The sequence below is a fragment of the Anomalospiza imberbis genome, chromosome 2 (genome assembly GCF_031753505.1).
Source record: "Anomalospiza imberbis isolate Cuckoo-Finch-1a 21T00152 chromosome 2, ASM3175350v1, whole genome shotgun sequence".
In the NCBI taxonomy this organism is placed as follows: Eukaryota; Metazoa; Chordata; class Aves; order Passeriformes; family Viduidae; genus Anomalospiza; species Anomalospiza imberbis.
In genome coordinates, this window is record NC_089682.1 from 81,941,680 (window position 1) to 82,011,368 (window position 69,689).

Sequence of the window (69,689 nt, forward strand, 5' to 3'; positions counted from 1 at the left end):
GCAAGCTTTGGTGCATAGCCCTGCTCTTGCTGCCATGCCATCACTTTTGCTGCCTTTGGCTTGGGCCGAGGTTTTTCCAATTTTTGTTTCCCTCTGCATGCCATGTCACATCCCTCTTCCCCTCTGTGTCCTCTCTTCCTCCGTGATTTTTTCCCTGATTTTGCAGCATTTCTCAGCTTAATTTTGGCACGTTTTGCTCCTTTCCACTGCAATTCTTTTGCTCCCAGACCGATTTCTGGTGCTCACTGCGTTTCCCAGTTTCCCAATTTTGGCTTTTTTTCTCAAGGGCATTTCACTTGCTCATATCTCCTTTCCAGAGTCTTAGGGAGCCTTTCTTTTCGGATCCGCAAGATTTCGTTTCCCTTCCCGAAAGGAAACAAAGTTTCCTTTCGGGAAGGGAAACGAAATCTTGCGATTTCAATGGGGACCAAAGGGGCAAGCTTTGGTGCATAGCCCTGCTCTTGCTGCCATGCCATCACTTTTGCTGCCTTTGGCTTGGGCCGAGGTTTGTCCAATTTTTGTTTCCCTCTGCATGCCATGTCACATCCCTCTTCCCCTCTGTGTCCTCTCTTCCTCCGTGATTTTTTCCCTGATTTTGCAGCATTTCTCAGCTTAATTTTGGCACGTTTTGCTCCTTTCCACTGCAATTCTTTTGCTCCCAGACCGATTTCTGGTGCTCACTGCGTTTCCCAATTTCCCATTTTTGGCTTTTTTTCTCAAGGGCATTTCAGTTGCTCATATCTCCTTTCCAGAGTCTTAGGGAGCCTTTCTTTTCGGATCCGCAAGATTTCGTTTCCCTTCCCGAAAGGAAACAAAGTTTCCTTTCGGGAAGGGAAACGAAATCTTGCGATTTCAATGGGGACCAAAGGGGCAAGCTTTGGTGCATAGCCCTGCTCTTGCTGCCATGCCATCACTTTTGCTGCCTTTGGCTTGGGCCGAGGTTTGTCCAATTTTTGTTTCCCTCTGCATGCCATGTCACATCCCTCTTCCCCTCTGTGTCCTCTCTTCCTCCGTGATTTTTTCCCTGATTTTGCAGCATTTCTCAGCTTAATTTTGGCACGTTTTGCTCCTTTCCACTGCAATTCTTTTGCTCCCAGACCGATTTCTGGTGCTCACTGCGTTTCCCAATTTCCCATTTTTGGCTTTTTTTCTCAAGGGCATTTCACTTGCTCATATCTCCTTTCCAGAGTCTTAGGGAGCCTTTCTTTTCCGATCCGCAAGATTTCGTTTCCCTTCCCGAAAGGAAACAAAGTTTCCTTTCGGGAAGGGAAACGAAATCTTGCGATTTCAATGGGGACCAAAGGGGCAAGCTTTGGTGCATAGCCCTGCTCTTGCTGCCATGCCATCACTTTTGCTGCCTTTGGCTTGGGCCGAGGTTTTTCCAATTTTTGTTTCCCTCTGCATGCCATGTCACATCCCTCTTCCCCTCTGTGTCCTCTCTTCCCCCGTGATTTTTTCCCTGATTTTGCAGCATTTCTCAGCTTAATTTTGGCACGTTTTGCTCCTTTCCACTGCAATTCTTTTGCTCCCAGACCGATTTCTGGTGCTCACTGCGTTTCCCAGTTTCCCATTTTTGGCTTTTTTTCTCAAGGGCATTTCAGTTGCTCATATCTCCTTTCCAGAGTCTTAGGGAGCCTTTCTTTTCGGATCCGCAAGATTTCGTTTCCCTTCCCGAAAGGAAACTTTGTTTCCTTTCGGGAAGGGAAACGAAATCTTGCGATTTCAATGGGGACCAAAGGGGCAAGCTTTGGTGCATAGCCCTGCTCTTGCTGCCATGCCATCACTTTTGCTGCCTTTGGCTTGGGCCGAGGTTTGTCCAATTTTTGTTTCCCTCTGCATGCCATGTCACATCCCTCTTCCCCTCTGTGTCCTCTCTTCCTCCGTGATTTTTTCCCTGATTTTGCAGCATTTCTCAGCTTAATTTTGGCACGTTTTGCTCCTTTCCACTGCAATTCTTTTGCTCCCAGACCGATTTCTGGTGCTCACTGCGTTTCCCAATTTCCCATTTTTGGCTTTTTTTCTCAAGGGCATTTCACTTGCTCATATCTCCTTTCCAGAGTCTTAGGGAGCCTTTCTTTTCGGATCCGCAAGATTTCGTTTCCCTTCCCGAAAGGAAACAAAGTTTCCTTTCGGGAAGGGAAAAGAAATCTTGCGATTTCAATGGGGACCAAAGGGGCAAGCTTTGGTGCATAGCCCTGCTCTTGCTGCCATGCCATCACTTTTGCTGCCTTTGGCTTGGGCCGAGGTTTTTCCAGTTTTTGTTTCCCTCTGCATGCCATGTCACATCCCTCTTCCCCTCTGTGTCCTCTCTTCCTCCGTGATTTTTTCCCTGATTTTGCAGCATTTCTCAGCTTAATTTTGGCACGTTTTGCTCCTTTCCACTGCAATTCTTTTGCTCCCAGACCGATTTCTGGTGCTCACTGCGTTTCCCAGTTTCCCATTTTTGGCTTTTTTTCTCAAGGGCATTTCACTTGCTCATATCTCCTTTCCAGAGTCTTAGGGAGCCTTTCTTTTCGGATCCGCAAGATTTCGTTTCCCTTCCCGAAAGGAAACAAAGTTTCCTTTCGGGAAGGGAAACGAAATCTTGCGATTTCAATGGGGACCAAAGGGGCAAGCTTTGGTGCATAGCCCTGCTCTTGCTGCCATGCCATCACTTTTGCTGCCTTTGGCTTGGGCCGAGGTTTTTCCAATTTTTGTTTCCCTCTGCATGCCATGTCACATCCCTCTTCCCCTCTGTGTCCTCTCTTCCTCCGTGATTTTTTCCCTGATTTTGCAGCATTTCTCAGCTTAATTTTGGCACGTTTTGCTCCTTTCCACTGCAATTCTTTTGCTCCCAGACCGATTTCTGGTGCTCACTGCGTTTCCCAATTTCCCATTTTTGGCTTTTTTTCTCAAGGGCATTTCACTTGCTCATATCTCCTTTCCAGAGTCTTAGGGAGCCTTTCTTTTCGGATCCGCAAGATTTCGTTTCCCTTCCCGAAAGGAAACAAAGTTTCCTTTCGGGAAGGGAAACGAAATCTTGCGATTTCAATGGGGACCAAAGGGGCAAGCTTTGGTGCATAGCCCTGCTCTTGCTGCCATGCCATCACTTTTGCTGCCTTTGGCTTGGGCCGAGGTTTTTCCAGTTTTTGTTTCCCTCTGCATGCCATGTCACATCCCTCTTCCCCTCTGTGTCCTCTCTTCCTCCGTGATTTTTTCCCTGATTTTGCAGCATTTCTCAGCTTAATTTTGGCATGTTTTGCTCCTTTCCACTGCAATTCTTTTGCTCCCAGACCGATTTCTGGTGCTCACTGCATTTCCCAGTTTCCCATTTTTGGCTTTTTTTCTCAAGGGCATTTCACTTGCTCATATCTCCTTTCCAGAGTCTTAGGGAGCCTTTCTTTTCGGATCCGCAAGATTTCGTTTCCCTTCCCAAAAGGAAACAAAGTTTCCTTTCGGGAAGGGAAACGAAATCTTGCGATTTCAATGGGGACCAAAGGGGCAAGCTTTGGTGCATAGCCCTGCTCTTGCTGCCATGCCATCACTTTTGCTGCCTTTGGCTTGGGCCGAGGTTTGTCCAATTGTTGTTTCCCTCTGCATGCCATGTCACATCCCTCTTCCCCTCTGTGTCCTCTCTTCCTCCGTGATTTTTTCCCTGATTTTGCAGCATTTCTCAGCTTAATTTTGGCACGTTTTGCTCCTTTCCACTGCAATTCTTTTGCTCCCAGACCGATTTCTGGTGCTCACTGCGTTTCCCAGTTTCCCATTTTTGGCTTTTTTTCTCAAGGGCATTTCACTTGCTCATATCTCCTTTCCAGAGTCTTAGGGAGCCTTTCTTTTCGGATCCGCAAGATTTCGTTTCCCTTCCCGAAAGGAAACAAAGTTTCCTTTCGGGAAGGGAAACGAAATCTTGCGATTTCAATGGGGACCAAAGGGGCAAGCTTTGGTGCATAGCCCTGCTCTTGCTGCCATGCCATCACTTTTGCTGCCTTTGGCTTGGGCCGAGGTTTGTCCAATTTTTGTTTCCCTCTGCATGCCATGTCACATCCCTCTCCCCCTCTGTGTCCTCTCTTCCTCCGTGATTTTTTCCCTGATTTTGCAGCATTTCTCAGCTTAATTTTGGCACGTTTTGCTCCTTTCCACTGCAATTCTTTTGCTCCCAGACCGATTTCTGGTGCTCACTGCGTTTCCCAGTTTCCCATTTTTGGCTTTTTTTCTCAAGGGCATTTCACTTGCTCATATCTCCTTTCCAGAGTCTTAGGGAGCCTTTCTTTTCGGATCCGCAAGATTTCGTTTCCCTTCCCGAAAGGAAACAAAGTTTCCTTTCGGGAAGGGAAACGAAATCTTGCGATTTCAATGGGGACCAAAGGGGCAAGCTTTGGTGCATAGCCCTGCTCTTGCTGCCATGCCATCACTTTTGCTGCCTTTGGCTTGGGCCGAGGTTTTTCCAATTTTTGTTTCCCTCTGCATGCCATGTCACATCCCTCTCCCCCTCTGTGTCCTCTCTTCCTCCGTGATTTTTTCCCTGATTTTGCAGCATTTCTCAGCTTAATTTTGGCACGTTTTGCTCCTTTCCACTGCAATTCTTTTGCTCCCAGACCAATTTCTGGTGCTCACTGCGTTTCCCAATTTCCCATTTTTGGCTTTTTTTCTCAAGGGCATTTCACTTGCTCATATCTCCTTTCCAGAGTCTTAGGGAGCCTTTCTTTTCGGATCCGCAAGATTTCGTTTCCCTTCCCGAAAGGAAACAAAGTTTCCTTTCGGGAAGGGAAACGAAATCTTGCGATTTCAATGGGGACCAAAGGGGCAAGCTTTGGTGCATAGCCCTGCTCTTGCTGCCATGCCATCACTTTTGTTGCCTTTGGCTTGGGCCGAGGTTTTTCCAATTTTTGTTTCCCTCTGCATGCCATGTCACATCCCTCTTCCCCTCTGTGTCCTCTCTTCCTCCGTGATTTTTTCCCTGATTTTGCAGCATTTCTCAGCTTAATTTTGGCACGTTTTGCTCCTTTCCACTGCAATTCTTTTGCTCCCAGACCGATTTCTGGTGCTCACTGCGTTTCCCAGTTTCCCATTTTTGGCTTTTTTTCTCAAGGGCATTTCACTTGCTCATATCTCCTTTCCAGAGTCTTAGGGAGCCTTTCTTTTCGGATCCGCAAGATTTCGTTTCCCTTCCCGAAAGGAAACAAAGTTTCCTTTCGGGAAGGGAAACGAAATCTTGCGATTTCAATGGGGACCAAAGGGGCAAGCTTTGGTGCATAGCCCTGCTCTTGCTGCCATGCCATCACTTTTGCTGCCTTTGGCTTGGGCCGAGGTTTGTCCAATTGTTGTTTCCCTCTGCATGCCATGTCACATCCCTCTTCCCCTCTGTGTCCTCTCTTCCTCCGTGATTTTTTCCCTGATTTTGCAGCATTTCTCAGCTTAATTTTGGCACGTTTTGCTCCTTTCCACTGCAATTCTTTTGCTCCCAGACCGATTTCTGGTGCTCACTGCGTTTCCCAGTTCCCATTTTTGGCTTTTTTTCTCAAGGGCATTTCACTTGCTCATATCTCCTTTCCAGAGTCTTAGGGAGCCTTTCTTTTCGGATCCGCAAGATTTCGTTTCCCTTCCCGAAAGGAAACAAAGTTTCCTTTCGGGAAGGGAAACGAAATCTTGCGATTTCAATGGGGACCAAAGGGGCAAGCTTTGGTGCATAGCCCTGCTCTTGCTGCCATGCCATCACTTTTGTTGCCTTTGGCTTGGGCCGAGGTTTTTCCAATTTTTGTTTCCCTCTGCATGCCATGTCACATCCCTCTTCCCCTCTGTGTCCTCTCTTCCCCCGTGATTTTTTCCCTGATTTTGCAGCATTTCTCAGCTTAATTTTGGCACGTTTTGCTCCTTTCCACTGCAATTCTTTTGCTCCCAGACCGATTTCTGGTGCTCACTGCGTTTCCCAGTTTCCCATTTTTGGCTTTTTTTCTCAAGGGCATTTCACTTGCTCATATCTCCTTTCCAGAGTCTTAGGGAGCCTTTCTTTTCGGATCCGCAAGATTTCGTTTCCCTTCCCGAAAGGAAACAAAGTTTCCTTTCGGGAAGGGAAACGAAATCTTGCGATTTCAATGGGGACCAAAGGGGCAAGCTTTGGTGCATAGCCCTGCTCTTGCTGCCATGCCATCACTTTTGCTGCCTTTGGCTTGGGCCGAGGTTTGTCCAATTTTTGTTTCCCTCTGCATGCCATGTCACATCCCTCTTCCCCTCTGTGTCCTCTCTTCCTCCGTGATTTTTTCCCTGATTTTGCAGCATTTCTCAGCTTAATTTTGGCACGTTTTGCTCCTTTCCACTGCAATTCTTTTGCTCCCAGACCGATTTCTGGTGCTCACTGCGTTTCCCAGTTTCCCATTTTTGGCTTTTTTTCTCAAGGGCATTTCACTTGCTCATATCTCCTTTCCAGAGTCTTAGGGAGCCTTTCTTTTCGGATCCGCAAGATTTCGTTTCCCTTCCCGAAAGGAAACAAAGTTTCCTTTCGGGAAGGGAAACGAAATCTTGCGATTTCAATGGGGACCAAAGGGGCAAGCTTTGGTGCATAGCCCTGCTCTTGCTGCCATGCCATCACTTTTGCTGCCTTTGGCTTGGGCCGAGGTTTTTCCAGTTTTTGTTTCCCTCTGCATGCCATGTCACATCCCTCTTCCCCTCTGTGTCCTCTCTTCCTCCGTGATTTTTTCCCTGATTTTGCAGCATTTCTCAGCTTAATTTTGGCACGTTTTGCTCCTTTCCACTGCAATTCTTTTGCTCCCAGACCGATTTCTGGTGCTCACTGCGTTTCCCAGTTTCCCATTTTTGGCTTTTTTTCTCAAGGGCATTTCACTTGCTCATATCTCCTTTCCAGAGTCTTAGGGAGCCTTTCTTTTCCGATCCGCAAGATTTCGTTTCCCTTCCCGAAAGGAAACAAAGTTTCCTTTCGGGAAGGGAAACGAAATCTTGCGATTTCAATGGGGACCAAAGGGGCAAGCTTTGCTGCATAGCCCTGCTCTTGCTGCCATGCCATCACTTTTGCTGCCTTTGGCTTGGGCCGAGGTTTGTCCAATTTTTGTTTCCCTCTGCATGCCATGTCACATCCCTCTTCCCCTCTGTGTCCTCTCTTCCTCCGTGATTTTTTCCCTGATTTTGCAGCATTTCTCAGCTTAATTTTGGCACGTTTTGCTCCTTTCCACTGCAATTCTTTTGCTCCCAGACCGATTTCTGGTGCTCACTGCGTTTCCCAATTTCCCATTTTTGGCTTTTTTTCTCAAGGGCATTTCACTTGCTCATATCTCCTTTCCAGAGTCTTAGGGAGCCTTTCTTTTCAGATCCGCAAGATTTCGTTTCCCTTCCCGAAAGGAAACAAAGTTTCCTTTCGGGAAGGGAAACGAAATCTTGCGATTTCAATGGGGACCAAAGGGGCAAGCTTTGGTGCATAGCCCTGCTCTTGCTGCCATGCCATCACTTTTGCTGCCTTTGGCTTGGGCCGAGGTTTTTCCAATTTTTGTTTCCCTCTGCATGCCATGTCACATCCCTCTTCCCCTCTGTGTCCTCTCTTCCTCCGTGATTTTTTCCCTGATTTTGCAGCATTTCTCAGCTTAATTTTGGCATGTTTTGCTCCTTTCCACTGCAATTCTTTTGCTCCCAGACCGATTTCTGGTGCTCACTGCATTTCCCAGTTTCCCATTTTTGGCTTTTTTTCTCAAGGGCATTTCACTTGCTCATATCTCCTTTCCAGAGTCTTAGGGAGCCTTTCTTTTCGGATCCGCAAGATTTCGTTTCCCTTCCCAAAAGGAAACAAAGTTTCCTTTCGGGAAGGGAAACGAAATCTTGCGATTTCAATGGGGACCAAAGGGGCAAGCTTTGGTGCATAGCCCTGCTCTTGCTGCCATGCCATCACTTTTGCTGCCTTTGGCTTGGGCCGAGGTTTTTCCAATTTTTGTTTCCCTCTGCATGCCATGTCACATCCCTCTTCCCCTCTGTGTCCTCTCTTCCTCCGTGATTTTTTCCCTGATTTTGCAGCATTTCTCAGCTTAATTTTGGCACGTTTTGCTCCTTTCCACTGCAATTCTTTTGCTCCCAGACCGATTTCTGGTGCTCACTGCGTTTCCCAGTTTCCCATTTTTGGCTTTTTTTCTCAAGGGCATTTCACTTGCTCATATCTCCTTTCCAGAGTCTTAGGGAGCCTTTCTTTTCGGATCCGCAAGATTTCGTTTCCCTTCCCGAAAGGAAACAAAGTTTCCTTTCGGGAAGGGAAACGAAATCTTGCGATTTCAATGGGGACCAAAGGGGCAAGCTTTGGTGCATAGCCCTGCTCTTGCTGCCATGCCATCACTTTTGCTGCCTTTGGCTTGGGCCGAGGTTTTTCCAATTTTTGTTTCCCTCTGCATGCCATGTCACATCCCTCTTCCCCTCTGTGTCCTCTCTTCCTCCGTGATTTTTTCCCTGATTTTGCAGCATTTCTCAGCTTAATTTTGGCACGTTTTGCTCCTTTCCACTGCAATTCTTTTGCTCCCAGACCGATTTCTGGTGCTCACTGCGTTTCCCAGTTCCCATTTTTGGCTTTTTTTCTCAAGGGCATTTCACTTGCTCATATCTCCTTTCCAGAGTCTTAGGGAGCCTTTCTTTTCGGATCCGCAAGATTTCGTTTCCCTTCCCGAAAGGAAACAAAGTTTCCTTTCGGGAAGGGAAACGAAATCTTGCGATTTCAATGGGGACCAAAGGGGCAAGCTTTGGTGCATAGCCCTGCTCTTGCTGCCATGCCATCACTTTTGTTGCCTTTGGCTTGGGCCGAGGTTTTTCCAATTTTTGTTTCCCTCTGCATGCCATGTCACATCCCTCTTCCCCTCTGTGTCCTCTCTTCCCCCGTGATTTTTTCCCTGATTTTGCAGCATTTCTCAGCTTAATTTTGGCACGTTTTGCTCCTTTCCACTGCAATTCTTTTGCTCCCAGACCGATTTCTGGTGCTCACTGCGTTTCCCAGTTTCCCATTTTTGGCTTTTTTTCTCAAGGGCATTTCACTTGCTCATATCTCCTTTCCAGAGTCTTAGGGAGCCTTTCTTTTCGGATCCGCAAGATTTCGTTTCCCTTCCCGAAAGGAAACAAAGTTTCCTTTCGGGAAGGGAAACGAAATCTTGCGATTTCAATGGGGACCAAAGGGGCAAGCTTTGGTGCATAGCCCTGCTCTTGCTGCCATGCCATCACTTTTGCTGCCTTTGGCTTGGGCCGAGGTTTGTCCAATTTTTGTTTCCCTCTGCATGCCATGTCACATCCCTCTTCCCCTCTGTGTCCTCTCTTCCTCCGTGATTTTTTCCCTGATTTTGCAGCATTTCTCAGCTTAATTTTGGCACGTTTTGCTCCTTTCCACTGCAATTCTTTTGCTCCCAGACCGATTTCTGGTGCTCACTGCGTTTCCCAGTTTCCCATTTTTGGCTTTTTTTCTCAAGGGCATTTCACTTGCTCATATCTCCTTTCCAGAGTCTTAGGGAGCCTTTCTTTTCGGATCCGCAAGATTTCGTTTCCCTTCCCGAAAGGAAACAAAGTTTCCTTTCGGGAAGGGAAACGAAATCTTGCGATTTCAATGGGGACCAAAGGGGCAAGCTTTGGTGCATAGCCCTGCTCTTGCTGCCATGCCATCACTTTTGCTGCCTTTGGCTTGGGCCGAGGTTTTTCCAGTTTTTGTTTCCCTCTGCATGCCATGTCACATCCCTCTTCCCCTCTGTGTCCTCTCTTCCTCCGTGATTTTTTCCCTGATTTTGCAGCATTTCTCAGCTTAATTTTGGCATGTTTTGCTCCTTTCCACTGCAATTCTTTTGCTCCCAGACCGATTTCTGGTGCTCACTGCGTTTCCCAATTTCCCATTTTTGGCTTTTTTTCTCAAGGGCATTTCACTTGCTCATATCTCCTTTCCAGAGTCTTAGGGAGCCTTTCTTTTCGGATCCGCAAGATTTCGTTTCCCTTCCCGAAAGGAAACAAAGTTTCCTTTCGGGAAGGGAAACAAAATCTTGCGATTTCAATGGGGACCAAAGGGGCAAGCTTTGGTGCATAGCCCTGCTCTTGCTGCCATGCCATCACTTTTGCTGCCTTTGGCTTGGGCCGAGGTTTGTCCAATTGTTGTTTCCCTCTGCATGCCATGTCACATCCCTCTTCCCCTCTGTGTCCTCTCTTCCTCCGTGATTTTTTCCCTGATTTTGCAGCATTTCTCAGCTTAATTTTGGCACGTTTTGCTCCTTTCCACTGCAATTCTTTTGCTCCCAGACCGATTTCTGGTGCTCACTGCGTTTCCCAGTTTCCCATTTTTGGCTTTTTTTCTCAAGGGCATTTCACTTGCTCATATCTCCTTTCCAGAGTCTTAGGGAGCCTTTCTTTTCCGATCCGCAAGATTTCGTTTCCCTTCCCGAAAGGAAACAAAGTTTCCTTTCGGGAAGGGAAACGAAATCTTGCGATTTCAATGGGGACCAAAGGGGCAAGCTTTGCTGCATAGCCCTGCTCTTGCTGCCATGCCATCACTTTTGCTGCCTTTGGCTTGGGCCGAGGTTTGTCCAATTTTTGTTTCCCTCTGCATGCCATGTCACATCCCTCTTCCCCTCTGTGTCCTCTCTTCCTCCGTGATTTTTTCCCTGATTTTGCAGCATTTCTCAGCTTAATTTTGGCACGTTTTGCTCCTTTCCACTGCAATTCTTTTGCTCCCAGACCGATTTCTGGTGCTCACTGCGTTTCCCAATTTCCCATTTTTGGCTTTTTTTCTCAAGGGCATTTCACTTGCTCATATCTCCTTTCCAGAGTCTTAGGGAGCCTTTCTTTTCAGATCCGCAAGATTTCGTTTCCCTTCCCGAAAGGAAACAAAGTTTCCTTTCGGGAAGGGAAACGAAATCTTGCGATTTCAATGGGGACCAAAGGGGCAAGCTTTGGTGCATAGCCCTGCTCTTGCTGCCATGCCATCACTTTTGCTGCCTTTGGCTTGGGCCGAGGTTTTTCCAATTTTTGTTTCCCTCTGCATGCCATGTCACATCCCTCTTCCCCTCTGTGTCCTCTCTTCCTCCGTGATTTTTTCCCTGATTTTGCAGCATTTCTCAGCTTAATTTTGGCATGTTTTGCTCCTTTCCACTGCAATTCTTTTGCTCCCAGACCGATTTCTGGTGCTCACTGCATTTCCCAGTTTCCCATTTTTGGCTTTTTTTCTCAAGGGCATTTCACTTGCTCATATCTCCTTTCCAGAGTCTTAGGGAGCCTTTCTTTTCGGATCCGCAAGATTTCGTTTCCCTTCCCAAAAGGAAACAAAGTTTCCTTTCGGGAAGGGAAACGAAATCTTGCGATTTCAATGGGGACCAAAGGGGCAAGCTTTGGTGCATAGCCCTGCTCTTGCTGCCATGCCATCACTTTTGCTGCCTTTGGCTTGGGCCGAGGTTTGTCCAATTGTTGTTTCCCTCTGCATGCCATGTCACATCCCTCTTCCCCTCTGTGTCCTCTCTTCCTCCGTGATTTTTTCCCTGATTTTGCAGCATTTCTCAGCTTAATTTTGGCATGTTTTGCTCCTTTCCACTGCAATTCTTTTGCTCCCAGACCGATTTCTGGTGCTCACTGCGTTTCCCAGTTTCCCATTTTTGGCTTTTTTTCTCAAGGGCATTTCACTTGCTCATATCTCCTTTCCAGAGTCTTAGGGAGCCTTTCTTTTCGGATCCGCAAGATTTCGTTTCCCTTCCCGAAAGGAAACAAAGTTTCCTTTCGGGAAGGGAAACGAAATCTTGCGATTTCAATGGGGACCAAAGGGGCAAGCTTTGGTGCATAGCCCTGCTCTTGCTGCCATGCCATCACTTTTGCTGCCTTTGGCTTGGGCCGAGGTTTTTCCAATTTTTGTTTCCCTCTGCATGCCATGTCACATCCCTCTTCCCCTCTGTGTCCTCTCTTCCCCCGTGATTTTTTCCCTGATTTTGCAGCATTTCTCAGCTTAATTTTGGCACGTTTTGCTCCTTTCCACTGCAATTCTTTTGCTCCCAGACCGATTTCTGGTGCTCACTGCGTTTCCCAATTTCCCATTTTTGGCTTTTTTTCTCAAGGGCATTTCACTTGCTCATATCTCCTTTCCAGAGTCTTAGGGAGCCTTTCTTTTCGGATCCGCAAGATTTCGTTTCCCTTCCCGAAAGGAAACAAAGTTTCCTTTCGGGAAGGGAAACGAAATCTTGCGATTTCAATGGGGACCAAAGGGGCAAGCTTTGGTGCATAGCCCTGCTCTTGCTGCCATGCCATCACTTTTGTTGCCTTTGGCTTGGGCCGAGGTTTTTCCAATTTTTGTTTCCCTCTGCATGCCATGTCACATCCCTCTTCCCCTCTGTGTCCTCTCTTCCTCCGTGATTTTTTCCCTGATTTTGCAGCATTTCTCAGCTTAATTTTGGCACGTTTTGCTCCTTTCCACTGCAATTCTTTTGCTCCCAGACCGATTTCTGGTGCTCACTGCGTTTCCCAGTTTCCCATTTTTGGCTTTTTTTCTCAAGGGCATTTCACTTGCTCATATCTCCTTTCCAGAGTCTTAGGGAGCCTTTCTTTTCGGATCCGCAAGATTTCGTTTCCCTTCCCGAAAGGAAACAAAGTTTCCTTTCGGGAAGGGAAACGAAATCTTGCGATTTCAATGGGGACCAAAGGGGCAAGCTTTGGTGCATAGCCCTGCTCTTGCTGCCATGCCATCACTTTTGCTGCCTTTGGCTTGGGCCGAGGTTTTTCCAGTTTTTGTTTCCCTCTGCATGCCATGTCACATCCCTCTTCCCCTCTGTGTCCTCTCTTCCTCCGTGATTTTTTCCCTGATTTTGCAGCATTTCTCAGCTTAATTTTGGCACGTTTTGCTCCTTTCCACTGCAATTCTTTTGCTCCCAGACCGATTTCTGGTGCTCACTGCGTTTCCCAATTTCCCATTTTTGGCTTTTTTTCTCAAGGGCATTTCACTTGCTCATATCTCCTTTCCAGAGTCTTAGGGAGCCTTTCTTTTCGGATCCGCAAGATTTCGTTTCCCTTCCCGAAAGGAAACAAAGTTTCCTTTCGGGAAGGGAAACGAAATCTTGCGATTTCAATGGGGACCAAAGGGGCAAGCTTTGGTGCATAGCCCTGCTCTTGCTGCCATGCCATCACTTTTGCTGCCTTTGGCTTGGGCCGAGGTTTTTCCAATTTTTGTTTCCCTCTGCATGCCATGTCACATCCCTCTTCCCCTCTGTGTCCTCTCTTCCTCCGTGATTTTTTCCCTGATTTTGCAGCATTTCTCAGCTTAATTTTGGCATGTTTTGCTCCTTTCCACTGCAATTCTTTTGCTCCCAGACCGATTTCTGGTGCTCACTGCGTTTCCCAGTTTCCCATTTTTGGCTTTTTTTCTCAAGGGCATTTCACTTGCTCATATCTCCTTTCCAGAGTCTTAGGGAGCCTTTCTTTTCGGATCCGCAAGATTTCGTTTCCCTTCCCGAAAGGAAACAAAGTTTCCTTTCGGGAAGGGAAACGAAATCTTGCGATTTCAATGGGGACCAAAGGGGCAAGCTTTGGTGCATAGCCCTGCTCTTGCTGCCATGCCATCACTTTTGCTGCCTTTGGCTTGGGCCGAGGTTTGTCCAATTGTTGTTTCCCTCTGCATGCCATGTCACATCCCTCTTCCCCTCTGTGTCCTCTCTTCCTCCGTGATTTTTTCCCTGATTTTGCAGCATTTCTCAGCTTAATTTTGGCACGTTTTGCTCCTTTCCACTGCAATTCTTTTGCTCCCAGACCGATTTCTGGTGCTCACTGCGTTTCCCAGTTCCCATTTTTGGCTTTTTTTCTCAAGGGCATTTCACTTGCTCATATCTCCTTTCCAGAGTCTTAGGGAGCCTTTCTTTTCGGATCCGCAAGATTTCGTTTCCCTTCCCGAAAGGAAACAAAGTTTCCTTTCGGGAAGGGAAACGAAATCTTGCGATTTCAATGGGGACCAAAGGGGCAAGCTTTGGTGCATAGCCCTGCTCTTGCTGCCATGCCATCACTTTTGCTGCCTTTGGCTTGGGCCGAGGTTTGTCCAATTGTTGTTTCCCTCTGCATGCCATGTCACATCCCTCTTCCCCTCTGTGTCCTCTCTTCCTCCGTGATTTTTTCCCTGATTTTGCAGCATTTCTCAGCTTAATTTTGGCACGTTTTGCTCCTTTCCACTGCAATTCTTTTGCTCCCAGACCGATTTCTGGTGCTCACTGCGTTTCCCAGTTCCCATTTTTGGCTTTTTTTCTCAAGGGCATTTCACTTGCTCATATCTCCTTTCCAGAGTCTTAGGGAGCCTTTCTTTTCGGATCCGCAAGATTTCGTTTCCCTTCCCGAAAGGAAACAAAGTTTCCTTTCGGGAAGGGAAACGAAATCTTGCGATTTCAATGGGGACCAAAGGGGCAAGCTTTGGTGCATAGCCCTGCTCTTGCTGCCATGCCATCACTTTTGTTGCCTTTGGCTTGGGCCGAGGTTTTTCCAATTTTTGTTTCCCTCTGCATGCCATGTCACATCCCTCTTCCCCTCTGTGTCCTCTCTTCCTCCGTGATTTTTTCCCTGATTTTGCAGCATTTCTCAGCTTAATTTTGGCACGTTTTGCTCCTTTCCACTGCAATTCTTTTGCTCCCAGACCGATTTCTGGTGCTCACTGCGTTTCCCAATTTCCCATTTTTGGCTTTTTTTCTCAAGGGCATTTCACTTGCTCATATCTCCTTTCCAGAGTCTTAGGGAGCCTTTCTTTTCGGATCCGCAAGATTTCGTTTCCCTTCCCGAAAGGAAACAAAGTTTCCTTTCGGGAAGGGAAACGAAATCTTGCGATTTCAATGGGGACCAAAGGGGCAAGCTTTGGTGCATAGCCCTGCTCTTGCTGCCATGCCATCACTTTTGCTGCCTTTGGCTTGGGCCGAGGTTTTTCCAGTTTTTGTTTCCCTCTGCATGCCATGTCACATCCCTCTTCCCCTCTGTGTCCTCTCTTCCTCCGTGATTTTTTCCCTGATTTTGCAGCATTTCTCAGCTTAATTTTGGCATGTTTTGCTCCTTTCCACTGCAATTCTTTTGCTCCCAGACCGATTTCTGGTGCTCACTGCGTTTCCCAGTTTCCCATTTTTGGCTTTTTTTCTCAAGGGCATTTCACTTGCTCATATCTCCTTTCCAGAGTCTTAGGGAGCCTTTCTTTTCGGATCCGCAAGATTTCGTTTCCCTTCCCGAAAGGAAACAAAGTTTCCTTTCGGGAAGGGAAACGAAATCTTGCGATTTCAATGGGGACCAAAGGGGCAAGCTTTGGTGCATAGCCCTGCTCTTGCTGCCATGCCATCACTTTTGCTGCCTTTGGCTAGGGCCGAGGTTTTTCCAATTTTTGTTTCCCTCTGCATGCCATGTCACATCCCTCTTCCCCTCTGTGTCCTCTCTTCCTCCGTGATTTTTTCCCTGATTTTGCAGCATTTCTCAGCTTAATTTTGGCACGTTTTGCTCCTTTCCACTGCAATTCTTTTGCTCCCAGACCGATTTCTGGTGCTCACTGCGTTTCCCAATTTCCCATTTTTGGCTTTTTTTCTCAAGGGCATTTCGCGTGGTCATATCTCCTTTCCAGAGTCTTAGGGAGCCTTTCTTTTCGGATCCGCAAGATTTCGTTTCCCTTCCCGAAAGGAAACAAAGTTTCCTTTCGGGAAGGGAAACGAAATCTTGCGATTTCAATGGGGACCAAAGGGGCAAGCTTTGGTGCATAGCCCTGCTCTTGCTGCCATGCCATCACTTTTGCTGCCTTTGGCTTGGGCCGAGGTTTGTCCAATTGTTGTTTCCCTCTGCATGCCATGTCACATCCCTCTTCCCCTCTGTGTCCTCTCTTCCTCCGTGATTTTTTCCCTGATTTTGCAGCATTTCTCAGCTTAATTTTGGCACGTTTTGCTCCTTTCCACTGCAATTCTTTTGCTCCCAGACCGATTTCTGGTGCTCACTGCGTTTCCCAGTTCCCATTTTTGGCTTTTTTTCTCAAGGGCATTTCACTTGCTCATATCTCCTTTCCAGAGTCTTAGGGAGCCTTTCTTTTCGGATCCGCAAGATTTCGTTTCCCTTCCCGAAAGGAAACAAAGTTTCCTTTCGGGAAGGGAAACGAAATCTTGCGATTTCAATGGGGACCAAAGGGGCAAGCTTTGGTGCATAGCCCTGCTCTTGCTGCCATGCCATCACTTTTGTTGCCTTTGGCTTGGGCCGAGGTTTTTCCAATTTTTGTTTCCCTCTGCATGCCATGTCACATCCCTCTTCCCCTCTGTGTCCTCTCTTCCTCCGTGATTTTTTCCCTGATTTTGCAGCATTTCTCAGCTTAATTTTGGCACGTTTTGCTCCTTTCCACTGCAATTCTTTTGCTCCCAGACCGATTTCTGGTGCTCACTGCGTTTCCCAATTTCCCATTTTTGGCTTTTTTTCTCAAGGGCATTTCACTTGCTCATATCTCCTTTCCAGAGTCTTAGGGAGCCTTTCTTTTCGGATCCGCAAGATTTCGTTTCCCTTCCCGAAAGGAAACAAAGTTTCCTTTCGTGAAGGGAAACGAAATCTTGCGATTTCAATGGGGACCAAAGGGGCAAGCTTTGGTGCATAGCCCTGCTCTTGCTGCCATGCCATCACTTTTGCTGCCTTTGGCTTGGGCCGAGGTTCTTCCAATTTTTGTTTCCCTCTGCATGCCATGTCACATCCCTCTTCCCCTCTGTGTCCTCTCTTCCTCCGTGATTTTTTCCCTGATTTTGCAGCATTTCTCAGCTTAATTTTGGCACGTTTTGCTCCTTTCCACTGCAATTCTTTTGCTCCCAGACCGATTTCTGGTGCTCACTGCGTTTCCCAGTTTCCCATTTTTGGCTTTTTTTCTCAAGGGCATTTCACTTGCTCATATCTCCTTTCCAGAGTCTTAGGGAGCCTTTCTTTTCGGATCCGCAAGATTTCGTTTCCCTTCCCGAAAGGAAACAAAGTTTCCTTTCGGGAAGGGAAACGAAATCTTGCGATTTCAATGGGGACCAAAGGGGCAAGCTTTGGTGCATAGCCCTGCTCTTGCTGCCATGCCATCACTTTTGCTGCCTTTGGCTTGGGCCGAGGTTTTTCCAATTTTTGTTTCCCTCTGCATGCCATGTCACATCCCTCTTCCCCTCTGTGTCCTCTCTTCCTCCGTGATTTTTTCCCTGATTTTGCAGCATTTCTCAGCCTAATTTTGGCACGTTTTGCTCCTTTCCACTGCAATTCTTTTGCTCCCAGACCGATTTCTGGTGCTCACTGCGTTTCCCAGTTTCCCATTTTTGGCTTTTTTTCTCAAGGGCATTTCACTTGCTCATATCTCCTTTCCAGAGTCTTAGGGAGCCTTTCTTTTCGGATCCGCAAGATTTCGTTTCCCTTCCCGAAAGGAAACAAAGTTTCCTTTCGGGAAGGGAAACGAAATCTTGCGATTTCAATGGGGACCAAAGGGGCAAGCTTTGGTGCATAGCCCTGCTCTTGCTGCCATGCCATCACTTTTGCTGCCTTTGGCTTGGGCCGAGGTTTGTCCAATTTTTGTTTCCCTCTGCATGCCATGTCACATCCCTCTTCCCCTCTGTGTCCTCTCTTCCTCCGTGATTTTTTCCCTGATTTTGCAGCATTTCTCAGCTTAATTTTGGCACGTTTTGCTCCTTTCCACTGCAATTCTTTTGCTCCCAGACCGATTTCTGGTGCTCACTGCGTTTCCCAGTTTCCCATTTTTGGCTTTTTTTCTCAAGGGCATTTCACTTGCTCATATCTCCTTTCCAGAGTCTTAGGGAGCCTTTCTTTTCGGATCCGCAAGATTTCGTTTCCCTTCCCGAAAGGAAACAAAGTTTCCTTTCGGGAAGGGAAACGAAATCTTGCGATTTCAATGGGGACCAAAGGGGCAAGCTTTGGTGCATAGCCCTGCTCTTGCTGCCATGCCATCACTTTTGCTGCCTTTGGCTTGGGCCGAGGTTTGTCCAATTGTTGTTTCCCTCTGCATGCCATGTCACATCCCTCTTCCCCTCTGTGTCCTCTCTTCCTCCGTGATTTTTTCCCTGATTTTGCAGCATTTCTCAGCTTAATTTTGGCACGTTTTGCTCCTTTCCACTGCAATTCTTTTGCTCCCAGACCGATTTCTGGTGCTCACTGCGTTTCCCAGTTTCCCATTTTTGGCTTTTTTTCTCAAGGGCATTTCACTTGCTCATATCTCCTTTCCAGAGTCTTAGGGAGCCTTTCTTTTCGGATCCGCAAGATTTCGTTTCCCTTCCCGAAAGGAAACAAAGTTTCCTTTCGGGAAGGGAAACGAAATCTTGCGATTTCAATGGGGACCAAAGGGGCAAGCTTTGGTGCATAGCCCTGCTCTTGCTGCCATGCCATCACTTTTGCTGCCTTTGGCTTGGGCCGAGGTTCTTCCAATTTTTGTTTCCCTCTGCATGCCATGTCACATCCCTCTTCCCCTCTGTGTCCTCTCTTCCTCCGTGATTTTTTCCCTGATTTTGCAGCATTTCTCAGCTTAATTTTGGCACGTTTTGCTCCTTTCCACTGCAATTCTTTTGCTCCCAGACCGATTTCTGGTGCTCACTGCGTTTCCCAATTTCCCATTTTTGGCTTTTTTTCTCAAGGGCATTTCACTTGCTCATATCTCCTTTCCAGAGTCTTAGGGAGCCTTTCTTTTCGGATCCGCAAGATTTCGTTTCCCTTCCCGAAAGGAAACAAAGTTTCCTTTCGGGAAGGGAAACGAAATCTTGCTATTTCAATGGGGACCAAAGGGGCAAGCTTTGGTGCATAGCCCTGCTCTTGCTGCCATGCCATCACTTTTGCTGCCTTTGGCTTGGGCCGAGGTTTTTCCAATTTTTGTTTCCCTCTGCATGCCATGTCACATCCCTCTTCCCCTCTGTGTCCTCTCTTCCTCCGTGATTTTTTCCCTGATTTTGCAGCATTTCTCAGCTTAATTTTGGCACGTTTTGCTCCTTTCCACTGCAATTCTTTTGCTCCCAGACCGATTTCTGGTGCTCACTGCGTTTCCCAGTTTCCCATTTTTGGCTTTTTTTCTCAAGGGCATTTCACTTGCTCATATCTCCTTTCCAGAGTCTTAGGGAGCCTTTCTTTTCGGATCCGCAAGATTTCGTTTCCCTTCCCGAAAGGAAACAAAGTTTCCTTTCGGGAAGGGAAACGAAATCTTGCGATTTCAATGGGGACCAAAGGGGCAAGCTTTGGTGCATAGCCCTGCTCTTGCTGCCATGCCATCACTTTTGCTGCCTTTGGCTTGGGCCGAGGTTTTTCCAGTTTTTGTTTCCCTCTGCATGCCATGTCACATCCCTCTTCCCCTCTGTGTCCTCTCTTCCTCCGTGATTTTTTCCCTGATTTTGCAGCATTTCTCAGCTTAATTTTGGCACGTTTTGCTCCTTTCCACTGCAATTCTTTTGCTCCCAGACCGATTTCTGGTGCTCACTGCGTTTCCCAATTTCCCATTTTTGGCTTTTTTTCTCAAGGGCATTTCACTTGCTCATATCTCCTTTCCAGAGTCTTAGGGAGCCTTTCTTTTCGGATCCGCAAGATTTCGTTTCCCTTCCCGAAAGGAAACAAAGTTTCCTTTCGGGAAGGGAAACGAAATCTTGCGATTTCAATGGGGACCAAAGGGGCAAGCTTTGGTGCATAGCCCTGCTCTTGCTGCCATGCCATCACTTTTGCTGCCTTTGGCTTGGGCCGAGGTTTTTCCAATTTTTGTTTCCCTCTGCATGCCATGTCACATCCCTCTTCCCCTCTGTGTCCTCTCTTCCTCCGTGATTTTTTCCCTGATTTTGCAGCATTTCTCAGCTTAATTTTGGCATGTTTTGCTCCTTTCCACTGCAATTCTTTTGCTCCCAGACCGATTTCTGGTGCTCACTGCGTTTCCCAGTTTCCCATTTTTGGCTTTTTTTCTCAAGGGCATTTCACTTGCTCATATCTCCTTTCCAGAGTCTTAGGGAGCCTTTCTTTTCGGATCCGCAAGATTTCGTTTCCCTTCCCGAAAGGAAACAAAGTTTCCTTTCGGGAAGGGAAACGAAATCTTGCGATTTCAATGGGGACCAAAGGGGCAAGCTTTGGTGCATAGCCCTGCTCTTGCTGCCATGCCATCACTTTTGCTGCCTTTGGCTTGGGCCGAGGTTCTTCCAATTTTTGTTTCCCTCTGCATGCCATGTCACATCCCTCTTCCCCTCTGTGTCCTCTCTTCCTCCGTGATTTTTTCCCTGATTTTGCAGCATTTCTCAGCTTAATTTTGGCACGTTTTGCTCCTTTCCACTGCAATTCTTTTGCTCCCAGACCGATTTCTGGTGCTCACTGCGTTTCCCAATTTCCCATTTTTGGCTTTTTTTCTCAAGGGCATTTCACTTGCTCATATCTCCTTTCCAGAGTCTTAGGGAGCCTTTCTTTTCGGATCCGCAAGATTTCGTTTCCCTTCCCGAAAGGAAACAAAGTTTCCTTTCGGGAAGGGAAACGAAATCTTGCGATTTCAATGGGGACCAAAGGGGCAAGCTTTGGTGCATAGCCCTGCTCTTGCTGCCATGCCATCACTTTTGCTGCCTTTGGCTTGGGCCGAGGTTTTTCCAATTTTTGTTTCCCTCTGCATGCCATGTCACATCCCTCTTCCCCTCTGTGTCCTCTCTTCCTCCGTGATTTTTTCCCTGATTTTGCAGCATTTCTCAGCTTAATTTTGGCACGTTTTGCTCCTTTCCACTGCAATTCTTTTGCTCCCAGACCGATTTCTGGTGCTCACTGCGTTTCCCAGTTTCCCATTTTTGGCTTTTTTTCTCAAGGGCATTTCACTTGCTCATATCTCCTTTCCAGAGTCTTAGGGAGCCTTTCTTTTCGGATCCGCAAGATTTCGTTTCCCTTCCCGAAAGGAAACAAAGTTTCCTTTCGGGAAGGGAAACGAAATCTTGCGATTTCAATGGGGACCAAAGGGGCAAGCTTTGGTGCATAGCCCTGCTCTTGCTGCCATGCCATCACTTTTGCTGCCTTTGGCTTGGGCCGAGGTTTTTCCAGTTTTTGTTTCCCTCTGCATGCCATGTCACATCCCTCTTCCCCTCTGTGTCCTCTCTTCCTCCGTGATTTTTTCCCTGATTTTGCAGCATTTCTCAGCTTAATTTTGGCACGTTTTGCTCCTTTCCACTGCAATTCTTTTGCTCCCAGACCGATTTCTGGTGCTCACTGCGTTTCCCAATTTCCCATTTTTGGCTTTTTTTCTCAAGGGCATTTCACTTGCTCATATCTCCTTTCCAGAGTCTTAGGGAGCCTTTCTTTTCGGATCCGCAAGATTTCGTTTCCCTTCCCGAAAGGAAACAAAGTTTCCTTTCGGGAAGGGAAACGAAATCTTGCGATTTCAATGGGGACCAAAGGGGCAAGCTTTGGTGCATAGCCCTGCTCTTGCTGCCATGCCATCACTTTTGCTGCCTTTGGCTTGGGCCGAGGTTTTTCCAATTTTTGTTTCCCTCTGCATGCCATGTCACATCCCTCTTCCCCTCTGTGTCCTCTCTTCCTCCGTGATTTTTTCCCTGATTTTGCAGCATTTCTCAGCTTAATTTTGGCATGTTTTGCTCCTTTCCACTGCAATTCTTTTGCTCCCAGACCGATTTCTGGTGCTCACTGCGTTTCCCAGTTTCCCATTTTTGGCTTTTTTTCTCAAGGGCATTTCACTTGCTCATATCTCCTTTCCAGAGTCTTAGGGAGCCTTTCTTTTCGGATCCGCAAGATTTCGTTTCCCTTCCCGAAAGGAAACAAAGTTTCCTTTCGGGAAGGGAAACGAAATCTTGCGATTTCAATGGGGACCAAAGGGGCAAGCTTTGGTGCATAGCCCTGCTCTTGCTGCCATGCCATCACTTTTGCTGCCTTTGGCTTGGGCCGAGGTTTTTCCAATTTTTGTTTCCCTCTGCATGCCATGTCACATCCCTCTTCCCCTCTGTGTCCTCTCTTCCTCCGTGATTTTTTCCCTGATTTTGCAGCATTTCTCAGCTTAATTTTGGCACGTTTTGCTCCTTTCCACTGCAATTCTTTTGCTCCCAGACCGATTTCTGGTGCTCACTGCGTTTCCCAATTTCCCATTTTTGGCTTTTTTTCTCAAGGGCATTTCACTTGCTCATATCTCCTTTCCAGAGTCTTAGGGAGCCTTTCTTTTCGGATCCGCAAGATTTCGTTTCCCTTCCCGAAAGGAAACAAAGTTTCCTTTCGTGAAGGGAAACGAAATCTTGCGATTTCAATGGGGACCAAAGGGGCAAGCTTTGGTGCATAGCCCTGCTCTTGCTGCCATGCCATCACTTTTGCTGCCTTTGGCTTGGGCAGAGGTTCTTCCAATTTTTGTTTCCCTCTGCATGCCATGTCACATCCCTCTTCCCCTCTGTGTCCTCTCTTCCTCCGTGATTTTTTCCCTGATTTTGCAGCATTTCTCAGCTTAATTTTGGCACGTTTTGCTCCTTTCCACTGCAATTCTTTTGCTCCCAGACCGATTTCTGGTGCTCACTGCGTTTCCCAGTTTCCCATTTTTGGCTTTTTTTCTCAAGGGCATTTCACTTGCTCATATCTCCTTTCCAGAGTCTTAGGGAGCCTTTCTTTTCGGATCCGCAAGATTTCGTTTCCCTTCCCGAAAGGAAACAAAGTTTCCTTTCGGGAAGGGAAACGAAATCTTGCGATTTCAATGGGGACCAAAGGGGCAAGCTTTGGTGCATAGCCCTGCTCTTGCTGCCATGCCATCACTTTTGCTGCCTTTGGCTTGGGCCAAGGTTTTTCCAATTTTTGTTTCCCTCTGCATGCCATGTCACATCCCTCTTCCCCTCTGTGTCCTCTCTTCCTCCGTGATTTTTTCCCTGATTTTGCAGCATTTCTCAGCTTAATTTTGGCACGTTTTGCTCCTTTCCACTGCAATTCTTTTGCTCCCAGACCGATTTCTGGTGCTCACTGCGTTTCCCAATTTCCCATTTTTGGCTTTTTTTCTCAAGGGCATTTCACTTGCTCATATCTCCTTTCCAGAGTCTTAGGGAGCCTTTCTTTTCGGATCCGCAAGATTTCGTTTCCCTTCCCGAAAGGAAACAAAGTTTCCTTTCGGGAAGGGAAACGAAATCTTGCGATTTCAATGGGGACCAAAGGGGCAAGCTTTGGTGCATAGCCCTGCTCTTGCTGCCATGCCATCACTTTTGCTGCCTTTGGCTTGGGCCGAGGTTTTTCCAATTTTTGTTTCCCTCTGCATGCCATGTCACATCCCTCTTCCCCTCTGTGTCCTCTCTTCCTCCGTGATTTTTTCCCTGATTTTGCAGCATTTCTCAGCTTAATTTTGGCACGTTTTGCTCCTTTCCACTGCAATTCTTTTGCTCCCAGACCGATTTCTGGTGCTCACTGCGTTTCCCAGTTTCCCATTTTTGGCTTTTTTTCTCAAGGGCATTTCACTTGCTCATATCTCCTTTCCAGAGTCTTAGGGAGCCTTTCTTTTCGGATCCACAAGATTTCGTTTCCCTTCCCGAAAGGAAACAAAGTTTCCTTTCGGGAAGGGAAACGAAATCTTGCGATTTCAATGGGGACCAAAGGGGCAAGCTTTGGTGCATAGCCCTGCTCTTGCTGCCATGCCATCACTTTTGCTGCCTTTGGCTTGGGCCAAGGTTTTTCCAATTTTTGTTTCCCTCTGCATGCCATGTCACATCCCTCTTCCCCTCTGTGTCCTCTCTTCCTCCGTGATTTTTTCCCTGATTTTGCAGCATTTCTCAGCCTAATTTTGGCACGTTTTGCTCCTTTCCACTGCAATTCTTTTGCTCCCAGACCGATTTCTGGTGCTCACTGCGTTTCCCAGTTTCCCATTTTTGGCTTTTTTTCTCAAGGGCATTTCGCGTGGTCATATCTCCTTTCCAGAGTCTTAGGGAGCCTTTCTTTTCGGATCCGCAAGATTTCGTTTCCCTTCCCGAAAGGAAACAAAGTTTCCTTTCGGGAAGGGAAACGAAATCTTGCGATTTCAATGGGGACCAAAGGGGCAAGCTTTGGTGCATAGCCCTGCTCTTGCTGCCATGCCATCACTTTTGCTGCCTTTGGCTTGGGCCGAGGTTTGTCCAATTTTTGTTTCCCTCTGCATGCCATGTCACATCCCTCTTCCCCTCTGTGTCCTCTCTTCCTCCGTGATTTTTTCCCTGATTTTGCAGCATTTCTCAGCTTAATTTTGGCACGTTTTGCTCCTTTCCACTGCAATTCTTTTGCTCCCAGACCGATTTCTGGTGCTCACTGCGTTTCCCAGTTTCCCATTTTTGGCTTTTTTTCTCAAGGGCATTTCACTTGCTCATATCTCCTTTCCAGAGTCTTAGGGAGCCTTTCTTTTCGGATCCGCAAGATTTCGTTTCCCTTCCCGAAAGGAAACAACGTTTCCTTTCGGGAAGGGAAACGAAATCTTGCGATTTCAATGGGGACCAAAGGGGCAAGCTTTGGTGCATAGCCCTGCTCTTGCTGCCATGCCATCACTTTTGCTGCCTTTGGCTTGGGCCGAGGTTTTTCCAGTTTTTGTTTCCCTCTGCATGCCATGTCACATCCCTCTTCCCCTCTGTGTCCTCTCTTCCTCCGTGATTTTTTCCCTGATTTTGCAGCATTTCTCAGCTTAATTTTGGCACGTTTTGCTCCTTTCCACTGCAATTCTTTTGCTCCCAGACCGATTTCTGGTGCTCACTGCGTTTCCCAATTTCCCATTTTTGGCTTTTTTTCTCAAGGGCATTTCACTTGCTCATATCTCCTTTCCAGAGTCTTAGGGAGCCTTTCTTTTCGGATCTGCAAGATTTCGTTTCCCTTCCCGAAAGGAAACAAAGTTTCCTTTCGGGAAGGGAAACGAAATCTTGCGATTTCAATGGGGACCAAAGGGGCAAGCTTTGGTGCATAGCCCTGCTCTTGCTGCCATGCCATCACTTTTGCTGCCTTTGGCTTGTCCCGAGGTTTTTCCAGTTTTTGTTTCCCTCTGCATGCCATGTCACATCCCTCTTCCCCTCTGTGTCCTCTCTTCCTCCGTGATTTTTTCCCTGATTTTGCAGCATTTCTCAGCTTAATTTTGGCACGTTTTGCTCCTTTCCACTGCAATTCTTTTGCTCCCAGACCGATTTCTGGTGCTCACTGCGTTTCCCAATTTCCCATTTTTGGCTTTTTTTCTCAAGGGCATTTCACTTGCTCATATCTCCTTTCCAGAGTCTTAGGGAGCCTTTCTTTTCGGATCCGCAAGATTTCGTTTCCCTTCCCGAAAGGAAACAAAGTTTCCTTTCGGGAAGGGAAACGAAATCTTGCGATTTCAATGGGGACCAAAGGGGCAAGCTTTGGTGCATAGCCCTGCTCTTGCTGCCATGCCATCACTTTTGCTGCCTTTGGCTTGGGCCGAGGTTTTTCCAATTTTTGTTTCCCTCTGCATGCCATGTCACATCCCTCTTCCCCTCTGTGTCCTCTCTTCCTCCGTGATTTTTTCCCTGATTTTGCAGCATTTCTCAGCTTAATTTTGGCATGTTTTGCTCCTTTCCACTGCAATTCTTTTGCTCCCAGACCGATTTCTGGTGCTCACTGCGTTTCCCAGTTTCCCATTTTTGGCTTTTTTTCTCAAGGGCATTTCACTTGCTCATATCTCCTTTCCAGAGTCTTAGGGAGCCTTTCTTTTCGGATCCGCAAGATTTCGTTTCCCTTCCCGAAAGGAAACAAAGTTTCCTTTCGGGAAGGGAAACGAAATCTTGCGATTTCAATGGGGACCAAAGGGGCAAGCTTTGGTGCATAGCCCTGCTCTTGCTGCCATGCCATCACTTTTGCTGCCTTTGGCTTGGGCCGAGGTTTGTCCAATTTTTGTTTCCCTCTGCATGCCATGTCACATCCCTCTTCCCCTCTGTGTCCTCTCTTCCTCCGTGATTTTTTCCCTGATTTTGCAGCATTTCTCAGCTTAATTTTGGCACGTTTTGCTCCTTTCCACTGCAATTCTTTTGCTCCCAGACCGATTTCTGGTGCTCACTGCGTTTCCCAGTTTCCCATTTTTGGCTTTTTTTCTCAAGGGCATTTCACTTGCTCATATCTCCTTTCCAGAGTCTTAGGGAGCCTTTCTTTTCGGATCCGCAAGATTTCGTTTCCCTTCCCGAAAGGAAACAAAGTTTCCTTTCGGGAAGGGAAACGAAATCTTGCGATTTCAATGGGGACCAAAGGGGCAAGCTTTGGTGCATAGCCCTGCTCTTGCTGCCATGCCATCACTTTTGCTGCCTTTGGCTTGGGCCGAGGTTTGTCCAATTGTTGTTTCCCTCTGCATGCCATGTCACATCCCTCTTCCCCTCTGTGTCCTCTCTTCCTCCGTGATTTTTTCCCTGATTTTGCAGCATTTCTCAGCTTAATTTTGGCACGTTTTGCTCCTTTCCACTGCAATTCTTTTGCTCCCAGACCGATTTCTGGTGCTCACTGCGTTTCCCAGTTCCCATTTTTGGCTTTTTTTCTCAAGGGCATTTCACTTGCTCATATCTCCTTTCCAGAGTCTTAGGGAGCCTTTCTTTTCGGATCCGCAAGATTTCGTTTCCCTTCCCGAAAGGAAACAAAGTTTCCTTTCGGGAAGGGAAACGAAATCTTGCGATTTCAATGGGGACCAAAGGGGCAAGCTTTGGTGCATAGCCCTGCTCTTGCTGCCATGCCATCACTTTTGTTGCCTTTGGCTTGGGCCGAGGTTTTTCCAATTTTTGTTTCCCTCTGCATGCCATGTCACATCCCTCTTCCCCTCTGTGTCCTCTCTTCCTCCGTGATTTTTTCCCTGATTTTGCAGCATTTCTCAGCTTAATTTTGGCACGTTTTGCTCCTTTCCACTGCAATTCTTTTGCTCCCAGACCGATTTCTGGTGCTCACTGCGTTTCCCAATTTCCCATTTTTGGCTTTTTTTCTCAAGGGCATTTCACTTGCTCATATCTCCTTTCCAGAGTCTTAGGGAGCCTTTCTTTTCGGATCCGCAAGATTTCGTTTCCCTTCCCGAAAGGAAACAAAGTTTCCTTTCGTGAAGGGAAACGAAATCTTGCGATTTCAATGGGGACCAAAGGGGCAAGCTTTGGTGCATAGCCCTGCTCTTGCTGCCATGCCATCACTTTTGCTGCCTTTGGCTTGGGCCGAGGTTCTTCCAATTTTTGTTTCCCTCTGCATGCCATGTCACATCCCTCTTCCCCTCTGTGTCCTCTCTTCCTCCGTGATTTTTTCCCTGATTTTGCAGCATTTCTCAGCTTAATTTTGGCACGTTTTGCTCCTTTCCACTGCAATTCTTTTGCTCCCAGACCGATTTCTGGTGCTCACTGCGTTTCCCAGTTTCCCATTTTTGGCTTTTTTTCTCAAGGGCATTTCACTTGCTCATATCTCCTTTCCAGAGTCTTAGGGAGCCTTTCTTTTCGGATCCGCAAGATTTCGTTTCCCTTCCCGAAAGGAAACAAAGTTTCCTTTCGGGAAGGGAAACGAAATCTTGCGATTTCAATGGGGACCAAAGGGGCAAGCTTTGGTGCATAGCCCTGCTCTTGCTGCCATGCCATCACTTTTGCTGCCTTTGGCTTGGGCCAAGGTTTTTCCAATTTTTGTTTCCCTCTGCATGCCATGTCACATCCCTCTTCCCCTCTGTGTCCTCTCTTCCTCCGTGATTTTTTCCCTGATTTTGCAGCATTTCTCAGCCTAATTTTGGCACGTTTTGCTCCTTTCCACTGCAATTCTTTTGCTCCCAGACCGATTTCTGGTGCTCACTGCGTTTCCCAGTTTCCCATTTTTGGCTTTTTTTCTCAAGGGCATTTCACTTGCTCATATCTCCTTTCCAGAGTCTTAGGGAGCCTTTCTTTTCGGATCCGCAAGATTTCGTTTCCCTTCCCGAAAGGAAACAAAGTTTCCTTTCGGGAAGGGAAACGAAATCTTGCGATTTCAATGGGGACCAAAGGGGCAAGCTTTGGTGCATAGCCCTGCTCTTGCTGCCATGCCATCACTTTTGCTGCCTTTGGCTTGGGCCGAGGTTTGTCCAATTTTTGTTTCCCTCTGCATGCCATGTCACATCCCTCTTCCCCTCTGTGTCCTCTCTTCCTCCGTGATTTTTTCCCTGATTTTGCAGCATTTCTCAGCTTAATTTTGGCACGTTTTGCTCCTTTCCACTGCAATTCTTTTGCTCCCAGACCGATTTCTGGTGCTCACTGCGTTTCCCAGTTTCCCATTTTTGGCTTTTTTTCTCAAGGGCATTTCACTTGCTCATATCTCCTTTCCAGAGTCTTAGGGAGCCTTTCTTTTCGGATCCGCAAGATTTCGTTTCCCTTCCCGAAAGGAAACAAAGTTTCCTTTCGGGAAGGGAAACGAAATCTTGCGATTTCAATGGGGACCAAAGGGGCAAGCTTTGGTGCATAGCCCTGCTCTTGCTGCCATGCCATCACTTTTGCTGCCTTTGGCTTGGGCCGAGGTTTTTCCAGTTTTTGTTTCCCTCTGCATGCCATGTCACATCCCTCTTCCCCTCTGTGTCCTCTCTTCCTCCGTGATTTTTTCCCTGATTTTGCAGCATTTCTCAGCTTAATTTTGGCACGTTTTGCTCCTTTCCACTGCAATTCTTTTGCTCCCAGACCGATTTCTGGTGCTCACTGCGTTTCCCAATTTCCCATTTTTGGCTTTTTTTCTCAAGGGCATTTCACTTGCTCATATCTCCTTTCCAGAGTCTTAGGGAGCCTTTCTTTTCGGATCCGCAAGATTTCGTTTCCCTTCCCGAAAGGAAACAAAGTTTCCTTTCGGGAAGGGAAACGAAATCTTGCGATTTCAATGGGGACCAAAGGGGCAAGCTTTGGTGCATAGCCCTGCTCTTGCTGCCATGCCATCACTTTTGCTGCCTTTGGCTTGGGCCGAGGTTTTTCCAATTTTTGTTTCCCTCTGCATGCCATGTCACATCCCTCTTCCCCTCTGTGTCCTCTCTTCCTCCGTGATTTTTTCCCTGATTTTGCAGCATTTCTCAGCTTAATTTTGGCATGTTTTGCTCCTTTCCACTGCAATTCTTTTGCTCCCAGACCGATTTCTGGTGCTCACTGCGTTTCCCAGTTTCCCATTTTTGGCTTTTTTTCTCAAGGGCATTTCACTTGCTCATATCTCCTTTCCAGAGTCTTAGGGAGCCTTTCTTTTCGGATCCGCAAGATTTCGTTTCCCTTCCCGAAAGGAAACAAAGTTTCCTTTCGGGAAGGGAAACGAAATCTTGCGATTTCAATGGGGACCAAAGGGGCAAGCTTTGGTGCATAGCCCTGCTCTTGCTGCCATGCCATCACTTTTGCTGCCTTTGGCTTGGGCCGAGGTTTTTCCAATTTTTGTTTCCCTCTGCATGCCATGTCACATCCCTCTTCCCCTCTGTGTCCTCTCTTCCTCCGTGATTTTTTCCCTGATTTTGCAGCATTTCTCAGCTTAATTTTGGCACGTTTTGCTCCTTTCCACTGCAATTCTTTTGCTCCCAGACCGATTTCTGGTGCTCACTGCGTTTCCCAATTTCCCATTTTTGGCTTTTTTTCTCAAGGGCATTTCACTTGCTCATATCTCCTTTCCAGAGTCTTAGGGAGCCTTTCTTTTCGGATCCGCAAGATTTCGTTTCCCTTCCCGAAAGGAAACAAAGTTTCCTTTCGGGAAGGGAAACGAAATCTTGCGATTTCAATGGGGACCAAAGGGGCAAGCTTTGGTGCATAGCCCTGCTCTTGCTGCCATGCCATCACTTTTGCTGCCTTTGGCTTGGGCCGAGGTTTGTCCAATTTTTGTTTCCCTCTGCATGCCATGTCACATCCCTCTTCCCCTCTGTGTCCTCTCTTCCTCCGTGATTTTTTCCCTGATTTTGCAGCATTTCTCAGCTTAATTTTGGCACGTTTTGCTCCTTTCCACTGCAATTCTTTTGCTCCCAGACCGATTTCTGGTGCTCACTGCGTTTCCCAGTTTCCCATTTTTGGCTTTTTTTCTCAAGGGCATTTCACTTGCTCATATCTCCTTTCCAGAGTCTTAGGGAGCCTTTCTTTTCGGATCCGCAAGATTTCGTTTCCCTTCCCGAAAGGAAACAAAGTTTCCTTTCGGGAAGGGAAACGAAATCTTGCGATTTCAATGGGGACCAAAGGGGCAAGCTTTGGTGCATAGCCCTGCTCTTGCTGCCATGCCATCACTTTTGCTGCCTTTGGCTTGGGCCAAGGTTTTTCCAATTTTTGTTTCCCTCTGCATGCCATGTCACATCCCTCTTCCCCTCTGTGTCCTCTCTTCCTCCGTGATTTTTTCCCTGATTTTGCAGCATTTCTCAGCCTAATTTTGGCACGTTTTGCTCCTTTCCACTGCAATTCTTTTGCTCCCAGACCGATTTCTGGTGCTCACTGCGTTTCCCAGTTTCCCATTTTTGGCTTTTTTTCTCAAGGGCATTTCACTTGCTCATATCTCCTTTCCAGAGTCTTAGGGAGCCTTTCTTTTCGGATCCGCAAGATTTCGTTTCCCTTCCCGAAAGGAAACAAAGTTTCCTTTCGGGAAGGGAAACGAAATCTTGCGATTTCAATGGGGACCAAAGGGGCAAGCTTTGGTGCATAGCCCTGCTCTTGCTGCCATGCCATCACTTTTGCTGCCTTTGGCTTGGGCCGAGGTTTTTCCAGTTTTTGTTTCCCTCTGCATGCCATGTCACATCCCTCTTCCCCTCTGTGTCCTCTCTTCCTCCGTGATTTTTTCCCTGATTTTGCAGCATTTCTCAGCTTAATTTTGGCACGTTTTGCTCCTTTCCACTGCAATTCTTTTGCTCCCAGACCGATTTCTGGTGCTCACTGCGTTTCCCAGTTTCCCATTTTTGGCTTTTTTTCTCAAGGGCATTTCACTTGCTCATATCTCCTTTCCAGAGTCTTAGGGAGCCTTTCTTTTCGGATCCGCAAGATTTCGTTTCCCTTCCCGAAAGGAAACAAAGTTTCCTTTCGGGAAGGGAAACGAAATCTTGCGATTTCAATGGGGACCAAAGGGGCAAGCTTTGGTGCATAGCCCTGCTCTTGCTGCCATGCCATCACTTTTGCTGCCTTTGGCTTGGGCCGAGGTTTTTCCAGTTTTTGTTTCCCTCTGCATGCCATGTCACATCCCTCTTCCCCTCTGTGTCCTCTCTTCCTCCGTGATTTTTTCCCTGATTTTGCAGCATTTCTCAGCTTAATTTTGGCACGTTTTGCTCCTTTCCACTGCAATTCTTTTGCTCCCAGACCGATTTCTGGTGCTCACTGCGTTTCCCAATTTCCCATTTTTGGCTTTTTTTCTCAAGGGCATTTCACTTGCTCATATCTCCTTTCCAGAGTCTTAGGGAGCCTTTCTTTTCGGATCCGCAAGATTTCGTTTCCCTTCCCGAAAGGAAACAAAGTTTCCTTTCGGGAAGGGAAACGAAATCTTGCGATTTCAATGGGGACCAAAGGGGCAAGCTTTGGTGCATAGCCCTGCTCTTGCTGCCATGCCATCACTTTTGCTGCCTTTGGCTTGGGCCGAGGTTTGTCCAATTGTTGTTTCCCTCTGCATGCCATGTCACATCCCTCTTCCCCTCTGTGTCCTCTCTTCCTCCGTGATTTTTTCCCTGATTTTGCAGCATTTCTCAGCTTAATTTTGGCACGTTTTGCTCCTTTCCACTGCAATTCTTTTGCTCCCAGACCGATTTCTGGTGCTCACTGCGTTTCCCAGTTTCCCATTTTTGGCTTTTTTTCTCAAGGGCATTTCACTTGCTCATATCTCCTTTCCAGAGTCTTAGGGAGCCTTTCTTTTCGGATCCGCAAGATTTCGTTTCCCTTCCCGAAAGGAAACAAAGTTTCCTTTCGGGAAGGGAAACGAAATCTTGCGATTTCAATGGGGACCAAAGGGGGCAAGCTTTGGTGCATAGCCCTGCTCTTGCTGCCATGCCATCACTTTTGCTGCCTTTGGCTTGGGCCGAGGTTTTTCCAGTTTTTGTTTCCCTCTGCATGCCATGTCACATCCCTCTTCCCCTCTGTGTCCTCTCTTCCTCCGTGATTTTTTCCCTGATTTTGCAGCATTTCTCAGCTTAATTTTGGCACGTTTTGCTCCTTTCCACTGCAATTCTTTTGCTCCCAGACCGATTTCTGGTGCTCACTGCGTTTCCCAGTTCCCATTTTTGGCTTTTTTTCTCAAGGGCATTTCACTTGCTCATATCTCCTTTCCAGAGTCTTAGGGAGCCTTTCTTTTCGGATCCGCAAGATTTCGTTTCCCTTCCCGAAAGGAAACAAAGTTTCCTTTCGGGAAGGGAAACGAAATCTTGCGATTTCAATGGGGACCAAAGGGGCAAGCTTTGGTGCATAGCCCTGCTCTTGCTGCCATGCCATCACTTTTGTTGCCTTTGGCTTGGGCCGAGGTTTTCCAATTTTTGTTTCCCTCTGCATGCCATGTCACATCCCTCTTCCCCTCTGTGTCCTCTCTTCCTCCGTGATTTTTTCCCTGATTTTGCAGCATTTCTCAGCTTAATTTTGGCACGTTTTGCTCCTTTCCACTGCAATTCTTTTGCTCCCAGACCGATTTCTGGTGCTCACTGCGTTTCCCAATTTCCCATTTTTGGCTTTTTTTCTCAAGGGCATTTCACTTGCTCATATCTCCTTTCCAGAGTCTTAGGGAGCCTTTCTTTTCGGATCCGCAAGATTTCGTTTCCCTTCCCGAAAGGAAACAAAGTTTCCTTTCGTGAAGGGAAACGAAATCTTGCGATTTCAATGGGGACCAAAGGGGCAAGCTTTGGTGCATAGCCCTGCTCTTGCTGCCATGCCATCACTTTTGCTGCCTTTGGCTTGGGCCGAGGTTCTTCCAATTTTTGTTTCCCTCTGCATGCCATGTCACATCCCTCTTCCCCTCTGTGTCCTCTCTTCCTCCGTGATTTTTTCCCTGATTTTGCAGCATTTCTCAGCTTAATTTTGGCACGTTTTGCTCCTTTCCACTGCAATTCTTTTGCTCCCAGACCGATTTCTGGTGCTCACTGCGTTTCCCAGTTTCCCATTTTTGGCTTTTTTTCTCAAGGGCATTTCACTTGCTCATATCTCCTTTCCAGAGTCTTAGGGAGCCTTTCTTTTCGGATCCGCAAGATTTCGTTTCCCTTCCCGAAAGGAAACAAAGTTTCCTTTCGGGAAGGGAAACGAAATCTTGCGATTTCAATGGGGACCAAAGGGGCAAGCTTTGGTGCATAGCCCTGCTCTTGCTGCCATGCCATCATTTTGCTGCCTTTGGCTTGGGCCAAGGTTTTTCCAATTTTTGTTTCCCTCTGCATGCCATGTCACATCCCTCTTTCCCCTCTGTGTCCTCTCTTCCTCCGTGATTTTTTCCCTGATTTTGCAGCATTTCTCAGCCTAATTTTGGCACGTTTTGCTCCTTTCCACTGCAATTCTTTTGCTCCCAGACCGATTTCTGGTGCTCACTGCGTTTCCCAGTTTCCCATTTTTGGCTTTTTTTCTCAAGGGCATTTCACTTGCTCATATCTCCTTTCCAGAGTCTTAGGGAGCCTTTCTTTTCGGATCCGCAAGATTTCGTTTCCCTTCCCGAAAGGAAACAAAGTTTCCTTTCGGGAAGGGAAACGAAATCTTGCGATTTCAATGGGGACCAAAGGGGCAAGCTTTGGTGCATAGCCCTGCTCTTGCTGCCATGCCATCACTTTTGCTGCCTTTGGCTTGGGCCGAGGTTTGTCCAATTTTTGTTTCCCTCTGCATGCCATGTCACATCCCTCTTCCCCTCTGTGTCCTCTCTTCCTCCGTGATTTTTTTCCCTGATTTTGCAGCATTTCTCAGCTTAATTTTGGCACGTTTTGCTCCTTTCCACTGCAATTCTTTTGCTCCCAGACCGATTTCTGGTGCTCACTGCGTTTCCCAGTTTCCCATTTTTGGCTTTTTTTCTCAAGGGCATTTCACTTGCTCATATCTCCTTTCCAGAGTCTTAGGGAGCCTTTCTTTTCGGATCCGCAAGATTTCGTTTCCCTTCCCGAAAGGAAACAAAGTTTCCTTTCGGGAAGGGAAACGAAATCTTGCGATTTCAATGGGGACCAAAGGGGCAAGCTTTGGTGCATAGCCCTGCTCTTGCTGCCATGCCATCACTTTTGCTGCCTTTGGCTTGTCCCGAGGTTTTTCCAATTTTTGTTTCCCTCTGCATGCCATGTCACATCCCTCTTCCCCTCTGTGTCCTCTCTTCCTCCGTGATTTTTTCCCTGATTTTGCAGCATTTCTCAGCTTAATTTTGGCACGTTTTGCTCCTTTCCACTGCAATTCTTTTGCTCCCAGACCGATTTCTGGTGCTCACTGCGTTTCCCAATTTCCCATTTTTGGCTTTTTTTCTCAAGGGCATTTCACTTGCTCATATCTCCTTTCCAGAGTCTTAGGGAGCCTTTCTTTTCGGATCCGCAAGATTTCGTTTCGGGAAGGGAAACGAAATCTTGCGATTTCAATGGGGACCAAAGGGGCAAGCTTTGGTGCATAGCCCTGCTCTTGCTGCCATGCCATCACTTTTGCTGCCTTTGGCTTGGGCCGAGGTTTTTCCAGTTTTTGTTTCCCTCTGCATGCCATGTCACATCCCTCTTCCCCTCTGTGTCCTCTCTTCCTCCGTGATTTTTTCCCTGATTTTGCAGCATTTCTCAGCTTAATTTTGGCACGTTTTGCTCCTTTCCACTGCAATTCTTTTGCTCCCAGACCGATTTCTGGTGCTCACTGCGTTTCCCAATTTCCCATTTTTGGCTTTTTTTCTCAAGGGCATTTCACTTGCTCATATCTCCTTTCCAGAGTCTTAGGGAGCCTTTCTTTTCGGATCCGCAAGATTTCGTTTCCCTTCCCGAAAGGAAACAAAGTTTCCTTTCGGGAAGGGAAACGAAATCTTGCGATTTCAATGGGGACCAAAGGGGCAAGCTTTGGTGCATAGCCCTGCTCTTGCTGCCATGCCATCACTTTTGCTGCCTTTGGCTTGGGCCGAGGTTTGTCCAATTTTTGTTTCCCTCTGCATGCCATGTCACATCCCTCTTCCCCTCTGTGTCCTCTCTTCCTCCGTGATTTTTTCCCTGATTTTGCAGCATTTCTCAGCTTAATTTTGGCACGTTTTGCTCCTTTCCACTGCAATTCTTTTGCTCCCAGACCGATTTCTGGTGCTCACTGCGTTTCCCAGTTTCCCATTTTTGGCTTTTTTTCTCAAGGGCATTTCACTTGCTCATATCTCCTTTCCAGAGTCTTAGGGAGCCTTTCTTTTCGGATCCGCAAGATTTCGTTTCCCTTCCCGAAAGGAAACAAAGTTTCCTTTCGGGAAGGGAAACGAAATCTTGCGATTTCAATGGGGACCAAAGGGGCAAGCTTTGCTGCATAGCCCTGCTCTTGCTGCCATGCCATCACTTTTGCTGCCTTTGGCTTGGGCCAAGGTTTTTCCAATTTTTGTTTCCCTCTGCATGCCATGTCACATCCCTCTTCCCCTCTGTGTCCTCTCTTCCTCCGTGATTTTTTCCCTGATTTTGCAGCATTTCTCAGCCTAATTTTGGCACGTTTTGCTCCTTTCCACTGCAATTCTTTTGCTCCCAGACCGATTTCTGGTGCTCACTGCGTTTCCCAGTTTCCCATTTTTGGCTTTTTTTCTCAAGGGCATTTCACTTGCTCATATCTCCTTTCCAGAGTCTTAGGGAGCCTTTCTTTTCGGATCCGCAAGATTTCGTTTCCCTTCCCGAAAGGAAACAAAGTTTCCTTTCGGGAAGGGAAACGAAATCTTGCGATTTCAATGGGGACCAAAGGGGCAAGCTTTGGTGCATAGCCCTGCTCTTGCTGCCATGCCATCACTTTTGCTGCCTTTGGCTTGGGCCGAGGTTTGTCCAATTTTTGTTTCCCTCTGCATGCCATGTCACATCCCTCTTCCCCTCTGTGTCCTCTCTTCCTCCGTGATTTTTTCCCTGATTTTGCAGCATTTCTCAGCTTAATTTTGGCACGTTTTGCTCCTTTCCACTGCAATTCTTTTGCTCCCAGACCGATTTCTGGTGCTCACTGCGTTTCCCAATTTCCCATTTTTGGCTTTTTTTCTCAAGGGCATTTCACTTGCTCATATCTCCTTTCCAGAGTCTTAGGGAGCCTTTCTTTTCGGATCCGCAAGATTTCGTTTCCCTTCCCGAAAGGAAACAAAGTTTCCTTTCGGGAAGGGAAACGAAATCTTGCGATTTCAATGGGGACCAAAGGGGCAAGCTTTGGTGCATAGCCCTGCTCTTGCTGCCATGCCATCACTTTTGCTGCCTTTGGCTTGGGCCGAGGTTTTTCCAGTTTTTGTTTCCCTCTGCATGCCATGTCACATCCCTCTTCCCCTCTGTGTCCTCTCTTCCTCCGTGATTTTTTCCCTGATTTTGCAGCATTTCTCAGCTTAATTTTGGCACGTTTTGCTCCTTTCCACTGCAATTCTTTTGCTCCCAGACCGATTTCTGGTGCTCACTGCGTTTCCCAATTTCCCATTTTTGGCTTTTTTTCTCAAGGGCATTTCACTTGCTCATATCTCCTTTCCAGAGTCTTAGGGAGCCTTTCTTTTCGGATCCGCAAGATTTCGTTTCCCTTCCCGAAAGGAAACAAAGTTTCCTTTCGGGAAGGGAAACGAAATCTTGCGATTTCAATGGGGACCAAAGGGGCAAGCTTTGGTGCATAGCCCTGCTCTTGCTGCCATGCCATCACTTTTGCTGCCTTTGGCTTGTCCCGAGGTTTTTCCAGTTTTTGTTTCCCTCTGCATGCCATGTCACATCCCTCTTCCCCTCTGTGTCCTCTCTTCCTCCGTGATTTTTTCCCTGATTTTGCAGCATTTCTCAGCTTAATTTTGGCACGTTTTGCTCCTTTCCACTGCAATTCTTTTGCTCCCAGACCGATTTCTGGTGCTCACTGCGTTTCCCAATTTCCCATTTTTGGCTTTTTTTCTCAAGGGCATTTCACTTGCTCATATCTCCTTTCCAGAGTCTTAGGGAGCCTTTCTTTTCGGATCCGCAAGATTTCGTTTCCCTTCCCGAAAGGAAACAAAGTTTCCTTTCGGGAAGGGAAACGAAATCTTGCGATTTCAATGGGGACCAAAGGGGCAAGCTTTGGTGCATAGCCCTGCTCTTGCTGCCATGACATCACTTTTGCTGCCTTTGGCTTGGGCCAAGGTTTTTCCAATTTTTGTTTCCCTCTGCATGCCATGTCACATCCCTCTTCCCCTCTGTGTCCTCTCTTCCTCCGTGATTTTTTCCCTGATTTTGCAGCATTTCTCAGCCTAATTTTGGCACGTTTTGCTCCTTTCCACTGCAATTCTTTTGCTCCCAGACCGATTTCTGGTGCTCACTGCGTTTCCCAGTTCCCATTTTTGGCTTTTTTTCTCAAGGGCATTTCACTTGCTCATATCTCCTTTCCAGAGTCTTAGGGAGCCTTTCTTTTCGGATCCGCAAGATTTCGTTTCCCTTCCCGAAAGGAAACAAAGTTTCCTTTCGGGAAGGGAAACGAAATCTTGCGATTTCAATGGGGACCAAAGGGGCAAGCTTTGGTGCATAGCCCTGCTCTTGCTGCCATGCCATCACTTTTGCTGCCTTTGGCTTGGGCCAAGGTTTGTCCAATTTTTGTTTCCCTCTGCATGCCATGTCACATCCCTCTTCCCCTCTGTGTCCTCTCTTCCTCCGTGATTTTTTCCCTGATTTTGCAGCATTTCTCAGCTTAATTTTGGCACGTTTTGCTCCTTTCCACTGCAATTCTTTTGCTCCCAGACCGATTTCTGGTGCTCACTGCGTTTCCCAGTTTCCCATTTTTGGCTTTTTTTCTCAAGGGCATTTCACTTGCTCATATCTCCTTTCCAGAGTCTTAGGGAGCCTTTCTTTTCGGATCCGCAAGATTTCGTTTCCCTTCCCGAAAGGAAACAAAGTTTCCTTTCGGGAAGGGAAACGAAATCTTGCGATTTCAATGGGGACCAAAGGGGCAAGCTTTGGTGCATAGCCCTGCTCTTGCTGCCATGCCATCACTTTTGCTGCCTTTGGCTTGGGCCGAGGTTTTTCCAGTTTTTGTTTCCCTCTGCATGCCATGTCACATCCCTCTTCCCCTCTGTGTCCTCTCTTCCTCCGTGATTTTTTCCCTGATTTTGCAGCATTTCTCAGCTTAATTTTGGCACGTTTTGCTCCTTTCCACTGCAATTCTTTTGCTCCCAGACCGATTTCTGGTGCTCACTGCGTTTCCCAATTTCCCATTTTTGGCTTTTTTCTCAAGGGCATTTCACTTGCTCATATCTCCTTTCCAGAGTCTTAGGGAGCCTTTCTTTTCGGATCCGCAAGATTTCGTTTCCCTTCCCGAAAGGAAACAAAGTTTCCTTTCGGGAAGGGAAACGAAATCTTGCGATTTCAATGGGGACCAAAGGGGCAAGCTTTGGTGCATAGCCCTGCTCTTGCTGCCATGCCATCACTTTTGCTGCCTTTGGCTTGGGCCGAGGTTTGTCCAATTTTTGTTTCCCTCTGCATGCCATGTCACATCCCTCTTCCCCTCTGTGTCCTCTCTTCCTCCGTGATTTTTTCCCTGATTTTGCAGCATTTCTCAGCTTAATTTTGGCACGTTTTGCTCCTTTCCACTGCAATTCTTTTGCTCCCAGACCGATTTCTGGTGCTCACTGCGTTTCCCAGTTTCCCATTTTTGGCTTTTTTTCTCAAGGGCATTTCACTTGCTCATATCTCCTTTCCAGAGTCTTAGGGAGCCTTTCTTTTCGGATCCGCAAGATTTCGTTTCCCTTCCCGAAAGGAAACAAAGTTTCCTTTCGGGAAGGGAAACGAAATCTTGCGATTTCAATGGGGACCAAAGGGGCAAGCTTTGGTGCATAGCCCTGCTCTTGCTGCCATGCCATCACTTTTGCTGCCTTTGGCTTGGGCCGAGGTTTGTCCAATTTTTGTTTCCCTCTGCATGCCATGTCACATCCCTCTTCCCCTCTGTGTCCTCTCTTCCTCCGTGATTTTTTCCCTGATTTTGCAGCATTTCTCAGCTTAATTTTGGCACGTTTTGCTCCTTTCCACTGCAATTCTTTTGCTCCCAGACCGATTTCTGGTGCTCACTGCGTTTCCCAGTTTCCCATTTTTGGCTTTTTTTCTCAAGGGCATTTCACTTGCTCATATCTCCTTTCCAGAGTCTTAGGGAGCCTTTCTTTTCGGATCCGCAAGATTTCGTTTCCCTTCCCGAAAGGAAACAAAGTTTCCTTTCGGGAAGGGAAACGAAATCTTGCGATTTCAATGGGGACCAAAGGGGCAAGCTTTGGTGCATAGCCCTGCTCTTGCTGCCATGCCATCACTTTTGCTGCCTTTGGCTTGGGCCGAGGTTTTTCCAGTTTTTGTTTCCCTCTGCATGCCATGTCACATCCCTCTTCCCCTCTGTGTCCTCTCTTCCTCCGTGATTTTTTCCCTGATTTTGCAGCATTTCTCAGCTTAATTTTGGCACGTTTTGCTCCTTTCCACTGCAATTCTTTTGCTCCCAGACCGATTTCTGGTGCTCACTGCGTTTCCCAATTTCCCATTTTTGGCTTTTTTTCTCAAGGGCATTTCACTTGCTCATATCTCCTTTCCAGAGTCTTAGGGAGCCTTTCTTTTCGGATCCGCAAGATTTCGTTTCCCTTCCCGAAAGGAAACAAAGTTTCCTTTCGGGAAGGGAAACGAAATCTTGCGATTTCAATGGGGACCAAAGGGGCAAGCTTTGGTGCATAGCCCTGCTCTTGCTGCCATGCCATCACTTTTGCTGCCTTTGGCTTGGGCCGAGGTTTGTCCAATTTTTGTTTCCCTCTGCATGCCATGTCACATCCCTCTTCCCCTCTGTGTCCTCTCTTCCTCCGTGATTTTTTCCCTGATTTTGCAGCATTTCTCAGCCTAATTTTGGCACGTTTTGCTCCTTTCCACTGCAATTCTTTTGCTCCCAGACCGATTTCTGGTGCTCACTGCGTTTCCCAGTTTCCCATTTTTGGCTTTTTTTCTCAAGGGCATTTCACTTGCTCATATCTCCTTTCCAGAGTCTTAGGGAGCCTTTCTTTTCGGATCCGCAAGATTTCGTTTCCCTTCCCGAAAGGAAACAAAGTTTCCTTTCGGGAAGGGAAACGAAATCTTGCGATTTCAATGGGGACCAAAGGGGCAAGCTTTGCTGCATAGCCCTGCTCTTGCTGCCATGCCATCACTTTTGCTGCCTTTGGCTTGGGCCGAGGTTTGTCCAATTTTTGTTTCCCTCTGCATGCCATGTCACATCCCTCTTCCCCTCTGTGTCCTCTCTTCCTCCGTGATTTTTTCCCTGATTTTGCAGCATTTCTCAGCTTAATTTTGGCACGTTTTGCTCCTTTCCACTGCAATTCTTTTGCTCCCAGACCGATTTCTGGTGCTCACTGCGTTTCCCAGTTTCCCATTTTTGGCTTTTTTTCTCAAGGGCATTTCACTTGCTCATATCTCCTTTCCAGAGTCTTAGGGAGCCTTTCTTTTCGGATCCGCAAGATTTCGTTTCCCTTCCCGAAAGGAAACAAAGTTTCCTTTCGGGAAGGGAAACGAAATCTTGCGATTTCAATGGGGACCAAAGGGGCAAGCTTTGGTGCATAGCCCTGCTCTTGCTGCCATGCCATCACTTTTGCTGCCTTTGGCTTGGGCCGAGGTTTTTCCAATTTTTGTTTCCCTCTGCATGCCATGTCACATCCCTCTTCCCCTCTGTGTCCTCTCTTCCTCCGTGATTTTTTCCCTGATTTTGCAGCATTTCTCAGCTTAATTTTGGCACGTTTTGCTCCTTTCCACTGCAATTCTTTTGCTCCCAGACCGATTTCTGGTGCTCACTGCGTTTCCCAATTTCCCATTTTTGGCTTTTTTTCTCAAGGGCATTTCACTTGCTCATATCTCCTTTCCAGAGTCTTAGGGAGCCTTTCTTTTCGGATCCGCAAGATTTCGTTTCCCTTCCCGAAAGGAAACAAAGTTTCCTTTCGTGAAGGGAAACGAAATCTTGCGATTTCAATGGGGACCAAAGGGGCAAGCTTTGGTGCATAGCCCTGCTCTTGCTGCCATGCCATCACTTTTGCTGCCTTTGGCTTGGGCCGAGGTTCTTCCAATTTTTGTTTCCCTCTGCATGCCATGTCACATCCCTCTTCCCCTCTGTGTCCTCTCTTCCTCCGTGATTTTTTCCCTGATTTTGCAGCATTTCTCAGCTTAATTTTGGCACGTTTTGCTCCTTTCCACTGCAATTCTTTTGCTCCCAGACCGATTTCTGGTGCTCACTGCGTTTCCCAATTTCCCATTTTTGGCTTTTTTTCTCAAGGGCATTTCACTTGCTCATATCTCCTTTCCAGAGTCTTAGGGAGCCTTTCTTTTCGGATCCGCAAGATTTCGTTTCGGGAAGGGAAACGAAATCTTGCGATTTCAATGGGGACCAAAGGGGCAAGCTTTGGTGCATAGCCCTGCTCTTGCTGCCATGCCATCACTTTTGCTGCCTTTGGCTTGGGCCAAGGTTTTTCCAATTTTTGTTTCCCTCTGCATGCCATGTCACATCCCTCTTCCCCTCTGTGTCCTCTCTTCCTCCGTGATTTTTCCCCTGATTTTGCAGCATTTCTCAGCCTAATTTTGGCACGTTTTGCTCCTTTCCACTGCAATTCTTTTGCTCCCAGACCGATTTCTGGTGCTCACTGCGTTTCCCAGTTCCCATTTTTGGCTTTTTTTCTCAAGGGCATTTCACTTGCTCATATCTCCTTTCCAGAGTCTTAGGGAGCCTTTCTTTTCGGATCCGCAAGATTTCGTTTCCCTTCCCGAAAGGAAACAAAGTTTCCTTTCGGGAAGGGAAACGAAATCTTGCGATTTCAATGGGGACCAAAGGGGCAAGCTTTGGTGCATAGCCCTGCTCTTGCTGCCATGCCATCACTTTTGCTGCCTTTGGCTTGGGCCGAGGTTTGTCCAATTTTTGTTTCCCTCTGCATGCCATGTCACATCCCTCTTCCCCTCTGTGTCCTCTCTTCCTCCGTGATTTTTTCCCTGATTTTGCAGCATTTCTCAGCTTAATTTTGGCACGTTTTGCTCCTTTCCACTGCAATTCTTTTGCTCCCAGACCGATTTCTGGTGCTCACTGCGTTTCCCAGTTTCCCATTTTTGGCTTTTTTTCTCAAGGGCATTTCACTTGCTCATATCTCCTTTCCAGAGTCTTAGGGAGCCTTTCTTTTCGGATCCGCAAGATTTCGTTTCCCTTCCCGAAAGGAAACAAAGTTTCCTTTCGGGAAGGGAAACGAAATCTTGCGATTTCAATGGGGACCAAAGGGGCAAGCTTTGCTGCATAGCCCTGCTCTTGCTGCCATGCCATCACTTTTGCTGCCTTTGGCTTGGGCCGAGGTTTTTCCAATTTTTGTTTCCCTCTGCATGCCATGTCACATCCCTCTTCCCCTCTGTGTCCTCTCTTCCTCCGTGATTTTTTCCCTGATTTTGCAGCATTTCTCAGCTTAATTTTGGCACGTTTTGCTCCTTTCCACTGCAATTCTTTTGCTCCCAGACCGATTTCTGGTGCTCACTGCGTTTCCCAGTTTCCCATTTTTGGCTTTTTTTCTCAAGGGCATTTCACTTGCTCATATCTCCTTTCCAGAGTCTTAGGGAGCCTTTCTTTTCGGATCCGCAAGATTTCGTTTCCCTTCCCGAAAGGAAACTTTGTTTCCTTTCGGGAAGGGAAACGAAATCTTGCGATTTCAATGGGGACCAAAGGGGCAAGCTTTGGTGCATAGCCCTGCTCTTGCTGCCATGCCATCACTTTTGCTGCCTTTGGCTTGGGCCGAGGTTTTTCCAATTTTTGTTTCCCTCTGCATGCCATGTCACATCCCTCTCCCCCTCTGTGTCCTCTCTTCCTCCGTGATTTTTTCCCTGATTTTGCAGCATTTCTCAGCTTAATTTTGGCACGTTTTGCTCCTTTCCACTGCAATTCTTTTGCTCCCAGACCGATTTCTGGTGCTCACTGCGTTTCCCAGTTTCCCATTTTTGGCTTTTTTTCTCAAGGGCATTTCACTTGCTCATATCTCCTTTCCAGAGTCTTAGGGAGCCTTTCTTTTCGGATCCGCAAGATTTCGTTTCCCTTCCCAAAAGGAAACAAAGTTTCCTTTCGGGAAGGGAAACGAAATCTTGCGATTTCAATGGGGACCAAAGGGGCAAGCTTTGGTGCATAGCCCTGCTCTTGCTGCCATGCCATCACTTTTGCTGCCTTTGGCTTGGGCCGAGGTTTTTCCAATTTTTGTTTCCCTCTGCATGCCATGTCACATCCCTCTTCCCCTCTGTGTCCTCTCTTCCTCCGTGATTTTTTCCCTGATTTTGCAGCATTTCTCAGCTTAATTTTGGCACGTTTTGCTCCTTTCCACTGCAATTCTTTTGCTCCCAGACCGATTTCTGGTGCTCACTGCGTTTCCCAGTTTCCCATTTTTGGCTGTTTTTCTCAAGGGCATTTCACTTGCTCATATCTCCTTTCCAGAGTCTTAGGGAGCCTTTCTTTTCAGATCCGCAAGATTTCGTTTCCCTTCCCGAAAGGAAACAAAGTTTCCTTTCGGGAAGGGAAACGAAATCTTGCGATTTCAATGGGGACCAAAGGGGCAAGCTTTGGTGCATAGCCCTGCTCTTGCTGCCATGCCATCACTTTTGCTGCCTTTGGCTTGGGCCGAGGTTTTTCCAATTTTTGTTTCCCTCTGCATGCCATGTCACATCCCTCTTCCCCTCTGTGTCCTCTCTTCCTCCGTGATTTTTTCCCTGATTTTGCAGCATTTCTCAGCTTAATTTTGGCACGTTTTGCTCTTTCCACTGCAATTCTTTTGCTCCCAGACCGATTTCTGGTGCTCACTGCGTTTCCCAATTTCCCATTTTTGGCTTTTTTTCTCAAGGGCATTTCACTTGCTCATATCTCCTTTCCAGAGTCTTAGGGAGCCTTTCTTTTCGGATCCGCAAGATTTCGTTTCCCTTCCCGAAAGGAAACAAAGTTTCCTTTCGGGAAGGGAAACGAAATCTTGCGATTTCAATGGGGACCAAAGGGGCAAGCTTTGGTGCATAGCCCTGCTCTTGCTGCCATGCCATCACTTTTGCTGCCTTTGGCTTGGGCCGAGGTTTGTCCAATTTTTGTTTCCCTCTGCATGCCATGTCACATCCCTCTTCCCCTCTGTGTCCTCTCTTCCTCCGTGATTTTTTCCCTGATTTTGCAGCATTTCTCAGCTTAATTTTGGCACGTTTTGCCCCTTTCCACTGCAATTCTTTTGCTCCCAGACTGATTTCTGGTGCTCACTGCGTTTCCCAATTTCCCATTTTTGGCTTTTTTTCTCAAGGGCATTTCACTTGCTCATATCTCCTTTCCAGAGTCTTAGGGAGCCTTTCTTTTCGGATCCGCAAGATTTCGTTTCCCTTCCCGAAAGGAAACAAAGTTTCCTTTCGGGAAGGGAAACGAAATCTTGCGATTTCAATGGGGACCAAAGGGGCAAGCTTTGGTGCATAGCCCTGCTCTTGCTGCCATGCCATCACTTTTGCTGCCTTTGGCTTGGGCCGAGGTTTTTCCAGTTTTTGTTTCCCTCTGCATGCCATGTCACATCCCTCTTCCCCTCTGTGTCCTCTCTTCCTCCGTGATTTTTTCCCTGATTTTGCAGCATTTCTCAGCTTAATTTTGGCACGTTTTGCTCCTTTCCACTGCAATTCTTTTGCTCCCAGACCGATTTCTGGTGCTCACTGCGTTTCCCAGTTTCCCATTTTTGGCTTTTTTTCTCAAGGGCATTTCACTTGCTCATATCTCCTTTCCAGAGTCTTAGGGAGCCTTTCTTTTCGGATCCGCAGGATTTCGTTTCCCTTCCCGAAAGGAAACAAAGTTTCCTTTCGGGAAGGGAAACGAAATCTTGCGATTTCAATGGGGACCAAAGGGGCAAGCTTTGCTGCATAGCCCTGCTCTTGCTGCCATGCCATCACTTTTGCTGCCTTTGGCTTGGGCCGAGGTTTTTCCAATTTTTGTTTCCCTCTGCATGCCATGTCACATCCCTCTTCCCCTCTGTGTCCTCTCTTCCCCCGTGATTATTTCCCTGATTTTGCAGCATTTCTCAGCTTAATTTTGGCATGTTTTGCTCTTTCCACTGCAATTCTTTTGCTCCCAGACCGATTTCTGGTGCTCACTGCGTTTCCCAATTTCCCATTTTTGGCTTTTTTTCTCAAGGGCATTTCACTTGCTCATATCTCCTTTCCAGAGTCTTAGGGAGCCTTTCTTTTCGGATCCGCAAGATTTCGTTTCCCTTCCCAAAAGGAAACAAAGTTTCCTTTCGGGAAGGGAAACGAAATCTTGCGATTTCAATGGGGACCAAAGGGGCAAGCTTTGGTGCATAGCCCTGCTCTTGCTGCCATGCCATCACTTTTGCTGCCTTTGGCTTGGGCCGAGGTTTTTCCAATTTTTGTTTCCCTCTGCATGCCATGTCACATCCCTCTTCCCCTCTGTGTCCTCTCTTCCTCCGTGATTTTTTCCCTGATTTTGCAGCATTTCTCAGCTTAATTTTGGCACGTTTTGCTCCTTTCCACTGCAATTCTTTTGCTCCCAGACCGATTTCTGGTGCTCACTGCGTTTCCCAGTTTCCCATTTTTGGCTGTTTTTCTCAAGGGCATTTCACTTGCTCATATCTCCTTTCCAGAGTCTTAGGGAGCCTTTCTTTTCAGATCCGCAAGATTTCGTTTCCCTTCCCGAAAGGAAACAAAGTTTCCTTTCGGGAAGGGAAACGAAATCTTGCGATTTCAATGGGGACCAAAGGGGCAAGCTTTGGTGCATAGCCCTGCTCTTGCTGCCATGCCATCACTTTTGCTGCCTTTGGCTTGGGCCGAGGTTTTTCCAATTTTTGTTTCCCTCTGCATGCCATGTCACATCCCTCTTCCCCTCTGTGTCCTCTCTTCCTCCGTGATTTTTTCCCTGATTTTGCAGCATTTCTCAGCTTAATTTTGGCACGTTTTGCTCTTTCCACTGCAATTCTTTTGCTCCCAGACCGATTTCTGGTGCTCACTGCGTTTCCCAATTTCCCATTTTTGGCTTTTTTTCTCAAGGGCATTTCACTTGCTCATATCTCCTTTCCAGAGTCTTAGGGAGCCTTTCTTTTCGGATCCGCAAGATTTCGTTTCCCTTCCCGAAAGGAAACAAAGTTTCCTTTCGGGAAGGGAAACGAAATCTTGCGATTTCAATGGGGACCAAAGGGGCAAGCTTTGGTGCATAGCCCTGCTCTTGCTGCCATGCCATCACTTTTGCTGCCTTTGGCTTGGGCCGAGGTTTTTCCAATTTTTGTTTCCCTCTGCATGCCATGTCACATCCCTCTTCCCCTCTGTGTCCTCTCTTCCTCCGTGATTTTTTCCCTGATTTTGCAGCATTTCTCAGCTTAATTTTGGCACGTTTTGCTCCTTTCCACTGCAATTCTTTTGCTCCCAGACCGATTTCTGGTGCTCACTGCGTTTCCCAGTTTCCCATTTTTGGCTTTTTTTCTCAAGGGCATTTCACTTGCTCATATCTCCTTTCCAGAGTCTTAGGGAGCCTTTCTTTTCGGATCCGCAAGATTTCGTTTCCCTTCCCGAAAGGAAACAAAGTTTCCTTTCGGGAAGGGAAACGAAATCTTGCGATTTCAATGGGGACCAAAGGGGCAAGCTTTGGTGCATAGCCCTGCTCTTGCTGCCATGCCATCACTTTTGCTGCCTTTGGCTTGGGCCGAGGTTTTTCCAATTTTTGTTTCCCTCTGCATGCCATGTCACATCCCTCTTCCCCTCTGTGTCCTCTCTTCCTCCGTGATTTTTTCCCTGATTTTGCAGCATTTCTCAGCTTAATTTTGGCATGTTTTGCTCTTTCCACTGCAATTCTTTTGCTCCCAGACCGATTTCTGGTGCTCACTGCGTTTCCCAATTTCCCATTTTTGGCTTTTTTTCTCAAGGGCATTTCACTTGCTCATATCTCCTTTCCAGAGTCTTAGGGAGCCTTTCTTTTCAGATCCGCAAGATTTCGTTTCCCTTCCCGAAAGGAAACAAAGTTTCCTTTCGGGAAGGGAAACGAAATCTTGCGATTTCAATGGGGACCAAAGGGGCAAGCTTTGGTGCATAGCCCTGCTCTTGCTGCCATGCCATCACTTTTGCTGCCTTTGGCTTGGGCCGAGGTTTTTCCAATTTTTGTTTCCCTCTGCATGCCATGTCACATCCCTCTTCCCCTCTGTGTCCTCTCTTCCTCCGTGATTTTTTCCCTGATTTTGCAGCATTTCTCAGCTTAATTTTGGCACGTTTTGCTCCTTTCCACTGCAATTCTTTTGCTCCCAGACCGATTTCTGGTGCTCACTGCGTTTCCCAATTTCCCATTTTTGGCTTTTTTTCTCAAGGGCATTTCACTTGCTCATATCTCCTTTCCAGAGTCTTAGGGAGCCTTTCTTTTCAGATCCGCAAGATTTCGTTTCCCTTCCCGAAAGGAAACAAAGTTTCCTTTCGGGAAGGGAAACGAAATCTTGCGATTTCAATGGGGACCAAAGGGGCAAGCTTTGGTGCATAGCCCTGCTCTTGCTGCCATGCCATCACTTTTGCTGCCTTTGGCTTGGGCCGAGGTTTTTCCAATTTTTGTTTCCCTCTGCATGCCATGTCACATCCCTCTTCCCCTCTGTGTCCTCTCTTCCTCCGTGATTTTTTCCCTGATTTTGCAGCATTTCTCAGCTTAATTTTGGCACGTTTTGCTCCTTTCCACTGCAATTCTTTTGCTCCCAGACCGATTTCTGGTGCTCACTGCGTTTCCCAGTTTCCCATTTTTGGCTTTTTTTCTCAAGGGCATTTCACTTGCTCATATCTCCTTTCCAGAGTCTTAGGGAGCCTTTCTTTTCGGATCCGCAAGATTTCGTTTCCCTTCCCGAAAGGAAACTTTGTTTCCTTTCGGGAAGGGAAACGAAATCTTGCGATTTCAATGGGGACCAAAGGGGCAAGCTTTGCTGCATAGCCCTGCTCTTGCTGCCATGCCATCACTTTTGCTGCCTTTGGCTTGGGCCGAGGTTTTTCCAATTTTTGTTTCCCTCTGCATGCCATGTCACATCCCTCTTCCCCTCTGTGTCCTCTCTTCCTCCGTGATTTTTTCCCTGATTTTGCAGCATTTCTCAGCTTAATTTTGGCACGTTTTGCTCCTTTCCACTGCAATTCTTTTGCTCCCAGACCGATTTCTGGTGCTCACTGCGTTTCCCAGTTTCCCATTTTTGGCTTTTTTTCTCAAGGGCATTTCACTTGCTCATATCTCCTTTCCAGAGTCTTAGGGAGCCTTTCTTTTCGGATCCGCAAGATTTCGTTTCCCTTCCCGAAAGGAAACTTTGTTTCCTTTCGGGAAGGGAAACGAAATCTTGCGATTTCAATGGGGACCAAAGGGGCAAGCTTTGCTGCATAGCCCTGCTCTTGCTGCCATGCCATCACTTTTGCTGCCTTTGGCTTGGGCCGAGGTTTTTCCAATTTTTGTTTCCCTCTGCATGCCATGTCACATCCCTCTCCCCCTCTGTGTCCTCTCTTCCTCCGTGATTTTTTCCCTGATTTTGCAGCATTTCTCAGCTTAATTTTGGCACGTTTTGCTCCTTTCCACTGCAATTCTTTTGCTCCCAGACCGATTTCTGGTGCTCACTGCGTTTCCCAGTTTCCCATTTTTGGCTTTTTTTCTCAAGGGCATTTCGCGTGGTCATATCTCCTTTCCAGAGTCTTAGGGAGCCTTTCTTTTCGGATCCGCAAGATTTCGTTTCCCTTCCCGAAAGGAAACAAAGTTTCCTTTCGGGAAGGGAAACGAAATCTTGCGATTTCAATGGGGACCAAAGGGGCAAGCTTTGGTACATAGCCCTGCTCTTGCTGCCATGCCATCACTTTTGCTGCCTTTGGCTTGGGCCGAGGTTTGTCCAATTTTTGTTTCCCTCTGCATGCCATGTCACATCCCTCTTCCCCTCTGTGTCCTCTCTTCCCCCGTGATTTTTTCCCTGATTTTGCAGCATTTCTCAGCTTAATTTTGGCATGTTTTGCTCCTTTCCACTGCAATTCTTTTGCTCCCAGACCGATTTCTGGTGCTCACTGCGTTTCCCAGTTTCCCATTTTTGGCTTTTTTTCTCAAGGGCATTTCGCGTGGTCATATCTCCTTTCCAGAGTCTTAGGGAGCCTTTCTTTTCGGATCCGCAAGATTTCGTTTCCCTTCCCGAAAGGAAACAAAGTTTCCTTTCGGGAAGGGAAACGAAATCTTGCGATTTCAATGGGGACCAAAGGGGCAAGCTTTGGTGCATAGCCCTGCTCTTGCTGCCATGCCATCACTTTTGCTGCCTTTGGCTTGGGCCGAGGTTTGTCCAATTGTTGTTTCCCTCTGCATGCCATGTCACATCCCTCTTCCCCTCTGTGTCCTCTCTTCCTCCGTGATTTTTTCCCTGATTTTGCAGCATTTCTCAGCTTAATTTTGGCACGTTTTGCTCCTTTCCACTGCAATTCTTTTGCTCCCAGACCGATTTCTGGTGCTCACTGCGTTTCCCAGTTTCCCATTTTTGGCTTTTTTTCTCAAGGGCATTTCACTTGCTCATATCTCCTTTCCAGAGTCTTAGGGAGCCTTTCTTTTTGGATCCGCAAGATTTCGTTTCCCTTCCCGAAAGGAAACAAAGTTTCCTTTCGGGAAGGGAAACGAAATCTTGCGATTTCAATGGGGACCAAAGGGGCAAGCTTTGGTGCATAGCCCTGCTCTTGCTGCCATGCCATCACTTTTGTTGCCTTTGGCTTGGGCCGAGGTTTTTCCAATTTTTGTTTCCCTCTGCATGCCATGTCACATCCCTCTTCCCCTCTGTGTCCTCTCTTCCTCCGTGATTTTTTCCCTGATTTTGCAGCATTTCTCAGCTTAATTTTGGCACGTTTTGCTCCTTTCCACTGCAATTCTTTTGCTCCCAGACCGATTTCTGGTGCTCACTGCGTTTCCCAATTTCCCATTTTTGGCTTTTTTTCTCAAGGGCATTTCACTTGCTCATATCTCCTTTCCAGAGTCTTAGGGAGCCTTTCTTTTCGGATCCGCAAGATTTCGTTTCCCTTCCCGAAAGGAAACTTTGTTTCCTTTCGGGAAGGGAAACGAAATCTTGCGATTTCAATGGGGACCAAAGGGGCAAGCTTTGGTGCATAGCCCTGCTCTTGCTGCCATGCCATCACTTTTGCTGCCTTTGGCTTGGGCCGAGGTTTTTCCAATTGTTGTTTCCCTCTGCATGCCATGTCACATCCCTCTTCCCCTCTGTGTCCTCTCTTCCTCCGTGATTTTTTCCCTGATTTTGCAGCATTTCTCAGCTTAATTTTGGCACGTTTTGCTCCTTTCCACTGCAATTCTTTTGCTCCCAGACCGATTTCTGGTGCTCACTGCGTTTCCCAGTTTCCCATTTTTGGCTTTTTTTCTCAAGGGCATTTCACTTGCTCATATCTCCTTTCCAGAGTCTTAGGGAGCCTTTCTTTTCGGATCCGCAAGATTTCGTTTCCCTTCCCGAAAGGAAACAAAGTTTCCTTTCGGGAAGGGAAACGAAATCTTGCGATTTCAATGGGGACCAAAGGGGCAAGCTTTGGTGCATAGCCCTGCTCTTGCTGCCATGCCATCACTTTTGTTGCCTTTGGCTTGGGCCGAGGTTTTTCCAATTTTTGTTTCCCTCTGCATGCCATGTCACATCCCTCTTCCCCTCTGTGTCCTCTCTTCCTCCGTGATTTTTTCCCTGATTTTGCAGCATTTCTCAGCTTAATTTTGGCACGTTTTGCTCCTTTCCACTGCAATTCTTTTGCTCCCAGACCGATTTCTGGTGCTCACTGCGTTTCCCAATTTCCCATTTTTGGCTTTTTTTCTCAAGGGCATTTCACTTGCTCATATCTCCTTTCCAGAGTCTTAGGGAGCCTTTCTTTTCGGATCCGCAGGATTTCGTTTCCCTTCCCGAAAGGAAACAAAGTTTCCTTTCGGGAAGGGAAACGAAATCTTGCGATTTCAATGGGGACCAAAGGGGCAAGCTTTGGTGCATAGCCCTGCTCTTGCTGCCATGCCATCACTTTTGCTGCCTTTGGCTTGGGCCAAGGTTTTTCCAATTGTTGTTTCCCTCTGCATGCCATGTCACATCCCTCTTCCCCTCTGTGTCCTCTCTTCCTCCGTGATTTTTTCCCTGATTTTGCAGCATTTCTCAGCTTAATTTTGGCACGTTTTGCTCCTTTCCACTGCAATTCTTTTGCTCCCAGACCGATTTCTGGTGCTCACTGCGTTTCCCAGTTTCCCATTTTTGGCTTTTTTTCTCAAGGGCATTTCACTTGCTCATATCTCCTTTCCAGAGTCTTAGGGAGCCTTTCTTTTCGGATCCGCAAGATTTCGTTTCCCTTCCCGAAAGGAAACTTTGTTTCCTTTCGGGAAGGGAAACGAAATCTTGCGATTTCAATGGGGACCAAAGGGGCAAGCTTTGGTGCATAGCCCTGCTCTTGCTGCCATGCCATCACTTTTGCTGCCTTTGGCTTGGGCCGAGGTTTTTCCAGTTTTTGTTTCCCTCTGCATGCCATGTCACATCCCTCTTCCCCTCTGTGTCCTCTCTTCCTCCGTGATTTTTTCCCTGATTTTGCAGCATTTCTCAGCTTAATTTTGGCACGTTTTGCTCCTTTCCACTGCAATTCTTTTGCTCCCAGACCGATTTCTGGTGCTCACTGCGTTTCCCAGTTTCCCATTTTTGGCTTTTTTTCTCAAGGGCATTTCACTTGCTCATATCTCCTTTCCAGAGTCTTAGGGAGCCTTTCTTTTCGGATCCGCAGGATTTCGTTTCCCTTCCCGAAAGGAAACAAAGTTTCCTTTCGGGAAGGGAAACGAAATCTTGCGATTTCAATGGGGACCAAAGGGGCAAGCTTTGCTGCATAGCCCTGCTCTTGCTGCCATGCCATCACTTTTGCTGCCTTTGGCTTGGGCCGAGGTTTTTCCAATTTTTGTTTCCCTCTGCATGCCATGTCACATCCCTCTTCCCCTCTGTGTCCTCTCTTCCTCCGTGATTTTTTCCCTGATTTTGCAGCATTTCTCAGCTTAATTTTGGCATGTTTTGCTCTTTCCACTGCAATTCTTTTGCTCCCAGACCGATTTCTGGTGCTCACTGCGTTTCCCAATTTCCCATTTTTGGCTTTTTTTCTCAAGGGCATTTCACTTGCTCATATCTCCTTTCCAGAGTCTTAGGGAGCCTTTCTTTTCAGATCCGCAAGATTTCGTTTCCCTTCCCAAAAGGAAACAAAGTTTCCTTTCGGGAAGGGAAACGAAATCTTGCGATTTCAATGGGGACCAAAGGGGCAAGCTTTGGTGCATAGCCCTGCTCTTGCTGCCATGCCATCACTTTTGCTGCCTTTGGCTTGGGCCGAGGTTTTTCCAATTTTTGTTTCCCTCTGCATGCCATGTCACATCCCTCTTCCCCTCTGTGTCCTCTCTTCCTCCGTGATTTTTTCCCTGATTTTGCAGCATTTCTCAGCTTAATTTTGGCACGTTTTGCTCCTTTCCACTGCAATTCTTTTGCTCCCAGACCGATTTCTGGTGCTCACTGCGTTTCCCAGTTTCCCATTTTTGGCTTTTTTTCTCAAGGGCATTTCACTTGCTCATATCTCCTTTCCAGAGTCTTAGGGAGCCTTTCTTTTCAGATCCGCAAGATTTCGTTTCCCTTCCCGAAAGGAAACAAAGTTTCCTTTCGGGAAGGGAAACGAAATCTTGCGATTTCAATGGGGACCAAAGGGGCAAGCTTTGGTGCATAGCCCTGCTCTTGCTGCCATGCCATCACTTTTGCTGCCTTTGGCTTGGGCCGAGGTTTTTCCAATTTTTGTTTCCCTCTGCATGCCATGTCACATCCCTCTTCCCCTCTGTGTCCTCTCTTCCTCCGTGATTTTTTCCCTGATTTTGCAGCATTTCTCAGCTTAATTTTGGCACGTTTTGCTCTTTCCACTGCAATTCTTTTGCTCCCAGACCGATTTCTGGTGCTCACTGCGTTTCCCAATTTCCCATTTTTGGCTTTTTTTCTCAAGGGCATTTCACTTGCTCATATCTCCTTTCCAGAGTCTTAGGGAGCCTTTCTTTTCAGATCCGCAAGATTTCGTTTCCCTTCCCGAAAGGAAACAAAGTTTCCTTTCGGGAAGGGAAACGAAATCTTGCGATTTCAATGGGGACCAAAGGGGCAAGCTTTGGTGCATAGCCCTGCTCTTGCTGCCATGCCATCACTTTTGCTGCCTTTGGCTTGGGCCGAGGTTTGTCCAATTTTTGTTTCCCTCTGCATGCCATGTCACATCCCTCTTCCCCTCTGTGTCCTCTCTTCCCCCGTGATTTTTTCCCTGATTTTGCAGCATTTCTCAGCTTAATTTTGGCACGTTTTGCTCCTTTCCACTGCAATTCTTTTGCTCCCAGACCGATTTCTGGTGCTCACTGCGTTTCCCAGTTTCCCATTTTTGGCTTTTTTTCTCAAGGGCATTTCACTTGCTCATATCTCCTTTCCAGAGTCTTAGGGAGCCTTTCTTTTCGGATCCGCAAGATTTCGTTTCCCTTCCCGAAAGGAAACAAAGTTTCCTTTCGGGAAGGGAAACGAAATCTTGCGATTTCAATGGGGACCAAAGGGGCAAGCTTTGGTGCATAGCCCTGCTCTTGCTGCCATGCCATCACTTTTGCTGCCTTTGGCTTGGGCCGAGGTTTTTCCAATTTTTGTTTCCCTCTGCATGCCATGTCACATCCCTCTTCCCCTCTGTGTCCTCTCTTCCTCCGTGATTTTTTCCCTGATTTTGCAGCATTTCTCAGCTTAATTTTGGCACGTTTTGCTCTTTCCACTGCAATTCTTTTGCTCCCAGACCGATTTCTGGTGCTCACTGCGTTTCCCAATTTCCCATTTTTGGCTTTTTTTCTCAAGGGCATTTCACTTGCTCATATCTCCTTTCCAGAGTCTTAGGGAGCCTTTCTTTTCGGATCCGCAAGATTTCGTTTCCCTTCCCGAAAGGAAACAAAGTTTCCTTTCGGGAAGGGAAACGAAATCTTGCGATTTCAATGGGGACCAAAGGGGCAAGCTTTGGTGCATAGCCCTGCTCTTGCTGCCATGCCATCACTTTTGCTGCCTTTGGCTTGGGCCGAGGTTTTTCCAATTTTTGTTTCCCTCTGCATGCCATGTCACATCCCTCTTCCCCTCTGTGTCCTCTCTTCCTCCGTGATTTTTTCCCTGATTTTGCAGCATTTCTCAGCTTAATTTTGGCACGTTTTGCTCTTTCCACTGCAATTCTTTTGCTCCCAGACCGATTTCTGGTGCTCACTGCGTTTCCCAATTTCCCATTTTTGGCTTTTTTTCTCAAGGGCATTTCACTTGCTCATATCTCCTTTCCAGAGTCTTAGGGAGCCTTTCTTTTCAGATCCGCAAGATTTCGTTTCCCTTCCCGAAAGGAAACTTTGTTTCCTTTCGGGAAGGGAAACGAAATCTTGCGATTTCAATGGGGACCAAAGGGGCAAGCTTTGGTGCATAGCCCTGCTCTTGCTGCCATGCCATCACTTTTGCTGCCTTTGGCTTGGGCCGAGGTTTTTCCAGTTTTTGTTTCCCTCTGCATGCCATGTCACATCCCTCTTCCCCTCTGTGTCCTCTCTTCCCCCGTGATTTTTTCCCTGATTTTGCAGCATTTCTCAGCTTAATTTTGGCACGTTTTGCTCCTTTCCACTGCAATTCTTTTGCTCCCAGACCGATTTCTGGTGCTCACTGCGTTTCCCAATTTCCCATTTTTGGCTTTTTTTCTCAAGGGCATTTCACTTGCTCATATCTCCTTTCCAGAGTCTTAGGGAGCCTTTCTTTTCGGATCCGCAAGATTTCGTTTCCCTTCCCGAAAGGAAACAAAGTTTCCTTTCGGGAAGGGAAACGAAATCTTGCGATTTCAATGGGGATCAAAGGGGCAAGCTTTGGTGCATAGCCCTGCTCTTGCTGCCATGCCATCACTTTTGCTGCCTTTGGCTTGGGCCGAGGTTTTTCCAATTTTTGTTTCCCTCTGCATGCCATGTCACATCCCTCTTCCCCTCTGTGTCCTCTCTTCCTCCGTGATTTTTTCCCTGATTTTGCAGCATTTCTCAGCTTAATTTTGGCACGTTTTGCTCCTTTCCACTGCAATTCTTTTGCTCCCAGACCGATTTCTGGTGCTCACTGCGTTTCCCAATTTCCCATTTTTGGCTTTTTTTCTCAAGGGCATTTCACTTGCTCATATCTCCTTTCCAGAGTCTTAGGGAGCCTTTCTTTTCGGATCCGCAAGATTTCGTTTCCCTTCCCGAAAGGAAACAAAGTTTCCTTTCGGGAAGGGAAACGAAATCTTGCGATTTCAATGGGGACCAAAGGGGCAAGCTTTGGTGCATAGCCCTGCTCTTGCTGCCATGCCATCACTTTTGCTGCCTTTGGCTTGGGCCGAGGTTTTTCCAATTTTTGTTTCCCTCTGCATGCCATGTCACATCCCTCTTCCCCTCTGTGTCCTCTCTTCCTCCGTGATTTTTTCCCTGATTTTGCAGCATTTCTCAGCTTAATTTTGGCACGTTTTGCTCTTTCCACTGCAATTCTTTTGCTCCCAGACCGATTTCTGGTGCTCACTGCGTTTCCCAATTTCCCATTTTTGGCTTTTTTTCTCAAGGGCATTTCACTTGCTCATATCTCCTTTCCAGAGTCTTAGGGAGCCTTTCTTTTCGGATCCGCAAGATTTCGTTTCCCTTCCCGAAAGGAAACAAAGTTTCCTTTCGGGAAGGGAAACGAAATCTTGCGATTTCAATGGGGACCAAAGGGGCAAGCTTTGGTGCATAGCCCTGCTCTTGCTGCCATGCAATCACTTTTGCTGCCTTTGGCTTGGGCCGAGGTTTTTCCAATTTTTGTTTCCCTCTGCATGCCATGTCACATCCCTCTTCCCCTCTGTGTCCTCTCTTCCTCCGTGATTTTTTCCCTGATTTTGCAGCATTTCTCAGCTTAATTTTGGCACGTTTTGCTCTTTCCACTGCAATTCTTTTGCTCCCAGACCGATTTCTGGTGCTCACTGCGTTTCCCAATTTCCCATTTTTGGCTTTTTTTCTCAAGGGCATTTCACTTGCTCATATCTCCTTTCCAGAGTCTTAGGGAGCCAAGTATTGCAATTTATACTGGAACACTTTCCCTTCCCGAAAGGAAACTTTGTTTCCTTTCGGGAAGGGAAACGAAATCTTGCGATTTCAATGGGGACCAAAGGGGCAAGCTTTGGTGCATAGCCCTGCTCTTGCTGCCATGCCATCACTTTTGCTGCCTTTGGCTTGGGCCGAGGTTTTTCCAGTTTTTGTTTCCCTCTGCATGCCATGTCACATCCCTCTTCCCCTCTGTGTCCTCTCTTCCCCCGTGATTTTTTCCCTGATTTTGCAGCATTTCTCAGCTTAATTTTGGCACGTTTTGCTCCTTTCCACTGCAATTCTTTTGCTCCCAGACCGATTTCTGGTGCTCACTGCGTTTCCCAATTTCCCATTTTTGGCTTTTTTTCTCAAGGGCATTTCACTTGCTCATATCTCCTTTCCAGAGTCTTAGGGAGCCTTTCTTTTCGGATCCGCAAGATTTCGTTTCCCTTCCCGAAAGGAAACAAAGTTTCCTTTCGGGAAGGGAAACGAAATCTTGCGATTTCAATGGGGATCAAAGGGGCAAGCTTTGGTGCATAGCCCTGCTCTTGCTGCCATGCCATCACTTTTGCTGCCTTTGGCTTGGGCCGAGGTTTTTCCAATTTTTGTTTCCCTCTGCATGCCATGTCACATCCCTCTTCCCCTCTGTGTCCTCTCTTCCTCCGTGATTTTTTCCCTGATTTTGCAGCATTTCTCAGCTTAATTTTGGCACGTTTTGCTCCTTTCCACTGCAATTCTTTTGCTCCCAGACCGATTTCTGGTGCTCACTGCGTTTCCCAATTTCCCATTTTTGGCTTTTTTTCTCAAGGGCATTTCACTTGCTCATATCTCCTTTCCAGAGTCTTAGGGAGCCTTTCTTTTCAGATCCGCAAGATTTCGTTTCCCTTCCCGAAAGGAAACAAAGTTTCCTTTCGGGAAGGGAAACGAAATCTTGCGATTTCAATGGGGACCAAAGGGGCAAGCTTTGGTGCATAGCCCTGCTCTTGCTGCCATGCCATCACTTTTGCTGCCTTTGGCTTGGGCCGAGGTTTTTCCAATTTTTGTTTCCCTCTGCATGCCATGTCACATCCCTCTTCCCCTCTGTGTCCTCTCTTCCTCCGTGATTTTTTCCCTGATTTTGCAGCATTTCTCAGCTTAATTTTGGCACGTTTTGCTCCTTTCCACTGCAATTCTTTTGCTCCCAGACTGATTTCTGGTGCTCACTGCGTTTCCCAGTTTCCCATTTTTGGCTTTTTTTCTCAAGGGCATTTCACTTGCTCATATCTCCTTTCCAGAGTCTTAGGGAGCCTTTCTTTTCCGATCCGCAAGATTTCGTTTCCCTTCCCGAAAGGAAACAAAGTTTCCTTTCGGGAAGGGAAACGAAATCTTGCGATTTCAATGGGGACCAAAGGGGCAAGCTTTGGTGCATAGCCCTGCTCTTGCTGCCATGCAATCACTTTTGCTGCCTTTGGCTTGGGCCGAGGTTTTTCCAATTTTTGTTTCCCTCTGCATGCCATGTCACATCCCTCTTCCCCTCTGTGTCCTCTCTTCCTCCGTGATTTTTTCCCTGATTTTGCAGCATTTCTCAGCTTAATTTTGGCACGTTTTGCTCTTTCCACTGCAATTCTTTTGCTCCCAGACCGATTTCTGGTGCTCACTGCGTTTCCCAATTTCCCATTTTTGGCTTTTTTTCTCAAGGGCATTTCACTTGCTCATATCTCCTTTCCAGAGTCTTAGGGAGCCTTTCTTTTCGGATCCGCAAGATTTCGTTTCCCTTCCCGAAAGGAAACAAAGTTTCCTTTCGGGAAGGGAAACGAAATCTTGCGATTTCAATGGGGACCAAAGGGGCAAGCTTTGGTGCATAGCCCTGCTCTTGCTGCCATGCCATCACTTTTGCTGCCTTTGGCTTGGGCCGAGGTTTTTCCAGTTTTTGTTTCCCTCTGCATGCCATGTCACATCCCTCTTCCCCTCTGTGTCCTCTCTTCCCCCGTGATTTTTTCCCTGATTTTGCAGCATTTCTCAGCTTAATTTTGGCACGTTTTGCTCCTTTCCACTGCAATTCTTTTGCTCCCAGACCGATTTCTGGTGCTCACTGCGTTTCCCAATTTCCCATTTTTGGCTTTTTTTCTCAAGGGCATTTCACTTGCTCATATCTCCTTTCCAGAGTCTTAGGGAGCCTTTCTTTTCGGATCCGCAAGATTTCGTTTCCCTTCCCGAAAGGAAACAAAGTTTCCTTTCGGGAAGGGAAACGAAATCTTGCGATTTCAATGGGGATCAAAGGGGCAAGCTTTGGTGCATAGCCCTGCTCTTGCTGCCATGCCATCACTTTTGCTGCCTTTGGCTTGGGCCGAGGTTTTTCCAATTTTTGTTTCCCTCTGCATGCCATGTCACATCCCTCTTCCCCTCTGTGTCCTCTCTTCCTCCGTGATTTTTTCCCTGATTTTGCAGCATTTCTCAGCTTAATTTTGGCACGTTTTGCTCCTTTCCACTGCAATTCTTTTGCTCCCAGACCGATTTCTGGTGCTCACTGCGTTTCCCAATTTCCCATTTTTGGCTTTTTTTCTCAAGGGCATTTCACTTGCTCATATCTCCTTTCCAGAGTCTTAGGGAGCCTTTCTTTTCAGATCCGCAAGATTTCGTTTCCCTTCCCGAAAGGAAACAAAGTTTCCTTTCGGGAAGGGAAACGAAATCTTGCGATTTCAATGGGGACCAAAGGGGCAAGCTTTGGTGCATAGCCCTGCTCTTGCTGCCATGCCATCACTTTTGCTGCCTTTGGCTTGGGCCGAGGTTTTTCCAATTTTTGTTTCCCTCTGCATGCCATGTCACATCCCTCTTCCCCTCTGTGTCCTCTCTTCCTCCGTGATTTTTTCCCTGATTTTGCAGCATTTCTCAGCTTAATTTTGGCACGTTTTGCTCCTTTCCACTGCAATTCTTTTGCTCCCAGACTGATTTCTGGTGCTCACTGCGTTTCCCAGTTTCCCATTTTTGGCTTTTTTTCTCAAGGGCATTTCACTTGCTCATATCTCCTTTCCAGAGTCTTAGGGAGCCTTTCTTTTCCGATCCGCAAGATTTCGTTTCCCTTCCCGAAAGGAAACAAAGTTTCCTTTCGGGAAGGGAAACGAAATCTTGCGATTTCAATGGGGACCAAAGGGGCAAGCTTTGGTGCATAGCCCTGCTCTTGCTGCCATGCAATCACTTTTGCTGCCTTTGGCTTGGGCCGAGGTTTTTCCAATTTTTGTTTCCCTCTGCATGCCATGTCACATCCCTCTTCCCCTCTGTGTCCTCTCTTCCTCCGTGATTTTTTCCCTGATTTTGCAGCATTTCTCAGCTTAATTTTGGCACGTTTTGCTCTTTCCACTGCAATTCTTTTGCTCCCAGACCGATTTCTGGTGCTCACTGCGTTTCCCAATTTCCCATTTTTGGCTTTTTTTCTCAAGGGCATTTCACTTGCTCATATCTCCTTTCCAGAGTCTTAGGGAGCCTTTCTTTTCGGATCCGCAAGATTTCGTTTCCCTTCCCGAAAGGAAACAAAGTTTCCTTTCGGGAAGGGAAACGAAATCTTGCGATTTCAATGGGGACCAAAGGGGCAAGCTTTGGTGCATAGCCCTGCTCTTGCTGCCATGCCATCACTTTTGCTGCCTTTGGCTTGGGCCGAGGTTTTTCCAATTTTTGTTTCCCTCTGCATGCCATGTCACATCCCTCTTCCCCTCTGTGTCCTCTCTTCCTCCGTGATTTTTTCCCTGATTTTGCAGCATTTCTCAGCTTAATTTTGGCACGTTTTGCTCTTTCCACTGCAATTCTTTTGCTCCCAGACCGATTTCTGGTGCTCACTGCGTTTCCCAATTTCCCATTTTTGGCTTTTTTTCTCAAGGGCATTTCACTTGCTCATATCTCCTTTCCAGAGTCTTAGGGAGCCTTTCTTTTCAGATCCGCAAGATTTCGTTTCCCTTCCCGAAAGGAAACAAAGTTTCCTTTCGGGAAGGGAAACGAAATCTTGCGATTTCAATGGGGACCAAAGGGGCAAGCTTTGGTGCATAGCCCTGCTCTTGCTGCCATGCCATCACTTTTGCTGCCTTTGGCTTGGGCCGAGGTTTTTCCAATTTTTGTTTCCCTCTGCATGCCATGTCACATCCCTCTTCCCCTCTGTGTCCTCTCTTCCTCCGTGATTTTTTCCCTGATTTTGCAGCATTTCTCAGCTTAATTTTGGCACATTTTGCTCCTTTCCACTGCAATTCTTTTGCTCCCAGACCGATTTCTGGTGCTCACTGCGTTTCCCAGTTTCCCATTTTTGGCTTTTTTTCTCAAGGGCATTTCACTTGCTCATATCTCCTTTCCAGAGTCTTAGGGAGCCTTTCTTTTCGGATCCGCAAGATTTCGTTTCCCTTCCCGAAAGGAAACAAAGTTTCCTTTCGGGAAGGGAAACGAAATCTTGCGATTTCAATGGGGACCAAAGGGGCAAGCTTTGGTGCATAGCCCTGCTCTTGCTGCCATGCCATCACTTTTGCTGCCTTTGGCTTGGGCCGAGGTTTTTCCAATTTTTGTTTCCCTCTGCATGCCATGTCACATCCCTCTTCCCCTCTGTGTCCTCTCTTCCTCCGTGATTTTTTCCCTGATTTTGCAGCATTTCTCAGCTTAATTTTGGCACATTTTGCTCCTTTCCACTGCAATTCTTTTGCTCCCAGACCGATTTCTGGTGCTCACTGCGTTTCCCAGTTTCCCATTTTTGGCTTTTTTTCTCAAGGGCATTTCACTTGCTCATATCTCCTTTCCAGAGTCTTAGGGAGCCTTTCTTTTCGGATCCGCAAGATTTCGTTTCCCTTCCCGAAAGGAAACAAAGTTTCCTTTCGGGAAGGGAAACGAAATCTTGCGATTTCAATGGGGACCAAAGGGGCAAGCTTTGGTGCATAGCCCTGCTCTTGCTGCCATGCCATCACTTTTGCTGCCTTTGGCTTGGGCCGAGGTTTTTCCAATTTTTGTTTCCCTCTGCATGCCATGTCACATCCCTCTTGCCCTCTGTCCTCTCTTCCTCCGTGATTTTTTCCCTGATTTTGCAGCATTTCTCAGCTTAATTTTGGCACGTTTTGCTCTTTCCACTGCAATTCTTTTGCTCCCAGACCGATTTCTGGTGCTCACTGCGTTTCCCAATTTCCCATTTTTGGCTTTTTTTCTCAAGGGCATTTCACTTGCTCATATCTCCTTTCCAGAGTCTTAGGGAGCCTTTCTTTTCAGATCCGCAAGATTTCGTTTCCCTTCCCGAAAGGAAACTTTGTTTCCTTTCGGGAAGGGAAACGAAATCTTGCGATTTCAATGGGGACCAAAGGGGCAAGCTTTGGTGCATAGCCCTGCTCTTGCTGCCATGCCATCACTTTTGCTGCCTTTGGCTTGGGCCGAGGTTTGTCCAATTTTTGTTTCCCTCTGCATGCCATGTCACATCCCTCTTCCCCTCTGTGTCCTCTCTTCCCCCGTGATTTTTTCCCTGATTTTGCAGCATTTCTCAGCTTAATTTTGGCACGTTTTGCTCCTTTCCACTGCAATTCTTTTGCTCCCAGACCGATTTCTGGTGCTCACTGCGTTTCCCAATTTCCCATTTTTGGCTTTTTTTCTCAAGGGCATTTCACTTGCTCATATCTCCTTTCCAGAGTCTTAGGGAGCCTTTCTTTTCGGATCCGCAAGATTTCGTTTCCCTTCCCGAAAGGAAACAAAGTTTCCTTTCGGGAAGGGAAACGAAATCTTGCGATTTCAATGGGGACCAAAGGGGCAAGCTTTGGTGCATAGCCCTGCTCTTGCTGCCATGCCATCACTTTTGCTGCCTTTGGCTTGGGCCGAGGTTTTTCCAATTTTTGTTTCCCTCTGCATGCCATGTCACATCCCTCTTCCCCTCTGTGTCCTCTCTTCCTCCGTGATTTTTTCCCTGATTTTGCAGCATTTCTCAGCTTAATTTTGGCACGTTTTGCTCCTTTCCACTGCAATTCTTTTGCTCCCAGACCGATTTCTGGTGCTCACTGCGTTTCCCAATTTCCCATTTTTGGCTTTTTTTCTCAAGGGCATTTCACTTGCTCATATCTCCTTTCCAGAGTCTTAGGGAGCCTTTCTTTTCGGATCCGCAAGATTTCGTTTCCCTTCCCGAAAGGAAACAAAGTTTCCTTTCGGGAAGGGAAACGAAATCTTGCGATTTCAATGGGGACCAAAGGGGCAAGCTTTGGTGCATAGCCCTGCTCTTGCTGCCATGCCATCACTTTTGCTGCCTTTGGCTTGGGCCGAGGTTTTTCCAATTTTTGTTTCCCTCTGCATGCCATGTCACATCCCTCTTCCCCTCTGTGTCCTCTCTTCCTCCGTGATTTTTTCCCTGATTTTGCAGCATTTCTCAGCTTAATTTTGGCACGTTTTGCTCTTTCCACTGCAATTCTTTTGCTCCCAGACCGATTTCTGGTGCTCACTGCGTTTCCCAATTTCCCATTTTTGGCTTTTTTTCTCAAGGGCATTTCACTTGCTCATATCTCCTTTCCAGAGTCTTAGGGAGCCTTTCTTTTCAGATCCGCAAGATTTCGTTTCCCTTCCCGAAAGGAAACAAAGTTTCCTTTCGGGAAGGGAAACGAAATCTTGCGATTTCAATGGGGACCAAAGGGGCAAGCTTTGGTGCATAGCCCTGCTCTTGCTGCCATGCCATCACTTTTGCTGCCTTTGGCTTGGGCCGAGGTTTTTCCAATTTTTGTTTCCCTCTGCATGCCATGTCACATCCCTCTTCCCCTCTGTGTCCTCTCTTCCTCCGTGATTTTTTCCCTGATTTTGCAGCATTTCTCAGCTTAATTTTGGCACGTTTTGCTCCTTTCCACTGCAATTCTTTTGCTCCCAGACTGATTTCTGGTGCTCACTGCGTTTCCCAGTTTCCCATTTTTGGCTTTTTTTCTCAAGGGCATTTCACTTGCTCATATCTCCTTTCCAGAGTCTTAGGGAGCCTTTCTTTTCCGATCCGCAAGATTTCGTTTCCCTTCCCGAAAGGAAACAAAGTTTCCTTTCGGGAAGGGAAACGAAATCTTGCGATTTCAATGGGGACCAAAGGGGCAAGCTTTGGTGCATAGCCCTGCTCTTGCTGCCATGCAATCACTTTTGCTGCCTTTGGCTTGGGCCGAGGTTTTTCCAATTTTTGTTTCCCTCTGCATGCCATGTCACATCCCTCTTCCCCTCTGTGTCCTCTCTTCCTCCGTGATTTTTTCCCTGATTTTGCAGCATTTCTCAGCTTAATTTTGGCACGTTTTGCTCTTTCCACTGCAATTCTTTTGCTCCCAGACCGATTTCTGGTGCTCACTGCGTTTCCCAATTTCCCATTTTTGGCTTTTTTTCTCAAGGGCATTTCACTTGCTCATATCTCCTTTCCAGAGTCTTAGGGAGCCTTTCTTTTCGGATCCGCAAGATTTCGTTTCCCTTCCCGAAAGGAAACAAAGTTTCCTTTCGGGAAGGGAAACGAAATCTTGCGATTTCAATGGGGACCAAAGGGGCAAGCTTTGGTGCATAGCCCTGCTCTTGCTGCCATGCCATCACTTTTGCTGCCTTTGGCTTGGGCCGAGGTTTTTCCAATTTTTGTTTCCCTCTGCATGCCATGTCACATCCCTCTTCCCCTCTGTGTCCTCTCTTCCTCCGTGATTTTTTCCCTGATTTTGCAGCATTTCTCAGCTTAATTTTGGCACGTTTTGCTCTTTCCACTGCAATTCTTTTGCTCCCAGACCGATTTCTGGTGCTCACTGCGTTTCCCAATTTCCCATTTTTGGCTTTTTTTCTCAAGGGCATTTCACTTGCTCATATCTCCTTTCCAGAGTCTTAGGGAGCCTTTCTTTTCAGATCCGCAAGATTTCGTTTCCCTTCCCGAAAGGAAACAAAGTTTCCTTTCGGGAAGGGAAATGAAATCTTGCGATTTCAATGGGGACCAAAGGGGCAAGCTTTGGTGCATAGCCCTGCTCTTGCTGCCATGCCATCACTTTTGCTGCCTTTGGCTTGGGCCGAGGTTTTTCCAATTTTTGTTTCCCTCTGCATGCCATGTCACATCCCTCTTCCCCTCTGTGTCCTCTCTTCCTCCGTGATTTTTTCCCTGATTTTGCAGCATTTCTCAGCTTAATTTTGGCACATTTTGCTCCTTTCCACTGCAATTCTTTTGCTCCCAGACCGATTTCTGGTGCTCACTGCGTTTCCCAGTTTCCCATTTTTGGCTTTTTTTCTCAAGGGCATTTCACTTGCTCATATCTCCTTTCCAGAGTCTTAGGGAGCCTTTCTTTTCGGATCCGCAAGATTTCGTTTCCCTTCCCGAAAGGAAACAAAGTTTCCTTTCGGGAAGGGAAACGAAATCTTGCGATTTCAATGGGGACCAAAGGGGCAAGCTTTGGTGCATAGCCCTGCTCTTGCTGCCATGCCATCACTTTTGCTGCCTTTGGCTTGGGCCGAGGTTTTTCCAATTTTGTTTCCCTCTGCATGCCATGTCACATCCCTCTTCCCCTCTGTGTCCTCTCTTCCTCCGTGATTTTTTCCCTGATTTTGCAGCATTTCTCAGCTTAATTTTGGCACATTTTGCTCCTTTCCACTGCAATTCTTTTGCTCCCAGACCGATTTCTGGTGCTCACTGCGTTTCCCAGTTTCCCATTTTTGGCTTTTTTTCTCAAGGGCATTTCACTTGCTCATATCTCCTTTCCAGAGTCTTAGGGAGCCTTTCTTTTCGGATCCGCAAGATTTCGTTTCCCTTCCCGAAAGGAAACAAAGTTTCCTTTCGGGAAGGGAAACGAAATCTTGCGATTTCAATGGGGACCAAAGGGGCAAGCTTTGGTGCATAGCCCTGCTCTTGCTGCCATGCCATCACTTTTGCTGCCTTTGGCTTGGGCCGAGGTTTTTCCAATTTTTGTTTCCCTCTGCATGCCATGTCACATCCCTCTTCCCCTCTGTGTCCTCTCTTCCTCCGTGATTTTTTCCCTGATTTTGCAGCATTTCTCAGCTTAATTTTGGCACATTTTGCTCCTTTCCACTGCAATTCTTTTGCTCCCAGACCGATTTCTGGTGCTCACTGCGTTTCCCAATTTCCCATTTTTGGCTTTTTTTCTCAAGGGCATTTCACTTGCTCATATCTCCTTTCCAGAGTCTTAGGGAGCCTTTCTTTTCGGATCCGCAAGATTTCGTTTCCCTTCCCGAAAGGAAACAAAGTTTCCTTTCGGGAAGGGAAACGAAATCTTGCGATTTCAATGGGGACCAAAGGGGCAAGCTTTGGTGCATAGCCCTGCTCTTGCTGCCATGCCATCACTTTTGCTGCCTTTGGCTTGGGCCGAGGTTTTTCCAATTTTTGTTTCCCTCTGCATGCCATGTCACATCCCTCTTCCCCTCTGTGTCCTCTCTTCCTCCGTGATTTTTTCCCTGATTTTGCAGCATTTCTCAGCTTAATTTTGGCACGTTTTGCTCTTTCCACTGCAATTCTTTTGCTCCCAGACCGATTTCTGGTGCTCACTGCGTTTCCCAATTTCCCATTTTTGGCTTTTTTTCTCAAGGGCATTTCACTTGCTCATATCTCCTTTCCAGAGTCTTAGGGAGCCTTTCTTTTCAGATCCGCAAGATTTCGTTTCCCTTCCCGAAAGGAAACTTTGTTTCCTTTCGGGAAGGGAAACGAAATCTTGCGATTTCAATGGGGACCAAAGGGGCAAGCTTTGCTGCATAGCCCTGCTCTTGCTGCCATGCCATCACTTTTGCTGCCTTTGGCTTGGGCCGAGGTTTTTCCAATTTTTGTTTCCCTCTGCATGCCATGTCACATCCCTCTTCCCCTCTGTGTCCTCTCTTCCTCCGTGATTTTTTCCCTGATTTTGCAGCATTTCTCAGCTTAATTTTGGCACGTTTTGCTCCTTTCCACTGCAATTCTTTTGCTCCCAGACCGATTTCTGGTGCTCCCTGCGTTTCCCAATTTCCCATTTTTGGCTTTTTTTCTCAAGGGCATTTCACTTGCTCATATCTCCTTTCCAGAGTCTTAGGGAGCCTTTCTTTTCGGATCCGCAAGATTTCGTTTCCCTTCCCGAAAGGAAACAAAGTTTCCTTTCGGGAAGGGAAACGAAATCTTGCGATTTCAATGGGGATCAAAGGGGCAAGCTTTGGTGCATAGCCCTGCTCTTGCTGCCATGCCATCACTTTTGCTGCCTTTGGCTTGGGCCGAGGTTTTTCCAATTTTTGTTTCCCTCTGCATGCCATGTCACATCCCTCTTCCCCTCTGTGTCCTCTTATCCTCCGTGATTTTTTCCCTGATTTTGCAGCATTTCTCAGCTTAATTTTGGCACGTTTTGCTCCTTTCCACTGCAATTCTTTTGCTCCCAGACCGATTTCTGGTGCTCACTGCGTTTCCCAATTTCCCATTTTTGGCTTTTTTTCTCAAGGGCATTTCACTTGCTCATATCTCCTTTCCAGAGTCTTAGGGAGCCTTTCTTTTCGGATCCGCAAGATTTCGTTTCCCTTCCCGAAAGGAAACAAAGTTTCCTTTCGGGAAGGGAAACGAAATCTTGCGATTTCAATGGGGACCAAAGGGGCAAGCTTTGGTGCATAGCCCTGCTCTTGCTGCCATGCCATCACTTTTGCTGCCTTTGGCTTGGGCCGAGGTTTTTCCAATTTTTGTTTCCCTCTGCATGCCATGTCACATCCCTCTTCCCCTCTGTGTCCTCTCTTCCTCCGTTGATTTTTTCCCTGATTTTGCAGCATTTCTCAGCTTAATTTTGGCACGTTTTGCTCTTTCCACTGCAATTCTTTTGCTCCCAGACCGATTTCTGGTGCTCACTGCGTTTCCCAATTTCCCATTTTTGGCTTTTTTTCTCAAGGGCATTTCACTTGCTCATATCTCCTTTCCAGAGTCTTAGGGAGCCTTTCTTTTCGGATCCGCAAGATTTCGTTTCCCTTCCCGAAAGGAAACAAAGTTTCCTTTCGGGAAGGGAAACGAAATCTTGCGATTTCAATGGGGACCAAAGGGGCAAGCTTTGGTGCATAGCCCTGCTCTTGCTGCCATGCCATCACTTTTGCTGCCTTTGGCTTGGGCCGAGGTTTTTCCAATTTTTGTTTCCCTCTGCATGCCATGTCACATCCCTCTTCCCCTCTGTGTCCTCTCTTCCTCCGTGATTTTTTCCCTGATTTTGCAGCATTTCTCAGCTTAATTTTGGCACGTTTTGCTCCTTTCCACTGCAATTCTTTTGCTCCCAGACTGATTTCTGGTGCTCACTGCGTTTCCCAGTTTCCCATTTTTGGCTTTTTTTCTCAAGGGCATTTCACTTGCTCATATCTCCTTTCCAGAGTCTTAGGGAGCCTTTCTTTTCCGATCCGCAAGATTTCGTTTCCCTTCCCGAAAGGAAACAAAGTTTCCTTTCGGGAAGGGAAACGAAATCTTGCGATTTCAATGGGGACCAAAGGGGCAAGCTTTGGTGCATAGCCCTGCTCTTGCTGCCATGCCATCACTTTTGCTGCCTTTGGCTTGGGCCGAGGTTTTTCCAATTTTTGTTTCCCTCTGCATGCCATGTCACATCCCTCTTCCCCTCTGTGTCCTCTCTTCCTCCGTGATTTTTTCCCTGATTTTGCAGCATTTCTCAGCTTAATTTTGGCATGTTTTGCTCCTTTCCACTGCAATTCTTTTGCTCCCAGACCAATTTCTGGTGCTCACTGCGTTTCCCAGTTTCCCATTTTTGGCTTTTTTTCTCAAGGGCATTTCGCGTGGTCATATCTCCTTTCCAGAGTCTTAGGGAGCCTTTCTTTTCCGATCCGCAAGATTTCGTTTCCCTTCCCGAAAGGAAACAAAGTTTCCTTTCGGGAAGGGAAACGAAATCTTGCGATTTCAATGGGGACCAAAGGGGCAAGCTTTGGTGCATAGCCCTGCTCTTGCTGCCATGACATCACTTTTGCTGCCTTTGGCTTGGGCCGAGGTTTGTCCAATTTTTGTTTCCCTCTGCATGCCATGTCACATCCCCTCTTCCCCTCTGTGTCCTCTCTTCCCCCGTGATTTTTTCCCTGATTTTGCAGCATTTCTCAGCTTAATTTTGGCACGTTTTGCTCCTTTCCACTGCAATTCTTTTGCTCCCAGACCGATTTCTGGTGCTCACTGCGTTTCCCAATTTCCCATTTTTGGCTTTTTTTCTCAAGGGCATTTCACTTGCTCATATCTCCTTTCCAGAGTCTTAGGGAGCCTTTCTTTTCGGATCCGCAAGATTTCGTTTCCCTTCCCGAAAGGAAACAAAGTTTCCTTTCGGGAAGGGAAACGAAATCTTGCGATTTCAATGGGGACCAAAGGGGCAAGCTTTGGTGCATAGCCCTGCTCTTGCTGCCATGCCATCACTTTTGCTGCCTTTGGCTTGGGCCGAGGTTTTTCCAATTTTTGTTTCCCTCTGCATGCCATGTCACATCCCTCTTCCCCTCTGTGTCCTCTCTTCCTCCGTGATTTTTTCCCTGATTTTGCAGCATTTCTCAGCTTAATTTTGGCACGTTTTGCTCCTTTCCACTGCAATTCTTTTGCTCCCAGACCGATTTCTGGTGCTCACTGCGTTTCCCAATTTCCCATTTTTGGCTTTTTTTCTCAAGGGCATTTCACTTGCTCATATCTCCTTTCCAGAGTCTTAGGGAGCCTTTCTTTTCGGATCCGCAAGATTTCGTTTCCCTTCCCGAAAGGAAACAAAGTTTCCTTTCGGGAAGGGAAACGAAATCTTGCGATTTCAATGGGGACCAAAGGGGCAAGCTTTGGTGCATAGCCCTGCTCTTGCTGCCATGCCATCACTTTTGCTGCCTTTGGCTTGGGCCGAGGTTTTTCCAATTTTTGTTTCCCTCTGCATGCCATGTCACATCCCTCTTCCCCTCTGTGTCCTCTCTTCCTCCGTGATTTTTTCCCTGATTTTGCAGCATTTCTCAGCTTAATTTTGGCACGTTTTGCTCCTTTCCACTGCAATTCTTTTGCTCCCAGACCGATTTCTGGTGCTCCCTGCGTTTCCCAATTTCCCATTTTTGGCTTTTTTTCTCAAGGGCATTTCACTTGCTCATATCTCCTTTCCAGAGTCTTAGGGAGCCTTTCTTTTCGGACCGCAAGATTTCGTTTCCCTTCCCGAAAGGAAACAAAGTTTCCTTTCGGGAAGGGAAACGAAATCTTGCGATTTCAATGGGGACCAAAGGGGCAAGCTTTGGTGCATAGCCCTGCTCTTGCTGCCATGCCATCACTTTTGCTGCCTTTGGCTTGGGCCGAGGTTTTTCCAATTTTTGTTTCCCTCTGCATGCCATGTCACATCCCTCTTCCCCTCTGTGTCCTCTCTTCCCCCGTGATTTTTTCCCTGATTTTGCAGCATTTCTCAGCTTAATTTTGGCACGTTTTGCTCCTTTCCACTGCAATTCTTTTGCTCCCAGACCGATTTCTGGTGCTCACTGCGTTTCCCAATTTCCCATTTTTGGCTTTTTTTCTCAAGGGCATTTCACTTGCTCATATCTCCTTTCCAGAGTCTTAGGGAGCCTTTCTTTTCGGATCCGCAAGATTTCGTTTCCCTTCCCGAAAGGAAACAAAGTTTCCTTTCGGGAAGGGAAACGAAATCTTGCGATTTCAATGGGGACCAAAGGGGCAAGCTTTGGTGCATAGCCCTGCTCTTGCTGCCATGCCATCACTTTTGCTGCCTTTGGCTTGGGCCGAGGTTTTTCCAATTTTTGTTTCCCTCTGCATGCCATGTCACATCCCTCTTCCCCTCTGTGTCCTCTCTTCCCCCGTGATTTTTTCCCTGATTTTGCAGCATTTCTCAGCTT